At 34.1% G+C, this 66,665-nt stretch overlaps 6 protein-coding genes across 6 annotated transcripts in view; 3 read left to right on the top strand and 3 right to left on the bottom strand.

Moving 5' to 3' along the window:
- Positions 1 to 4,269, top strand: part of LOC107487767 (nuclear pore complex protein NUP58) — a 4,806-nt gene extending 537 nt beyond the window's left edge. The window contains exons 2-6 of the mRNA XM_016108461.3: positions 68 to 182; positions 1,459 to 1,929; positions 2,280 to 2,811; positions 3,526 to 3,563; positions 3,751 to 4,269. Coding sequence (XP_015963947.1) covers positions 68 to 182; positions 1,459 to 1,929; positions 2,280 to 2,811; positions 3,526 to 3,563; positions 3,751 to 3,789 — 1,195 coding nt within the window. The 3' untranslated portion in view covers positions 3,790 to 4,269. The remainder of the gene's footprint in view (positions 1 to 67; positions 183 to 1,458; positions 1,930 to 2,279; positions 2,812 to 3,525; positions 3,564 to 3,750) is intronic.
- Positions 4,270 to 4,330: 61 nt separating this feature from the next.
- On the bottom strand, positions 4,331 to 8,393 carry LOC107487762 (pentatricopeptide repeat-containing protein At3g50420). Its single transcript, XM_016108456.3, has 3 exons — positions 7,784 to 8,393; positions 7,215 to 7,358; positions 4,331 to 6,821 (listed from the first exon to the last, which is right to left on the bottom strand). The coding sequence occupies exon 3, from the start codon at positions 6,799 to 6,801 to the stop codon at positions 4,666 to 4,668; it is 2,136 nt and encodes a 711-aa protein (XP_015963942.1). The 5' UTR covers positions 6,802 to 6,821; positions 7,215 to 7,358; positions 7,784 to 8,393; the 3' UTR covers positions 4,331 to 4,665.
- Positions 8,394 to 21,710: 13,317 nt separating this feature from the next.
- On the bottom strand, positions 21,711 to 22,753 carry LOC107487766 (polyneuridine-aldehyde esterase). The gene is made up of 3 exons (XM_016108459.3): positions 22,345 to 22,753; positions 22,143 to 22,265; positions 21,711 to 22,079 (listed from the first exon to the last, which is right to left on the bottom strand). The coding sequence occupies exons 1-3, from the start codon at positions 22,708 to 22,710 to the stop codon at positions 21,780 to 21,782; spliced, it is 789 nt and encodes a 262-aa protein (XP_015963945.1). The 5' UTR covers positions 22,711 to 22,753; the 3' UTR covers positions 21,711 to 21,779.
- Positions 22,754 to 27,076: 4,323 nt separating this feature from the next.
- Positions 27,077 to 30,679, top strand: LOC107487740 (cyclin-dependent kinase F-4-like). Its single transcript, XM_052261608.1, has 7 exons — positions 27,077 to 27,316; positions 29,330 to 29,419; positions 29,622 to 29,711; positions 29,799 to 29,937; positions 30,204 to 30,306; positions 30,387 to 30,439; positions 30,539 to 30,679. The coding sequence occupies exons 1-7, from the start codon at positions 27,077 to 27,079 to the stop codon at positions 30,607 to 30,609; spliced, it is 786 nt and encodes a 261-aa protein (XP_052117568.1). The 3' UTR covers positions 30,610 to 30,679.
- Positions 30,680 to 36,248: 5,569 nt separating this feature from the next.
- On the bottom strand, positions 36,249 to 37,126 carry LOC107487741 (protein MAIN-LIKE 1-like). Its single transcript, XM_016108439.1, has 2 exons — positions 36,423 to 37,126; positions 36,249 to 36,333 (listed from the first exon to the last, which is right to left on the bottom strand). The coding sequence occupies exons 1-2, from the start codon at positions 37,124 to 37,126 to the stop codon at positions 36,249 to 36,251; spliced, it is 789 nt and encodes a 262-aa protein (XP_015963925.1).
- A 1,602-nt stretch (positions 37,127 to 38,728) lies between these two features.
- LOC107487765 (methyl jasmonate esterase 1-like) lies at positions 38,729 to 52,975 on the top strand. The gene is made up of 3 exons (XM_016108458.3): positions 38,729 to 39,211; positions 52,387 to 52,527; positions 52,638 to 52,975. Exons 1-3 carry the CDS (start codon positions 38,816 to 38,818, stop codon positions 52,923 to 52,925), a joined length of 825 nt encoding a protein of 274 aa, XP_015963944.1. The 5' UTR covers positions 38,729 to 38,815; the 3' UTR covers positions 52,926 to 52,975.
- Positions 52,976 to 66,665: the final 13,690 nt, after the last annotated feature.

Raw genomic sequence — 66,665 nt, 5'->3', positions numbered from 1 at the left:
TTCCGGGTTGCTATGTGCTTCTTGTTTGAAATATTTTAGTAGTATTAACTGTAATTTGTTACTTAAGGGAGCGGATATTGGAGTATCGGGACGAAAGCCAGAGGCTTGATCAATGTAGTCGTCTTTATGATTCTTCTGTTTCCAATGATGGGTTTGAGCTTGATGCAAGCCACATTGTTCAGGTTCTCTTTGTTCTTTCTCGTTTATGTTCCCCTATTGTTATTGTAATAATTACTTTTAGCTGTTCTAGAAAGGCAGTGCATTTCTTACGAAGAAGAGGGGAAAGGAGGAGTATTGAATGTGGATTAATGTTAAGTGTTTTTAAGTTAAGGCATGCTTGGTTTGCTAGTATCTTGTATGTTACAGATGTTGCGGGTACATGGTGATGTTGCATTATATGGGACACAATATACAAGGGATACTTTCAAATATGGTAGAGTCTCGTGTTATCTGCTTTAAGCAAGTGTACAGAAAGCCTTGAGAGGCCACAGTAAGGAGAGTGTATTCGATGAAGAGCAGTCCAGTAGCTAGAAGTAGAGGAAGACCTAGAAAAACAAAGGTCAAACTGTTAAAACAAATAGATTTTGATGGTTTAAGTGCAAAAATAAACAGGACACTATTTAGGTGTTCTGCTGGCAATTAACACAGACTCTACGGGAAATATAGATATCTATGCTATGTTAGTTAGATTTAAAGTAGGAAAAATGTTGCAAAATTGGTTACCAATTGATACTTGCCAATATGTGGTTTGCTCTGTTCTTCTATAATAAAGGAATCATATAAATTTTGTCTAGTTTGTGTAGGCAGGGCATATACTTGAATAACACAAGTGGTTTGTGAACTTTCAATGTATTTTCTTGATCTTAAAAGCAGCGTTAAGTCATTAGTGTTCATAATTCATCTTAGGCTCAGCATATAATCTTATTCTTATTGAAGCTTTTCTGGAAATTTGCAAGCCTATTTCATCAGTGATGAATTAAGAATTCAGGATTTTTATGATATTAGAAGGTAACTTTGAGATCCAAACACCAAGTATCTTATTCTTGACTACTTTTGATGCTCATGCTTTAAAGTGATCTACTCTCGAAAAAATATAGGATAGGCAATGAGTATTAGAGGGAAAAAGAGAGAAGTTGGGGTGCTATCTATTGTAAGAAGATGGTGTAATCTTCCCTTAGCAGCTTAGAAATGTGTGGAAGACCTGAGGAGGACCCAACAAGGAGATTGGATCAAGTAGTGGATAGTCCAATATAAGAGATATGTGGAGATCTAGAAAAATCAGAGATGAACTATTGAAAGATATTTAGATGATAATAGTTGAATATAAATATGTTTTATCATAAAACACTGGCATCATTTGATCCATATACTTGAACCCACTTAGTGGGACATGACTTAGTTGTTGTTGCTGCATTCTTGAAAGTTGAAACAATAGCTATTTACTTTGTCATTTGACAGGAACTTGGTGGAATCAGCACTGGTATGGAAAGACAGAAAACTGTGCTGCTGGAATTGATGTCTGTTGTCAAGGATATGTTACGCAACACTGAGATAGCTGTTCGTTCCTTTATGATGCTACGTCCAAGGTTTCTTCATCCCAGTGGGGGAGCATCAAGTGCCACTGCCCCATCACAGACTGCTGGTGCAACTGCATCATCTGGTCCAAGTAGCCAACCAACAACTACATCTATAGTGCCTGTTTTTGACTTTTATAGTGGTCTTCCAAAGAAACCGTCACCCTTTTTACAGCAAACAGTTTTAAGATTTGAGAAGTATCTTGGTGAATGTCATCAGTGGATTGAAGAATTGGAGCAGCTTATTCTTTTGGACTCTGAGAGAAATGGTTCCTCTAATGGATCCTCGTTGTTGCAATCTCTTCCCAAAGTGATGACAAATGTGCATGATTTTTTTGTTCATGTGGCTGCAAAGGTAAAGAGAAAAAGAATATAGCCCTTTTAGTTCTTACCTGATTTTACAACATACTATGTAGTTTTCATCATGTGGCATTGTGGCTAAGTTGCATAAACAAAACATTTCATCATCTGTTATTTTTGGAATAACTGTCCATTCTTCATATGGTGTCATGGTGATTCTATACTCAATCCCATCCTATATTTTTCCCTTATTGTAATGAATAAAGGACAGTAACTGGTATACTAGAGAGTATTATTCATGTATGCCCCTTTGCTAAAAAATTTCTTACATAGAATACTGTAACTGCTAGATGTTATTGTCCAGTTCTCTTCTACATTAGTAATAACAGGTTTTTAATTACTTAGGTCGAGAGCATTCATCAATATATTGAATCTATGAAATCAGCATACCTAGCTGATCAACGCCGACGGGGGGAGGTGAATGATCCATTTTTAGAGGCTGACCGGCGAGAAACTGCAAGACAAGAAGCCGCCTCGAAAAGAGTTCATCCGACGTTGCATTTACCTGCAAATTCACAGCCCTCAACTCAAGTTGCAGGGTTGTTTTCTAGTTCAGGAACTCAAGGAGCATTGGCTGCCCCACAGACATCCACAGCAACTACATCCTCATCAGGAAGTGGACTCTCTCTTTTTAGTACACCTTCTTCTGCTCCATCATCTTCTATGTCATTGTCTTTGTTTGCAACCCCATCAACTCCTGCCCTAGGGTCTTCTTGGTTTGGATCATCTACTGCTACACCTCAAACCTCACTTTTTGGTTCTACATCATCCTCCTTACCTGGTCCTGCTTCAACTCCTTCTTTGTTTAGTAATACTGCTCCCTTGTTTAGTTCAACTCCAGCTGGAAATTCGCTCTTCTCAAGTTCATTTGTGTCAGGTACCTTCTTGAGTTATTGTGCTATTAAATTTATTTAACAATCACAATTGTATTTTGAGGGCTGTTGCAAGACAACAAAAGACAGCTGAAATTTACATGTTTAACCAAAGTAACACCAGTTGACTAAAACCTGTAAAAAGGAAATTATTCATCCTAGTAGTTCATCCAAACCAAATAAATAATAATTGCCATTTTTGGATCTGTAGTCTTTTGTATTTTGGATAGTTTTTGTTTAGTTTATGTCATCAGTATTATCTTTCGGATTTCTTCGTATTTGGTTCAAGTTAGGTGGCCTACTATGGAGATAACTTGATAAAGCTTTTCAAGGACCTGTGTTTAGGTGGCCTACTACGGAGTTTAAGTGTCAAATCACTTGAATCAATGACAGTTTGGTACACTCAATGATTTTGTTGAAGCTGGCGAATTGTTTTGTGCCTGTTTTGGATACATTTCTCAAGTTTTCTTTAATGTAATGGAACAACTGTATGCTTATGGTTAAAAATTTCTATAATTGTGATAGCACCAGTTCTGGAGAAGCATTTCTTACTTGCAATTAGGTTTTTGAAATCACGAAATGGAGCATTGTTGAATTTAAGCTTTTTCTTTTCCCATTTCATTGTTTCTTCTCTTATGCTTTGTGTTGGGGTGAAGTTTTATTCGGATTTCTCATTCCTGTGTTCACACAACATTAACCATTTATTCTTTCCTATTCAGGTGCTGCAACAGGATCCGGTGCGAGCTTTGGAGGATCTGTAAGTAAATTTTATCCTTTCTACTCTTTCTAGATTAAGTCTGATTATTAATCTAAAAAGTTCCTAATATCGGATAATTTCTGTGTTGACAGAGTCAAGTATTGTAGTTTTCTTCCAAATTTGCGATTTATCTGTTTTGCAGTTTCTTGAATCTTCTAAGTCTTTTTGTTTCCCTGTGATCTTGTAGAAAAATCCACGGCCAAAATCCCGAACTGCTCGACGCTGATAAAAGCGAGCTGAGATCATAAAGTTGATGATACCCTTTACTGCATCCAAGCATGCGATGTTCTGCATGAAGCATGGTTTTTCTTGTTAGGTCTGGTCCTAAAATGGTCATCTCTGAATCTGGTGATGTGGGAAAATGGATACTGCTGTGAGGGCGCTGGTAGATGTTGATGTATTCACTTCTGGATTCTTGGTCGTTTTGATTCATTGAGTTCTTCTATTAGGCTTTCAGTGAGTCACTGTTGGCTCCATTTCATTTAACGTTGTAGATTAATTGTAGGTTAGATGATTTTGATTGCCAAATTTTCATGAATTGTAGCAAGCCTGTCGATCATAAATGGTTCGCTGTTGTAAAAGATATCAATTGCCATTAACTAAGCAGTTTGTTTGGACACACAACGGGGAGTAATTGACCCTTTTCCTTTCTCCTTGAATACTTTTGGTTATTATTATTATTAATTTATTATTCATTATACTCAAATTTCCAAGTACCACAAGTCGGTGATGTATTAATGTAACAAAAAATGTGCAAGTTAAGAATAACTCCATTTTCCATACGAGAGAACAATAATACTCTAGTAGTTGATTGAAATATTACTCAACTAACATATGGGTCAGAAACTCAGATTTCACAAAATATTTCGTGAACTGAGGAGCATGTAATAATTTTCCAGTGGGACACCATATAGGAAAGATCTATATTCTAGACTCTAGACTCTAGAGTGCAAAAGGGAGATGGAAAATAACAAACTATCGTTCCTATCTGTAGAAACTTTGTCGTTCTGTTCCCTCTAACTATAAGTTCAGTTTCTCTATACACAATTAATATTTTATTTTACTTAAATTCCACATCCACAACATGCTTAGCCGCTGCAACTTATGTAGCATATGCATTTTGTGCCTCATGTTCATCAATTTCTGTTCCGACCATATTTATTTTCAGTCTGTACAGTTCAGCCTGCACCTCATTAGCCATGGGGTGTGATTGATCTCCTGAAGAGAATGCATGAATGTTGTTCTTGGCCTCAATCCAACTTAACCCTGTACTTTTCTCAACCAGCAATCCCTTCATATTTCTTCTAGTCTCTGCAACTTTATCCCACTGCCCTGCTGAGGCATATAGATTCGAAAGCAAGACAAGTGTTGGACCATCATTTGCATCCAACCTCAAAACTTCCTCAGCTGCATGAACTCCTACTTTCAAATTTTTATTGATAACAGAGGCGCTTAGCAAAGTTCTCCATAGTTCAAGATTATCTTCAACATAAGGTGACTTAATGATAATTTCCTCTGCCTCTTCCAGTAATGCTGCCCGGCTCAACAGAGATACCATGCAAGAGTAGTGCTTAGGCCCTGGAACTAAAGCAATGCTGTTCATATAATTCCAGAGGAATCTTCCCTGCTCAACCAACCTACAGTGGCTGCATGCAGACAACAGAGACAAGAACGTTACTTGATCTGGGATGAGACCTTGTTTGAGAATCTCCTCAAATAATTTAAATGCGTCCTCCACCATTCCATGGAGACTATATCCTCCAAGCATTGAGTTCCAACACTTCAAATCTGGATCTGAAACATGAGAAAATATACAATATGCATCTTCAAGGCAACCATTCTTGGCATACATATCGATTAGACTCCCAGAAACAGACATTTCAACACCATAGCCCAGTTTAACAGCGTAGCAATGAATCATTTCACCTTGTCTTAAAACGGCAAGATCCGCGCAGGCGCTCAAAACTGCACTGAGAACATAATCATCGATGCCTTGGGCTTTGTGAAACATTTCAGAGAAGCATTTGATGGCGCTCATTCCATCCGTCTTAGAATAACCAATGATTATTTCAGTCCAGAGAACAACATCCTTCCTGGAGACCGAATCAAATACTCTTTGAGCAGCTTCGATTTCACAATTTTTAAAATACATAGACACTAAAGTACTTCCAACAAAAACACTTCTCTCTAATCCTGCTTTGATAACCTGAGCATGAAGAGGCTTTCCATAACTGGAACATGGAAATGCTCCGGTTGCAGATATGATGCCGGCATAGGTATAATCATCTGGTTTAGGAAAACAAAATTCCTGCAACCGGACAAACAAACTCATAGCCTTCTTCCCATCTTCATTCTCAGAATAACCAGCAATCATCGAATTCCAAGAAACTAAATCCGGGTTTTCCATTCCACAAAAAATCTTATCTGCTGTTTGTGTATTGCCAGCATTGCAGTACATGTCAAGAAGAGCATTCTGCATATGCAAATCACATGAGACGTTCCTAACGATGAGATGGCCATGAATCAATATCCCATATTGATAACCCTTCAGACGACTACATGCGCTCAAAATCATAGAATATGTGAACTGGGTAGGGACAAAACCATCCCTCAGCATTGCAGAAAAAAGACTAAGACCTTCCTTGATCTTATTATTCTTCAGATAGCCAATAATCAAAGAATTCCATGCAACATCGTCTCTGTCACCCATGTTCCCAAAGACCATTTCAGCAGAACCCAAAACCCCGCAATTTGAGTACATATTAAGCAAAGAAGTTTGGACACAAATATTACTCAAAAAACCAAACTTTATACCCTGGGCATGAAGCAAAGACCCAACCCACCAATCTTCAAGCAAGGAAGAAGCTTGCAGCAAGCTTGTGAAGGTCTTGCTGCTGGGCCTGACGGCCATAAAACCCATCTGGGTATAAAGTTTGAGGGCGGAAACGGCATGGCCTGGGGCCCGAGAATAAGCAGAAAGAAGCGCATTGTAAGAAACAAGCGTTTTGTGAGGCATTTTGTCGAACAATATGTGAGAGTCGCTGAGAGATCCGCATCGTGCATACATAGAGATGATGTTGTTGTAGAGAAAGGGAGATTTGGAGCTTAAGAGGGTGGTGGTGGTGGTGACAATGAGGGCGTGCAGTTGACGCGCCTCTCTGAGTGAGGTGACAGAGCTGCATTTTTGGAGCGCAGAGAGTGCAAGAGCCTCTGTTGCACAACAACATGCCTTGTTCATTTACCTGTTCTAACAGTCGCCTAGATGAAATGCAAGCAAATAGAATCAAATTAAAAGTCAAAAATATTTTTGAAGTATCTTAAAAACGACACAGTATATTACTATATTTTACTCTTAACAAAATTTTGTTGGTGGGAACATATACATCCAAACCCAATAATACAAAGTTACAAATATGTGTATCTACTATTTAGCAAGGTTGCGAAAACTGAACCAGTCAATAAATCAATCGACTAACTGGTTTAATGGTTTTTTTTTTTTGGTGACTAACTGGTTTAATGGTCTAATCGAGGTCAAATCGTAGTTAAACTAGTTTAATTAAATATAAAAGAAAATCAAAACCCAATAGGTATTAATCATATTGCAAAAAAAAATCCATTACATGAAACCAACAAATATTATAAAGGCAATACCTTGACGAGACCTGGAGTGCCAACAATAATATCAACACCTCTCCTAAGCTTGCTCTCGAGTCTGATATGGAGTCCCATTATATATTATAAACAGCAAGAACTCAATCTCATTGCCCAACCACAAACTTCAAAATCAACATACACCTAATCCACAACAAAAGAAACAAACATAATAGTCATATACGAGGCCACAATCGAGAAGAAAGGTTTAAAACACAATTCTCAACCAAATCGAATTGCATAGCATCGGAACTATTTCACCTCTCTTAATAGTCATATACGAGGCCACAATTGAGACTCCATTCACCAAAGAATTAATTACTTCAAATAACTCAGACATGGTATTTCTTAGGCCGCACTAATTCCCAATATGTTAATTAATTTCTGTATCCTATCATACCAGAACTGAATTGAAACTCAAACTCCAGAAATTCGGTAAATCAACATATTCGGTAACAAACATAAACACGTGCAAATGCAATTATGAAGAAGCATTACCAATCAGGCAAACCAAAATAGAATATTAATAACAGATCAGAGCATGTGAGCTGAGAAATAAGGGCATATACCTGACTGGTGCAAGCACAACCAACCAAATCAGAGCCATCATCCTCATGGCGGCGAGGGAGGAACGGCGGTGACAGAGTGAGCTCCAAGAGAGTGTGAGCTCGGAGGAACATGGCGGTAAGAGAGAGCTTGAAGACAGTGACGCTGGGCGCAGAGTTCGCGACGACGAGGAGAATATGGCCGAGCAGGAACAGTTCGCAACGGCAAGAGAAGATCTCCGAGCAAAGGTTTCACGGCGACAAGAGGGTGAGTGGCAGAGACGTTCGGCGGCGAGACGACACCCTATACTTGTCACAATGCCGGTGGCGACGGTACCCACGGCCGAGGAGAGGAGTTCGGCGATGGTGGGGGCTGGGAGTTTTGAACTTTTGTTGATGATGAGTCTGATATGACGACGAGGACAAAGACGACGAGGGCAACAGCTCCGAGCACGAGCAGACCTTCGAGAGCGACGACGGCAACCGCTGGCTGTCACCGCCGGCGGCGATAGTGGTGGCTGCAACTCTGAGCCTCTGATAGGGTTTAGTTTAGGTTAGGGTTCTGTGAGACAGAGGAAGAAGGGGGGTTTTCTGTTTGTTTTTTTTTTTTTAATTAAATACCGAAAATGTTAAAAAAAACCTGCTCGGCTCAAATAATTCACCAATTAATTAGTCGGTTTAACTCATAGTTATCATAACCGAACCGACAATCAACCCGATGAAGTTATTGGGTCACTGATTAGTGGTTCAACTGATGGGTTAGTAGTCGAACCGTTTAACCCGATAATAATTAAATAAATATATAAATTATAATACAATATTTATTAAAAAATAAAAATTAGGGTTTAATATTTTATATTATTTAAATTTAAATAAATTATATATATATAATTTATAGAGCAATGTTAGGGGACCAGCAACTTTTGTGATTTGTAGCCATCACATAGCCATCAATGATAGTTTTAATAGTATGAGCTTGGTGTGAGATTTTATCTAATAGCTCACTTTTCTTTGCTGGTTACATGCTGGCTAGAATTTAACAAAGTTGCTGGCCCCTGAACTTTTTTTAATTTATATAAATTATTAGCCTTTAATTTAATGGGTCTAATTTAAAAAAAATTACATATAAATAAAATTAATATTAGACATATGAATTAGTGTATGGTTGTTGGCTTAGAGCATTCTCATGTGAACTTTCTTAATATATATATTATTATTAGCCTATAATTACTGAAGAAGAATGATTGGCTTAGTGGCAAGGGAGTTGAAGTTTTTGCACAAGGTTTTGTGAATTAATTAACAAGATGCTTCTACTGTGATTTAGCATGCCCGCCGGTGCACCGTGGAGATGTCCGGTTCATGCACCCGAACCGCACCGGTTCGCGTTGACTCGTTCGGTTTTTAACGGGTTTGACCACCGTTAACCGAATTAATTGCAGAAACGGTCTGTATTATAAATCGAATCGGCCAGACCATCGGTTCACCGGTTTTTTGGTCGAACCATCGATTCGGTCTGGTTCTGATAACTATGGTTTAACTGGTTTTTTCATCAATTTTTATCTGATGGTTTTTTATTTCAACCAAATTAATTAGATTGATTTTTGGTTAATCAAAATGAATCGTCGATCTGATTCGGTTTTTAAAACTATGGAAGGTATTTAAAGAGTACCAGATTCCTATAAACATTATGCGGGCCTGCTACACATACAAGCCTTTTTGGCTTACAAGTTATACAAGTTGGCCCAACCCAGAAATAAACCACGCGCACTCAATCATTAGAATGGAGCGTCAATCGCACGCGCCTCACACAACGGTTCTGCTTTCCAAAACATGTTCATTACGACGCACTCTTCCTCTTCTCCCTCAAAGAAAACGTAAACCATCAAGTTTCAAGGCACATTCCAAACAAAATACAATTCTGAAGAGACGTTCGAACTCGTCGTGAAGATTAGAAGAAATCAAGAACAAAAGATAGAACTCTCCATAAAAAATCACCAAAAAAAAAGAAGAAACGTTATTCAAGGTAAGTTACTATTTTACTGATCTTGTAGATTTTTCACATTTCTGTTTCTGATTTCGAAATCGAAGAACTAGGTTTTACTGTTCTTCTAAGTTCTTCTAGGTTTTACTGTTCTTCTTGTTCTAGATCTCATATTACTATTTTTACTATTCTTCTTGTTCTAGTTCTTCTCCTAACTGATTTGTTGGATGTATATGGCGTAATTTGTTGGGTGTATATGGCCGATTGTTGGGTGTATATCTCGTATTTGGCATGCAAATATTGCTTCTAGTGGCCTTTTGAACATAAATATATTTCCGAACTCATATAATGTCATATAATCAACTGTTGCAACTGTACTAATTGTGCTTGACCTTGTAGTATCATTTTATGCATGTTTTAGTTAATTGAACATCATTTTGAACTGGTTTAATTAAATACTTATGGGACTAGGTTTGGGTGTATGTGGCTGATCTATGGGTGTATCTAACTTATATATGGGTGTATTTTTTATATATTGACAGCATCTCTTTTTCATTGCAGAAAAAATGGCAAACAAAAACCAAGCTGAAAAAAATTGTAGCACAAATATATATCTTAGATCAAATCAGTTTTTCATAATAGAAATATATATGACTCTAATTTTACTTTGTTTACAGCAAACCAAACACTTGAAGTGTGCAACCCATTTGTTGAGTGAGAAAAAATATGAGCGAGAAAAAGAAAGCAATTGTTAGGGATTTGGGTTTTGGTAGACTGATGCACATCTCGCCGCTAAGGGTGCATCACAAATTATTAAAGGAGTTGGCTTACTCCTTTAAATTAGGGAAAAACACACTCAAAACCGGCTACGGCTCGTTTAGAGTAAAACCAAGCACGATAGGGGCTGCGCTTGGCCTCAACGCGTCAGGTAACTCATTACAGACATAGGTGTATATGAGTCATATTGGGGTGTATTTCAAGTGATGTTTGGGTGTATTTCAAGTGATGTTTGTGTGTATTTCAAGTGATTTTCATACTATGTTGTTTTTCTTTTTGTAGGAGATCTATTTCCTCAGAAAGTCAGTTAAAAGGAACTTTTTGAAGAGAACAAATAGATTTTTAGAAGATTCCAGGGTAAGACTCTAAAAAATCTAACAGATAAGATGATGACTATTGTTGTTGAAAATGAACAGGATCGCCTCATGTTCAAGAGGATTTTCATCCTCTATATACAGATGGCGTTCCTATTACCAACCACAATAAACAAAATCTCTCCTATGCACCTGGCACCAATTTTTAAGATGGACACAATAAAAGAGGGCAACTGGGAAGGACATGTTCTAAATTTCATCATCAATGGCATAACAGATTACAATCTGAAAAAGAAAAAGTCAATCGACGGCTGCCTATTTACCCTGATGATAGTCTACTTCCATCTATCAAAAAATAAGGACAAGAAAGGGGAAGAAAGACCTCCACAACCCTGGAGTGCCAATTGGACTAGAGAGCAGTTGGTTGAAAGAATGAGAGCAGAAATGGATGAACATATGATAAGTGAAAAGAATACCTTGGGTGTATTTTATTTAAGTGAATGCTGTTAACTAACATTTCTACTATTTCAGGAAATTGTAAAGATGGCCGAAACAAAATGAAGAAAAAAGAAAAGAAATAAAAAAAGAAAAAAACAAAAAAAAGGGAAAGCAAGTTCATCATCAACATCTGAGACTGAAACATCCGAAGCTGAAGTCTATTCTTCCTCTGATTCTGAGACTGAAGAAGATTCAGATGGACCAAAAAGGAAACAACCCACCGAACAGCCAAAAAGTAAGTAACATACTTGGGTGTATTTTGTCACTTTTAGGGTGTATTTTGTCACTTTTAGTCTTTTTGTTAATAATGATTGTTTGCCTTCTATAATTGAATCCAAAAAAGGAAGAAGAATCAGGAAGATTCCGATTCAGAAACTGAATTGAATGATAATTAATGTATGAAATTGTCATCGCTTTCTTTTCTGTTAATTCTCGAAATTTCTTGTATTAGCACTGCGTTTCTTATTAACTTTCAAAAGCAACGAATCGTCACCAGTAGAAAAACAAAAAACAAAGAAAAAGAGCAAGCTCGTTGTTGAGGATTCATCTCCTGAACAAACTCAATCCTATCATGGGTAGGATACTTTGTAAAGCTATAGTACCATTTATCTTCAAAATTATATTTGTTAACATGTTGTTTTATGCATATACTGTCAGATCTGAAATTGGAACTGAAGAATTAGAAGAATTGTTGAGGGAATCTAAAAAGAAGAAGAACAATGAAAAATCTGCTGCATAGGGGTTTGTTATATTTGAGGTGTATATTATTGATTTTAAGGTGTTTTCGTTTCTAATAATTGTTTCTGGTTTCCTAGGGAGAAGGGAGCTGACCTGCGATCGACAGAAGGTCACTATGACTCATCTAAGACGTAAGTCTTTTATTTGATAAAATCTTGTTATCCTGATTTAACAGTATGGTATTTTTACTGAATGATATCTATTCTATGTTTAGAATACCGGACGTAAACTTAGGAAGTGATGATCCTTTGTCTTAAGGACACACGGATCAAAGCAGCATAAACAAACCGGCAGAGAGCAATTAATTTCTCTTTCTAATACCGGTTGTTTTTATCTTTTATTACCTTCTGCTTCTAATTCTATATATATATTTTTTTAGAAAAGAAAGCCCTTTAATGTTTTATTCGAAAAAAAAGGTAGGAAAAAAAAAGCAAAAACTATAGCTATGTAAGTTCTCAAAAAATAAAGCCTGTGTTTCTTTTGAATACTTTGGGTGTATTTTTGACTTTTTTTGGGTGTATTTCAGGTTGAGTTTAGTTGAAGAGTCAGCCAATGAGCCAGCTGAAGAGAACATGATGGTTGTGCGGGTAGAGACATAGTCACAAACTGAAGCGCTTTCAATGTGAGTTTTTCAAGAAAATTTCAACCTTATAACCATTTTATTTTCGCGGGCTTTGTTAACCTTTTATTTTTCTTCTTGTTTAGAGTTCCGATTCAAGTTTATCTACCACTGTCCCAAATAACCACTGTGCCAGAAATTGAACCAACCCCTGTGCCAGAAATTGAACTGACCCCTGCAAAGTCTCCAAATGAAAAAATTAATGAAGAAACTACAAAAAGGTCAGGATTAATCTTCGGGTGTATTTGTTTACTATTTGGGTGTATATTGTCCTTGTTGGGGTTTATATCCTCACAATTATTCTGTAACACTGCAGCACTCCAGAACCATTGCCAAAAACTGAAGAAAGCACACCCACGCTTCCACCAGCTCTATCTAAAGTGTAAGTTCAGCAGAGTAAGATTTGTTTTTTAATATCATTCATCTATTCTTATTCTTATAGTACGTTATATCTCATCATGCAGTAATCCAGCCCCAGAAGATGCTGCTGCATTGATGATGATGGCACGGACAGCATCGTACATTCCTAAAGATGGTCCAATGCCATCATTCAGTCTTAGCTTGAATGATTCAAGCCAAGAAAAAGTAGCAACGCAAGAAGGGGAGAGGGCAAAAAATCCTGAAATGCCAAAACTAATAGAACAGTTAGGGGAGCTGGTGGAAAAAATTACAGGCAGTAGGGTGAAAATAGAAGGTAAAACTCCACAGATTCATAAGCAAAGTTTTGAAAAAAGTTTGAAACTCCTGCGAGGACAAATGAAATGACGGCTGAAATGAAAGAGAAATGCTACATCTGGGCCACACGTGTGAAAACATACGCAGATGGAAACACTAATGAGTATGACGCCGTGTGTACACTCAATGCCCAAGATCGATACATTTTCGTCAAAAATCCACTTCACATTTCTCAAAGCTGATACACATATAGAAGCTGAGGTAATATTAGAATAACATTAATGATTTTATCATGAAAAGTAACTGCAATATTGATTTATGTAAAATTGATTTGGGCTTTTATTTCTACATTGTCTCTGCCATGTGCCACATCCTTAACCAGCAAAACATTAAAAGGTTTCAAGAAGAAATATACTGTCTCTCCCCTGATGTTGTGGTAAGTTATACTTCAACGAATCTTGGGTGTATTTTCTATATTCATTTAGGTGTATTTTCTGTATTCATTTGGGTATTTTTTCTGTATTCATGGGGGTATTTTCTGTCTTCATTTGGGTGTATTTTTTGTATTCATTTGGTGTTTCACAATTGTTGTAGAACATGGTCATTGGAAATCATCCAGAAGGGGTATTCTTACAGCCTAAAACCAATAAGCCATTCAGGATGGAAGACTACCCAATGTTTATACCCTTCTTGGACCTTAAAAAAATTAGCATCACATCCTTATGTAAGTTTTCATTTCTAAAACTTCTTATTACCATTCTTTACTTATGTGCCAAATAAACTAAAACACTGTTCAATGTGGACATGCTTCAGATTTTTGCACATGTTTGCTATTCGAACCATTGGTCGTTATGGGTGGCTGATACCAGAAAGAAAAATTTTTTTATATTCGACTTTTAGGTGTATTCTTTTATTAAATTTATTCATATATTACTGATTTATTTTGTATTTTAAGGGATATGTAATTTCAAGAATGAGAGTATATGCTGGGGGCAGCTCTGAAGATAAGGGATCACGAAATTCATCCACCATACATTAACATCTCAGGCCAAAAGAAAAGGTATAAATCTTTCAATTAAACTTTTCTATATGTAATTTGCTAATTTATTTCTTGTTTTTCAGCTATAACTGTGCTATTTATGTAATGAAGTGGCTTGAGATAATTCAGCCCGAAAATGTTAAAAGGGAGAAGTATGAGTGGGACAACTGGAGCTAGGTAATTGTATTTAAAAACTATAAACTCTGTATTACCTTACTAAATTAACATGGTTGATTAAAAAGATAATTCTTTTAAACTTCAGGACGAGGTAGACCACTATAGAGTAGAATATGCTTCCCGGATTCTATTCAATGAAATGAATCAAGACAAAACTGAAGCCATTAGGGGAAGTGATGCAATAAGACTGTCCAAGCCATCCTTATTGTTATTGAGTCCATATTGTCAGATAGATTCTAATGATATTGACACTGATTAATCTAACTGTTATATAGTCTTGTAAGAAATTGAACACATGTTGTAAAAATTTGCCAATTATAATCTAGTTTATTGTAAAAAAATATCATAATTAAACTCTCTCTGCTGTATTCAAAATGTCTGAATTACAGGTACTATAATATGAAAAAAATATTAAACCAGATATACACCCATAACTTGACATTTTACACCCAAAGAAAGTTGAATATACACCCAAACTTCTACCCCTGATGCTTTATCCCTAAAACGCTAAACCCTAAACCCTAAGCCCTAAACCCTAAACCCTAAATGCTAAACCACCCAACCTACTATACACCCAAATCGTCGAAATTTACACCCATAAGATCACATTTTACACCCAAGGAAAGTTAAATATACATCCAGACTTCTATCCCTGATGCTTTATCCCTAAACCGCTGAAACCTAAACCCTAAAACCTAAACCCTAAACCCTAAAACCCTAAACCCTACACCCTAAAATCCTAAACCCTAAACCCTAAACCCTACACCATAGACCCTAAACCCTAAACCATAATAAATAAGCAAACAATAATTTATAACATAAACAACAAAATCTGAAATATATGTAAAATGTCAAACACAAGAAAATTCAGAAATACACCCATATTCTGTAACTATATACCCAAAAAACTATCTCGTGCTGCTGGTTTCCTGAACTGATAATTTATAACACGTCCTTGATATTGGATAAAATTTAGATGCACCACTGATGCAGCATCAAAGAGGTTTAACTGAAAATAATAAACTCACATATTAGCAAAAATATTAACAAGAAAATTAAAATCAAACATCACAAGTTTAAAGAACATCACTTTTACCTCATTTAGAGCTTTTGTTTTCTTCTTCTTTGAGGCATTTGTAATCTGTTTGTCCAACTTTGAACTTAGCCTAATTTTTGGACATCCTCTTGTTTGAAACCTTGGAGGGCTTTGAAGCTCATTAACGGATTCCAAGTTGGCATCTTCGTGAGATAACGAACATGTCCCTTCCTTTTGGCTTTCAATTCTTCCATCTCAACCATGACCTATTTTACACATGGTGCTGAATGGCAGTTAGCTCCTCCGATTCTGATGCAAATTTGCAAATATTTTGCGAACGAAATACCAATTCGTCAAACCTCTTGCTTCTTGGCTCCAACAGTGGCTCGTCGTGGCTGCTCTTGATGTGTGTGTGTCGCCTCTTTACCTTCTTACTCCATCGTTCCAATATATATCTCAGTGACACTTGGGTTACTCGTTCAAAACTTAACACGCTTAGTGCATGACGGCACAATATGCCTCTTGACTCGAATAATAAGCATTGGCATTTCACCTCGACGGCTACTGAGTCGTAAGTAACCACAAACTTGTTGAATATTGAGCTACAAACCTGTTCTCCAACTTCATATAATGAATAGCCTAGAGCGGAATTCGTTAATCTTGTGATGCAATTTGCCTTTCCTCTGAATTGTGCTTGGACTTCCCTAAACTTTTGGTGAGTGTACACATGTTGAAACTGAGCTTCAATGGAGGATTTTGTTGCACATGGTATGATCGTATGAAAATCTGCGGCATCCGATTCTCTCTCTGCTTGCTCCCTGCTTCCAAGGCAATTATCGTATTGTTTGATAAATTGAATAAGCGAGCTGTTCCGTGTAATGAACTTGTTAAAAAATAAATGCATGCTCTCGCTCCTTTGTGTACTTCTCATCCCTGCCCAGAAGTAGTGATCTAGATAAATTGGAACCCATATATGACGGTCTTCGTAAAGATCTGCATAGTACACCCAAATAAGGCTATAATACACCCAAAAAAATATGCAATTTACACCTCTGCTGTAGATTTTAAACAACATTACCTGAAAGCCACTTGTTGTCCACAAGACCATACTTCAGTAGAAAATCATTCCAATTCCTATCAAATGAGTCTTTGGTATGAGAGTTCCAAACAACTTGGTTCATTTCTTGTTCAATTTCTGTGTGTTCCTTGTACCCATTTAATTTGCTTGGAATCTTCTTCATGATGTGCAAAATACACCAACGGTGAATTGTTGTTGGCATACAATCCTCTATAGCCCTTTTCATTGATGCGCATTGATCGGTGAGAATCCCTTTCGAAGTATTTCCTCCCATGCAACGAAGCCAACATTGAAATAACCATTTGAATGATTCAATTTCTTCGTTTTACATCAAAGAGCATTCAAGAAGTGTTGACTGACCGTGATGATTCACCCTGACAAAAGAACCACAAACCAAATTATACCTGAAATAAATTACCATAGTGCAGAATGAGAAATCATTACGTACACACAAAAAATGATTTTATACACCCAAAAACATCAAATATATACCTCTGCAGCAGATTCATAAAACAACATTAATTTAGCATCATAAACAAGAACAACATATTACCTGTTGGTATTGTAGGTGGTGTCAAATGAAATAAAATCTCCGAAATACTCAAAGGCAGCTCTGCTTCTTGTATCGGCCCAAAAAGCCAGCTTAATCGATTGACCGTCCTCGAGTTCAAGCTCAAAAATGAAATTTCTGATTCTTCTCTTTCATTCTTAATAAATATTTTCTGAATTCCTTTCATCTTCTTGTTCCGAAACATTCCGCACTTCTCTCGTGATGTAATTTCTTACATCCTTTTCAATAAAATTTAACTCGCGGTGACCCCCAGCTGCCGCAACAAATGATTGGTAAGTTTTACTTGGTCTGATACCAGCCTCCTTATTATTCTCTATTGTACGACGAACGGACATGCTTAGTTCCCTGTGCTGTTTGAGCATATCTGCTTTACTTGGACAGCAAGAGTGTGAATGATGCAGCACAACTTTTGAAATGATCCAAGCACCAATATCCTTCAATGTGTGTATATAAATTCTTGCAGGACAGTTTAAACTAGCTGTGGGATTTGTCTTCTCGGTCGGAGATATTTTAGATTTTCATTTTTCCTCTCTGCTACATGTAATCAATTGATTCTTAATCTCGTTTTCCTTCTTATTTGTGCTCCAAACTTTTGTAGAAAAACCTGCAGCCTTGGCATAGTCCTTGTAAAATTTTTCAGCATCTTCAAGGTGGTAAAAGTCATTCCAACCTTGGGAACAAACTAGTCATCAACAACACAGAGAGGATATGACGGTCTTTGTAAAGATCTGCATAGTACACCCAAATAAGGCTATAATACACCCAAAAAAATATGCAATTTACACCTCTGTTGCAGATTTTAAACAACATTACCTGAAAGTCACTTGTTGTCCACAAGACCATACTTCAGTAGAAAATCATTCCAATTCCTATCAAATGAGTCTTTGGTATGAGAGTTCCAAACAACTTGGTTCATTTCTTGTTCAATTTCTGCGTGTTCCTTGTACCCATTTAATTTGCTTGGAATCTTCTTCATGATGTGCAAAATACACCAACGGTGAATTGTTGTTGGCATACAATCCTCTATAGTCCTTTTCATTGATGCACATTGATCGGTGAGAATCCCTTTCGAAGTATTTCCTCCCATGCAACGAAGCCAACATTGAAATAACCATTTGAATGATTCAATTTCTTCGTTTTACATCAAAGAGCATTCAAGAAGTGTTGACTGACCGTGATGATTCACCCTGACAAAAGAACCACAAACCAAATTATACCTGAAATAAATTACCATAGTGCAGAATGAGAAATCATTACTACACACAAAAAATGATTTTATACACCCAAAAACATCAAATATACACCTCTGCAGCAGATTCATAAAACAACATTAATTTAGCATCATAAACAAGAACAACATATTACCTGTTGGTATTGTAGGTGGTGTCAAATGAAATAAAATCTCCGAAATACTCAAAGGCAGCTCTGCTTCTTGTATTGGCCCAAAAAGCCAGCTTAATCGATTGATCGTCCTCGAGTTCAAGCTCAAAAATGAAATTCTGATTCTTCTCTTTCATTCTTAATAAATATTTCCTGAATTCCTTTCATCTTCTTATTCCGAAACATTCCGCACTTCTCTCGTGATGTAATTTCTCACATTCTTTTCAATAAAATTTAACTCGCGGTGACCCCCAGCTGCCGCAACAAATGATTGGTAAGTTTTACTTGGTCTGATACCAGCCTCCTTATTATTCTCTATTGTACGACGAACGGACATGCTTAGTTCCCTGTGCTGTTTGAGCATATCTGCTTTACTTGGACAGCAAGAGTGTGAATGATGCAGCACAACTTTTGAAATGATCCAAGCACCAATATCCTTCAATGTGTGTATATAAATTCTTGCAGGACAGTTTAAACTAGCTGTGGGATTTGTCTTCTCGGTCGGAGATATTTTAGATTTTCATTTTCCCTCTCTGCTACATGTAATCAATTGATTCTTAATCTCGTTTTCCTTCTTATTTGTGCTCCGAACTTTTGTAGAAAAACCTGCAGCCTTGGCATAGTCCTTGTAAAATTTTTCAGCATCTTCAAGGTAGTAAAAGTCATTCCAACCTTGGAAACAACCTGGTCATCAACAACACAGAGAGGCTGCAAAATACACCATATCGAAAACTAAAAATACACCCAATAACTTCTGATCTACACCCAAATGACAACAACTGAACTACAATAACAAAAAAGGCATAAACTGCAAATACACACAAACTTCCCCTAAAATACACCCAAAAGGTTCTTATATACACCCCAACATCTGGTATAAAATGAACAAAATTAATCAAAACTAGAACATTAGATTCAATTCAGAGTCAATATTCACGCATTAATTTCACAGTGAATGTTCACACATTATTCAGCTAGACAATCACAAACGACTAACTGCATCAACTTCAGATTCAATAATTAACTGAAACTAAATCACACCTCAGGGACTTCGTTCGATTCAAATTCAAAATCTACTTCGGAGTGGTTCATCTGACAATCTGAAGTTGAATCATTCATGATCTTCAAAATGATTTCAAAACATTAATTCAGATATCATGAAAGTCAGAAAAAAAATGAAGCTAGAGTACAGAGAGAGAAATGCACGTAAATGAGGAATAAGAAACCAGAGATAAATCACGAAAAAGGACGAATGAGAAGGTACAAGAAACGCAAGAAGGAGATCGAACGAAATTGGCAAGAGATTCGACGAAGGAGACGAAATCTTTTAAATTTTGGAAGTTATATATTCGCGCGTTAATTTATTTGGATTGATTTAATATTCTGTTAAATAGGCGCGTGAAAGACAGATGCCACAAGAGGCGCATTTAGGGTAAAGGACTTGTATAGCTTGTAAGCCTTAATTGCTTGTATGCAGAGATTATTCGAACATTATATTATGCTACTTTTGTTTGATTATTATATGTTGTTTCTAGTAAGACAATAAAATTTAATATTAACTTTTGGAATGGTAGAAAGACAATAAAATTTATTATTTTTATCTAATAAATAATTAATAATATTTAAAAATATAAATTAAAAATATATTGTTAAACTAAAAATATTAAATTGATTATAAAAAATGCTAGTCTTTCAACTTTTTTTTCTTAACTCCAATTGGAATAAACTAAAATAAACTAAACAAAACACTTACTCTTCATCGTCATTTTACTTAATTGTTATATACAAATGTTTACTAAAAATATAATATTAGATTGAAATAAAATATATATTAATGTGAAACATAATAATATTTGATCATTTTAGTATTTTACATTGCTATGATAATAGTATAAAACGTTATTGACATTTTGTGAAAAAAAATATTTTAATTATATAAAGATAAAATATTACTAACATTTTATAAAAAAATATTATTTTAATTATATAAAGGCAAAACATCAAACACTTATAATAATATATAACACATAATTTAGATAATCTTTAAAGAATTCATCGCTCATAATCTAATATATAAAAATAAAAGTTCCAAACATGTCTCGTTAAATTAAGAAATTATTAATCCAGGAGATAAAATCATCTATGTATTTAATATACGTGTGAAAGTAACAGATAGCCACTCCAATTAAATATTTGCTATTTATTTACTTGTATTATGTCACTTTTCATTTTTTTTATATTAGGTTGATAATAATATTTTTTTAAATTATAAATTATTGGGGTGTTAATTTTAAATGTGATATTGTTTAATTTAAGATAAAAAATCGGACTATTTGATTTTCTGTTTTAAAAATACTAAAAAATTTGAAATACAAAAATTAAATTTGTTAATTTATGTATCTTTCACAATTTTTAAGATACAAAAAATTATAGTATTTGAGTTGATTACTTTTTTTTTCATTTTTATAGACAAAAAAAAGAGTCGCATTAGTTGCTCGATAAAAGGTAGTGTTATTTAATATAGGAAGGCATTAGCGCTCTATCAAAAAGTTATTGGCAATATATAGTGGAGGAATTAATGGTTAAATTTATTTTTAAAATTTCATCTGTTTCTTAAATTAATTTTTTAAAAATTTTAATTAAATTTATTTTTTAAAAATTTTAAATTAGTCACATTAATTTTTTTATTATTTTTGTTATTGACTATATTAAAATTTATTAATGTGACACATTAAATAATATTATATTGATCATAATACATATTTGATCGTTTTAATTAGTTATTAATATAATAAAATTTTAAAATTATATCAAATGAATCTTAAATTGAAGACAATTTTAAAATATTAAAATTTTTTAATCTAAGATTGATTTTATATAATTTCATAAACATATTATATTACAATTAATTAGGACTATTAGATATGTGTTGTGGTGTCACTTAATATTTATATTAGTAAATTTTGTTGTTAGCAATAACGAAAGTGACAAAAAATTAATTTGATTAATTTAAAATATTTGGAAGACAAATTTGATTAAAAATAAATTTGATTATTTACTCTATAGCATAGCCATCAATAAATATAACTATTCCATTAAAAGATGAAGGTGATACATGGATCGGAGAGAAGCATCATTTAGAAAATATTCTTCTTGAGTTGTGCTTTTTCCGCTATGACAAGGAGACATGAAGACAACTCTTGGGGCTTTGAAATCATAACCATATGATCAGCTCCGTTGATTTGTCGCACCTCAGAAACCCCAGAATTTTGGATCATCCATTGCTGAAATTCCACTGGAATTGCCAAATCATGGCTACACACAACATAAGCACACTCAACCGACCCAAATCCCTCCTTGGATAAATTTTCTGCCTTTGACAATTCTTCAAAAAACAGTGACCCTCGCCTTATTAGGCTCTTTGCTAACTCCAAATCCTACAAGAATTATTTTCATATCATCATTAATTATTTTAAGTAAGCTAAGAAAAATGAAAGTACCTGAGCAGAAGAGTGTTGATAGAACATGGTAGACAAGGTATTGGGGCCAAGCATCATCAATGTTTTGCCTCCACACCATGATATCTCAGTGTCTGATTCCCTATTTCCATATCTCTCAGTGTGCTATACACAATAATCCAAATCAAAACCAATTTTTCTTACAAGAAATTTTAAAAAAGCAGAGATCATATTTAGTTCATACCTTCTGTAAGACATATGAAGGGTTGTGGATGGTATCGGGAATGAAAGCCGAAACGAAAACGGCAAATTCTACCTTGTGGGGAAACTTGTCCATTGCCATGGCTATGCTTATTCCTCCAAAGCTATGACCCACAAGAACAACCTTTTCCTCGGGAGCAAGCGAGGCCAGAAGCTCTAACAGCGGCTCTGAATACTCCGAAAAGGTTTCAACTTGCTCTATTTGCTTTGTGTTGATGCCGCATGCGGCTAGGTCTAGGGCTGTCACCTTGTGCCCCTTAGACTCCAACGCTGACTTCACCTTGTACCAACACCACGCTCCATGGCACACTCCGTGCACCACAACGAAATGCTTTTTTATACTCTCCATCTTTTCTTCACTCGTTGCACCCGCTTTAGGTAGGTTACGTCTTAATAATTTGCCATTTATCGTTGTTCCCTAATAATACTTTATATAAAAGGGAGCCACACCTAAAACATCTTCTTTTTAAGGTATTTTTTAATAATTAAAATTTACTTTGTTTTCACAATTGTAGCTAATGATGACACATCTAAGCTTTGAAAGTAAGAAGAATTTTTAGCTAACGTTCTAAATAAGTTGTTTCATATGAAATTAATTTTTAAAAATTATTATTTAATAATTTTTATCTATTAATTTTACGTAAAAATAATTAGGCCAATATTACTGTGTAAATGGTCAAAAATTTTTACATGTATAAATTTAAAGTGTTAAAATAAAATTGGACTTTGACTATAATAATGAGATCTACATTGATGGATAAATTATTACTGATGAACTTACTATTCGAATTGTTGCAGAAAAAATACTGACACCAACAAAAAATTTTAAAGTTTGTCTCTCATTGTAAATATAAAAAAAAAGCTTGTGTCTCATTTAAATTAGTTAATCTAATTAATATTTAATGAATTAGGCCAGTTACTGAAATTTTTGGATTGGACTTAGGTACTAACTTTTTACGTTAGTTCAATGTTTTGTTATCGTGATAACAAATTTTAGGTTTAAAAATAATTATTAATTAATAAAATTAAAAAAATTATATTAATTTGTTAGAATTTTTTTTATCAATTTGAATAATATAAATTTAATTTATCCTGTATAACAAAAAATACTATGACTTTAAAACTTTTTTTAGTAAAAATTTTTAATAAAATTATTCTTTTTTTTTGTGCATAAATTTGATGTAATAATGAGAAAAAATTAAAAAACAATAGTAATAGTTTTTTTAATATAGAAATATATATATTAGTACTTAATTAAGGAAAATTGTAATAAATCATGTAAAAGAGGGAATAGACATTATTTTATGACTATTTCTATTATCTTTTAAATATTTTTCTTATTATCACATTAAATTTACGTAACAAAATATTTTAAAGACATAATATATTTGTATCATTATTTTAAAAAAAATAATGTAAAATGCTTCTCATTTTATTTTTTGTCACTCAAGATAAATTAAATTTATATTATTTGAAATTATAAAAAAAATATCTTTAATAAATCAATCAAATTTTATTATATATATAATTAGAAATTTTTGTTCAAAACTTTTTTTAAGGTAATTAGAAATTTTTGTTCAAAATAAGAATAGCAAAAATATTATATAATAAAATTTATTTAACAAAATCAATACAAATAATAATTTTTAAACAAAGAAAAAGTTTTATATTGACATAGAAAGTATGACATTAAGTTTAAGTCCGAAATTTAATTAATGTTATGGCTGAACACCCAAAAAAATTATTAATACTAATTAAATCCAATTTATCTAATTTAAAGAATACAAAAGTAGTAAAAAAATTATTAATACTAATTAAATCTAATTTATCTATTTTTGCATTCTGTTTCTTGCTGCAACAATTCAAATGGTGAGGCCATCAATAGTAATTTGTTTATTAATGTAGGTTCTATTATTATAGACAAAGTCCAATCTCATTTCAACACCTTAAATCTATACATGTAGATATTTTTTACCATCTAGAGAGTAGCATTGGCCAAATAATTATATATGCATCTTCATCTTAACTAAAACTTGCTTAAGTCTTCTTGAAGTATGCAAAACTACGAGCAAGTTGTATAATTAAAACATGTTTCAAATTTCAACTTGGTTTACCTAATATTTTTAGTGTTTGTTATGATATTTAAAAATTAATGTCTAACTTATAAAAATAATTAAATAATTAATATTTAATTTTAAAATATAAAAATTAATAAATTAAATAAAAATAAAAATAAATACCATAATTAGCCTTATTTTGTATGGCCAATAACATATATAAATTGGGGGTGCTGATATGTTTTTTTTTTTTTTAAGAAAAAGCTCAACATTAAAGTGGAGCAAAATAAGTCAGAAATAACTCTTATGTCATTTTTGGCATAGCCATCAACAACACGAGTTATTGACCACACCATTTCGTAGCACGTGAAAATAATTGAGCCACACAATCTCCAATTCCTATTGTCTTTCTCTGAAAAATAATCTCATTCAGTCGTAGCCAAATGTTCCACATAACTGAGAAGAACTCAACCATCCAACTCCTGTGCACCTCTTTTTTCAGCGGCATCAATCTCCAACTCTCAAAGTGATCTTCCAAGAAATTCGGTGCAGTCTACTTCTGTCCAAACTCTGATATACAGGCACACCACACCTGCCAAGAAAACTCACATGTATTAAATAAGTGTTGTAAATTGTCTACTTCTTTGTTACACAAGACGCACAAATTATCATTCTGCTGTAGAATTCCCAGCCTACTCTGATATGTTTATTTTGGTGTGGTAAGTTTTGGATAAACTAGTGAGGGCAGAATTAGAGAACATAGTTACGAAGTACGGATACTTCACTGAGTTATCGTGTTTGTGTGTCGTATACATTTTGGATACGATATTTGCTGACATTCGTCTGACACGCGTGTCTGCTGTATCCAACGTGTCTTAATAAAAAATAATAAAAAATTATTCTCTAGATACACTTAGACACACCTAAATATCATCACATGTCAGCGTGCTCAGTTTTATTTTTAATATATATTCTTGAAATAAATTTAAATATAGTATATATTATTATTTATTAAAACAAAAAATATTTTAAATACTTGATATAATTAAAATAAGACATTAAAAATAAATAAAAAATTAATTTATATTTTAATATCAATAAAATATCAAAATTAAATATCATTGAGATTTATCTAAAAAATACTTTATATTTTATATGTATGCATGTTTCCGTTTTCTTATAAAATTTTAAAATTCGCGTGTTGGCGTGTCCTGTGTCGTATCGTGTCTCGTGTGCATCATAGGAATAGAGAGAACAGTGTAGTAATGTTTTTAGATTTTTATTTAAATAAACAAAATAAATGTTTTATTTACCAAAATAAATATTTTTAGTATTTCGTCAGCTCTTAGTGCAGTTTTAGTCACTTGGGATTTATAAAAAATAATCAACAGGCCTTCTTGTGGGGTCACATGTCGTCTCAGGTTGGTAAAAAAGAAAGACTAGAACTTCATGGTCTCAGACTCAATAATAGCAAAGGCTATAGGAAGGATGTTGCTATTACCGTCTTGTGCGACTGTAATAAGCAAAACACCACCATATTTTTCATACAGATGCGTATCATCGATGGAGAGAACGACTTGCAATGCTTAAAAACTTCCACACAAGCAGGAAAAGCCCAAAATGCCTTATCAAATATGCTGCAATCATGCACCATATATAAGGTGCCAATCGTAGTATGGTATAACGAACATTGATCTCACGCATCATTTTGGGACAACAATTCTGTTGTACTTGCAGCAACTTCGATATTTTATTGTATGATTCCTCCCAATCGCCGTATATCTGGACAATTGCCTTTTGCTTCGCGATCTAAACCTTTCTGTACGAGGATTTGAAGCGATAGTTTTGCCTTACTGCACCTTGTAAGACAAAAATGCTAAAGAATAATGAGCTGGACTATATCAATGACAGAATGACACTGCAGATGAGACTGCTGTCCAACTGTCAGTAGTCTTGAGACATAGTGGGTGAAAAAATATTTTGGTAATAAATAAAATTTGTTTTATTTATTTTAAAAAAAATCCACTTATAATCAAATATCACTACAAGAAAAATACCCATTCAGCCACACTTTTTTTAAGCTACATTTGAAAAGCGTAGCCTATTCATAGAATAGGCTACGCTTTTCTCAGTGTTGCTTTTTTATAAGAGAAAAGAAAACACAATTCTGGCATCATTTAAAAAGTGTAGCCTTAGGTATTATAGAAATCACTTATAAAGCGTAGCCGTATGTTGATATCTATGGGTTCACTTTTTGTATTAAAGAGAACACTTTTAAAGAGTAGCATATTTATTAAGTTTTGGGTGCACTTCAAAAGTGATGCCTAATGTATCTAAAGCCAAAAGCTTACACTTGATAAATTTTTTTCCTCAGTTTCCCAAAAGCAAACTCACACACTTAGTAGCCTTCAGAAACCCTCTCACCATCAAAGAAGAAACCCTCTCGCTGCACACTCACCAGTGACCACTCACCGTCGCTCCTCTTTGCCCTCCTCCTTGTCGCTGCGCCGCCCTCACCATTGTTATCTCTGCACTTCTAATCGTCCTTCCCCTTTCAATTCGATCGATTAACCCTAACCCACCTTCCAATTAATTGTTCAAATGCCTAACCCTAACTCACGCACCCTTTCACACACACACACACCCAGATCCGAGAGAATGAGTGAACCAGAGGGAGAAGAGGAGGAAGACAGAGATGAGAGCGCGACTGAGAGAATAGAGAGTGGGAGGGGGTCACCGCCGCAACGCCGCTGCAGCCGCCGCCATTGCCGTCGTGGAGGAGGGAGTTCGGAGGAGAGAGAGAGAAAGATGATTCACAGACGAGATGGAGAGAGAGGACGAAGACGCGACGCGAGAGAGAAGGAGGCTGTTCCGCCGTGCACTGTCGTCGCTCCTGGGGTCAATTGAAGCCGCCGCCACTGACGTTAGGATTTTTGCTAGTAAAGAATTTTATAAAGTCGTGTTGTAGATATAGTTTCTAAACCAACAAAAATCTCTTCGTGCAAATGTTTTGGTTGTCACAAGTAACAAACTCCTTTTTAAAATTGATAACCTAGTATTTAAACCTCGGGTCGTCTTCTCAAGGAATTGCAGGGAGGTATGTTCTTATTATTGGTTATGAGTTTGTAAATTAGGGTTCGGGAGTTTGGGCAATGGGCACAGGTATATTTTCAAAGCAATAAAAATAAATAAATAACTGTAAAATAAACTCTTGGCAAGGTATAAGAACTAGAAGTCATATCCTAGTTATCCTTATCAATTGTGATGAGAATTGGATTTTTCTCCCACTTTGTTAACCTCTAACTATGAAGGTAAGTTAAGTGGATGAATTAATTTTGATTCCTCAGGTCCTAGTCTTTCCTTGGGAAAGGATAGAGTTATTGGAACTTGAATTAATGAAATGAAGAAATCCAATTTTCAATAAACAATGGAGCTGATAACTCTAGAGTCACAATTAATCAACCACAGCTAAGAATGTAGAAAGCTAAATTAAAATCATAAATATCTGGAATACCTCCAATTCATTCAAAGCAGTAAAATCTAACATGGAAAATATTCATAAGCCAATTGGGCAACATAAATCAAACATAAATAAAAGCATTAAAATATATCAAAGTAGAAGAGGAATATAAAGTAAAAGAAATATTGAACCTGATGAAGAGTTGAATTAAATTCTAATTTCTAAAAATCCTAATTTCTAAATCCTAAGAGAGAGGAGAGAGCCTATCTCTCTAAAAACTACATCTAAAACTAAAATTGTGAATTATGAGAGCATAATCTGAAGTCCCCTTCATTCCTTTACTTTTCACCCTTTAATCTGTGTTTTTTGGGCTTGAAATTGGGCCGGAAATAGCCCAGAATTCGCTATTTGCGAAATCTGCCATGCTGATTTTCGCAGATGCGATGCGTCCGCGTGAATGACGCGTTCGCGTCGCCTATCTGTACGGCCACTATGGCAAATTATATATCAAATCGAAGCTCCGGACGTTAGCTTTCCAACGCAAGTGAAACTGCATCATTTGGACCTCTGTAGCTCAAGTTATGATCGTTTTAGTGAGAGAGGGTCAGGCTGACAGCTTTGCAATTTCTCCAACTTCTTGTATTTCTTCCACTTTTGCATGCTTTCTTTCCATCCTCCAAGCCATTCCTGCCCTATAATATCTGAAAACACTTAACACACATATCAAGACATCTAATGGTAATAAGAGAGGATTAATAATAAGCAAATATAAGATCAAAGAAGCATGTTTTCAATCATAGCACAAAATCAGAAAGGAAAATGTAAAACATGCGAATTGTATGAATAAGTGAGTAAAGAGTTGATAAAAACCACTTAATTGAGCATAAGATAAACCATAAAATAGTGGTTTATCAGCCGCTGATAGGGCTTGTCGTGCTCCTGTCCTCACTTTCGGCTTCTACGATTACTTCCTGTTCATACTCCCAACCTCTCTCTCTCTCTCCAACTTTCATTTCATTCTCATTTCAATTTCAATTTCAATTTCAATGTCTCTACAGGCGTTTCATCGATGCCGTTTTCGATGCCAAGGGTGCGGATGCAATTCTCTCCAAATATCTTCTTCAGGTTTCGGTTTCTATTTAGATTAGACTATGTGCTTTTGTGTCTTAATTGTGATTAGACTATGTGTCTTGATCAAATTGCTGAGGATTGTTTCCTTGAGGATTGTTTCCTCCAGATTTAGGTGCTCCAATTGAATATCTATAGTTTTTGTTTCATGATTTGTTGGTTTGTTTGTGAATATTTGAAATTTGGAATGCTCTGGCTGAGTTGATATTGTTGCTGATTTTGAACCTAAACTTTGGCTTTTGTTGTTGCATTTTCATTTGAATTTCTGGATATATTATAATCAGTTCATATATACAAAATTCACAAATATCATGGTTTTGCAGATTGACGAAGAGCTTCTTCAGGAAGTGGTTAATATGGGATTTGACAGAAATCAATTGGTTGAATCTTTATGCAACAGGATCCAAAATGAGGTCTGTGCCCTTCATTCTCTCCTTTCGTGTCTTCTTGATTGTCTCTTATTATTATCTATATATTTCTGGGTATATTGGGTATCTTTAAATAAACCTGAGAGAAGTCAAGGTGTCTCATTTTGACGATCCTTCTGAAACCTTATTTGCCATATGGCTTTTTATTTTCTGTTTATAACTTACTTCAATTTCTATTGGTTTACAGTCACTAAGAAAAATGAACCACCCAAATATTGTGAAGCTAAAGGAAGTTATTCGAGAAAGTGACATTCTGTACTTTATTTTTGAGTACATGGTGGGTGGCCAGTTCTTCATTAGATGTGGTCTGCATCATCTTGTGCAAAGTCCAGTAATTGATGTTTCAATTTTTTGGGTGATTTAGGAATGCAACCTGTACCAACTTATGAAAGACAGGGAGAAGATCTTTTCTGAGGATGAAGTTATGAATTGGTGTTTTCAAGTTTTCCAGGGTCTTGCTTATATGCACCAGCGGGGATACTTCCACCGTGATCTGAAGCCTAGTATGTTTATCATTGCATCCGAATCCTTTGTTAAATGTGCTATATGATAAAATAGAAAACATGCTTTTTGAGTATGTTAGCTTTTTTTTTCAAACTTCTCAAGAATTACCTAACTTTTTCTATCAATTATGAATCATTTAGGTTGACATTTTAATGAAGTTGTTATTGTGCAGCAAATAAAGATTTATACTATGGTCTATTCTGATTAATTTTATCACTTCATTGCAAGTTTTGTTTTGACACAATGTATACTCATTTTTTTGCAGAGAACTTGCTGGTTACCAAGGATATCATAAAAATTGCTGATTTTGGCCTAGCACGTGAGATCAGTTCACAACCACCCTACACTGAGTATGTCTCTACACGGTGGTAAGTGCTTTCAACTTTTGTATGTAAATTGTTCAGTTGTGTGTTGTGCAGTTTATAAGTTGTACGCTGGCTTCTGTTAGGTATCGTGCTCCTGAAGTGCTACTTCAATCTTATCTGTATAGCTCCAAAGTTGGTAAGTATATGCTTTAAACAGCGATAATGATCAAATTAATACTGTTTGGAGTGATGATAAGTACCATTTTATTTACTAAATTTTCTGTCTCTCATTTAGACATGTGGGCAATGGGTGCTATAATGGCTGAACTGTTCTCTCTTCGTCCTCTTTTCCCTGGTGCCAGGTAGTCTCTCTCGCTCTCTCTCCCCCTGGTGCTATAAACTATTATGATTTTACAGCATAGAGACCATGACTAATATCCTGTTTCAAAGCAATTTGGTTTCATATTCCTTATGTTGTGTTATGTGTTCTTGATTGGTAATGTTTATCTAATAATTCTCAGTCCTGGTTTTTGTGAATCTACTTCAAGTTTTAAATGGCACTTTCAAACATGTGCTACTGACCTACTGTACCAATTTCAATATGATAATGCCTGAATTCAAAAGGAAAAGAAAGAAAATAGAAAACAAGTACTTTAGTAGCACAAAGAGTCAATTTTGAAAGTTTGACACATTGTAATTTAATCTTATATATTGATGGGTAAATTACTTTAATTAGTAAGAATCTCTAATTCACAAATGTTTGTGTTTTGACTGCTGGAATCAGACTATTTCGTGAACAATATTGTATGACAAGAACAGTATTGTATGGCAATGACTTCTCAGCTTTCCGAGGCAAAAAAACGAGAGCGGGCCTTTACGAATAGAGGACGCAGGAGAAGCCAAGAATTTGCTTCAATATATATTCAATTCAGTCGCAGATGTTAGATGCTCTATTTGATATTAATTTGTTTTTTTCTCTTCTATCAGAAGATTAATAACTTTTATTAGAAGATACTTATGTAGGATACAATATTTTAATTTTTTATAGTTTATTAGTAGTAAATTCTAAGTGGTCTAATGTATATTTTGATATGGGTATGTTTAATTTAGTGTGAGATGTATGAATACTCATTTATGGTCATCCCAATATTTTTAGTTCATTATAAATATATTTTGTTAAAGGATAATTTTTATTATTTAAAGAATATTGAATGGTATTATTATGTATTTATTTTTATTTTATAATTTTTGACTAATTTAATTAAAAAATAGGATTATATATATAATCATATTACTAAATATTAGGTTTTAGAAAAAAAATTATCAAAAGCGTAGTCCTTGGTGCAAAAAAGCGTAGCCTTTGAGAATAGGCAACGGCCGAATAGGAATCACCCCAAAAAGCGTAGCCGTAGCCTAAGGCATATTTTTTTTTCACTTTTGGCTACACTTTTCAAGTGTACCTGAATGGGTGTTTTTCTTGTAGTGATATCCACTATTTCTCATATAGGATTCTCACACTCAAATATCATCCCAATATCACTATTTCTTATATGACAATTAGGATACACACTTACAACCAAATATTCACTACTACTAGAGATTTTGGAAGAAAAAAAGTAGAGAAGAAGAAGAGAAATATTTGTGAAAAATATAAAGGGTTACACATCCTTTTATAACGGGTGAAAATTTGTCGTAATGTATCTCGTTTATACTGTAAACGTCATAATTCTTCACGTATCTCGTTTACAATGTAAATGAAATAAGATTGCACGTATCTCATTTATATTGTAAACGAAATATACACGTCTACCATTTTCATTTACATTGTAAACGAGATACGTGCAATCTTATTTCGTTTACACTGTAAACGAGATAAGAGATGCGACATATTTTGCTACAAAATGTATATTTCGTTTACATTTATTTTAATAAATAAAATATTTATTTTATTTATTTAAAAAAATCTGATATTTTTTGTTTCATCTGTTTTTTATTTATAAATTTTAGTTGAATTATTTTGTTATAATAATAACTTTAGTACCCATGCATGAAAACTACAATTCCAACTTGATTTGAGTTTGGCAATCACATTTAATAATAGGGTGGATAACAGCTTTTATTATATCCATAATATTTGAAAAATAAAAAATTTAAATCACTTTAAATTAGTTTATTTTATATTTTTTAATTAATTTTATATTAAATTATTGTCTCCTTAATTAGTATATTGCCTTATTATATATAAAATAAATGAATGGATTTGAGAGTTTTGAGAAAAGGTTCCAGATGTTAGTGCTGGACTTCGGGTTTTTTATTTTTATAAATTAAATAATTGTAATAATTATCGAAATAAATATTTTTTTTATCTTGTTTATACTGTAAATGAGATAATTTTGTATGAGTATAAACGAGATAAGACAGGTGGACACGATATGTGTATATCTCATTTAGATGTATTTAAAAAAAATTAACAATAATAAAAAATTAAAAATAATAAAAATATTAATAATATCAATAATATAAACTTTTAGCATGTAATTAGTACATAAAAAAATTGGTAGAATATATTAAAATGAAAAGATGGCAAACAGTTATCTCATCTTTTTATGTTGTGCATCAACTTCACACTTTTCATCTTTCAATTTTTATTTATTCTTATCATGGAACTTTTGTTGAATACGTACAATTTTTTATTTTTTAAATTTAAATCAATCCAATTGAATTATAATTTAATCTAAAATTTTTTATATACTCTTTTTGAGTACTAATTGATTAAATAGATCTATTTTAATCTCTTTTACCAACTTTTTTATATACTAATTGTATGTTAAAAGTTTGAATTATTGATATTATTAATATTTTTTATTATTTTTATTTTTTTAAATATATATATCCATGAATAATGTTTGGCTTTTGGAACATAATATTTGAAAGAAAGAACTAGATTTGTCGAAGTCCTAATTTATTTATTAAAATAAAAAATCCGCTGGACTGCTGGATACCTAAATATTATAATAACTCGTTCACAGTGACCAGCAATTACATAAAAGTTTTACAATTACTCATTTAATTATTTATTTTTTCTTATGTGTTTTGTGAAAACTTTGTAAAGTTAATAAAAAGGAGTGGTCACATGTTGAATGCACCTGACTTATCGTGGACCTCCTTAACTATGGTGCATGGTGTAGGAAGGAAAGAGAACACCTGTTACACTATTATGTTTCTATTCATATCTTATAAAGAATTAGACATGCGTTTATTTACATTTTTATATATTAATAATTTAATAATTTTATAAGCTTTTTTTTAAATAAATATTCAGTTTTTATTGGTAAAAAGTAAATAAGAATCCGGTAGTGAAAGTGTGGAACAGGGGATCCGTAATCCCAATCCATGATTCACTTGTTCACTATGACATCTATGATGGGTGCATGATTGATGTGGTTATGAGTTCTGAATCTCCGATAAAAAGAATTTTTTTACTTGGAAGTCGACAACTTAGTGTTTGTTTGGATTATACAAATTGAAGTTCGTATAAAATTGATTTTGTAGAATTAATTTTAATCAAAAGTGAATTAGTATTAATGTGATTTATGTTTGGCTAGTTTTATTCAAAATGGATTATAGTAAACTAAATATTGTTTGGATTACATTATTCAAAATCACTTTTAGATGAAAAATTACAAAAAATAACATGATTTAAATAATTATTTTATGTTATCTTATAATTTTATTTTAAATATTTAAATAAATTTTAATATTTTTTTAGTACTTTCAATATTCTTTAGTATTCTAATAGAATTAATAGAATCATAGTAAAAAAATATTCTATATAAAAAAGAAATAACAATAACAGTAAAAAAAATTCATATAAACAAAAAAATAGAAGTTTTATAAAAAACAATAATATGCATAAGAGAGTATTAGAAAAAATATTATAAAAAAAAACATATGAATAATGAAGGACATAATTAGTACATAGAACATAATTTTCAATCGAACGTGAAAAGCTAAACGGAAAAGCTAGAATTTATAGCTTTTGGTAAACGTGGGTTGAAAATGGAAATCACTTTTGCGTTTAGAGGATAAAAGTGTTGCCAAACACAAAAATGAAACGTTCAAGAAGCTCAAACGCGCTTCTCTCTTCTCCAACGCAAATCCAAACACACCCTTAATAGTTATCAATTAATTGAGCTGGTTGGGGAAATTCTCAGCATAGGAAAAATTATAAAAAAACTTTTAAGTATACAGTATATATAATTTTATTAGAATACACAAAATGAAAAATGAATATCAAAATGTATTTTTTTATAATATATGTAAACCGCGACAGGAGTCTCGCAGTTTACAAATACACGTAATTTGTTATAGGGGTGTCGTGGATTACGTGCTAGGGCAAATAAGCATAAATCGCGACAAAGGTGTCGCAATTTACATGTGGATGAATAATGTACAGAAACCGCGAGAGGGGTGTCGCGGTTTATGCGTTAGTGAGCAATTTGCATAAACACAAAATAAAGTGTGTCTATGGTTAACAAAAACATACATTACACACACATAATTCAACGAAAATAAACTAAGTACAAACACATATAATACAAAAGTACATGACAAATCCGACATACATAGGTTCATCAATGAAAACATAAAATAGTAAGCTACGGCTCCTGCCTATCCTCATCCTCCTCGTCAGAGTCATGTCCAAATGCGCCCAGGAGATGCCACCCTGTACCAAATCGAGCGGCCCGTCTCACTCTGGCTGGCCTCTGGCGCTGTTGTGTTGGAGGATCGACCGGCATGCCCACGCCATATGCAGATGCAGACGTCCCTCCCATGCCCAACCAACTGTCATACGAGCTGCCAGCAGGTTTATTCAGGTCTACATGTAGTTGGGGATGGAATTCATGAGGGTCAGACATCTGCGGCTGGTAACGCTGCATATCCTCCATATCTGGGCGGTACCCCTGCGCAACGTCCATCTGGGGTTGGGTCTCAGGCACCTGATCCAGTAGGGTCTGCTGCTGAAAATGCAGAGGGTCGTCATCACGGATGAGATATGCAAAGTCAGAATAGAACTGTGAACTCTCAACCTCGTGGTCTATATCCATCGTGAAAGTCGGTCCTGCCAGGTCATCATACATCTGGCCATGGATCTCATGGTATATCTGGGAGCTCGAAACATGTGTAAGAGGAACCTCCTGAGTCTCCGGTCCTGCATGCTTAGCGGGTATATCACCAGTACCACTAGATGCGACACCTGATGAACCACTCGAACGCTGAGGACGGCCACGCCAGACACGGTGATTGGCATGTCCGACTCCGTCGCCACAGATCTGTCATCCTGAATCATGTCGTCCAGCCATCGCCACTCCCGGTTTGTAGCCCGGGTACCAACGCGTCGTCGCCGCTCGACGCGCCTGTTATCTGGCGCGTCTGGCATCGGTACCCTAGAAGGCACCTATAATGTCCCTCTTTGAACAACATCCTAACTGATCTCCTCGGCTCTAGGATCGGCAATCAAGGAATCCGGAAACAGAAACCTATGGGCCACTCTGTACCACCATCGGAGAAAGTCTACGAACGGCCCGGGATCAGGCACCTGGGGGATACTCAGGACAGCATCAACCCTGTTCTGCCAATTAGGTGCCATACCTGATAGTATCTCGGGAACCATCTATCTCCACCCCTCCCATCCTTGGCATGGAGCCAGTCTATATTCGAGGTCGACTCAGGCTCGTGCTGAACGCCACCCAACTGTGGCAGCACCCTATCCACCTGGTGCCACTCAATAATGGCGAAGTATATCAAGCAAGTACATGCAGGCCACAGCCGACTGTGCTCCTCTGTGAAAATCTCTGGATGAACAACAGCCATCACGTCGAGCGAAGCATAAGGTTCCCAAATAATCTACAGATGTTGACAGAATACATTTACTAGTCCATTAACTAGCAAATATATAGTTAAGTACTAGATAAAAATTAAAACAAAATGAATAAACTTACATCTCAATTGCCTAATCGGTCCAACGCTAGGCGATACTGGACGACTCTCTCCTCCTTGCGGTCAGATGTCGGCAAGTAGGTGGCCCACCTGAACGAATACAATGTTTTACAATGTTAACAGGTAGAACCATAATAAAAAAAGTTACAGTTCAAGTCTAACTGTAAAGATATGTATACCTGGAAGCCAATGGGAAGGAATATGTGTCGAATCCCCGCGGCTTGAGGCTAGGAAACTGCCAGAAAATCCATGACTGCAGCAGCTGCAGGAGGCCTGCCAAGTTCGTCACATTTCTGTTGGCCACCCGACACATATAACGATATAGCCAGGCCAACGCTGCCGACCCCCAGCTATAGCTGCCCATATCATCAAGCCTCGCCACAAAGGGCAACCACCGTATATGAACCCGGTTTCCACTTTTGTCACTGAACAACTGAGTGGAAAGCAGCATCATAATATAAGCCCGTGCATATATGCGTACGGTCTCCTCCATAGCATCATCTGACAGCACCCTGAACCTCTCATGAAACCAGGTGAAGTGGACTATATACTGCTTGACCTTATTCTCTGGTGGAAGCTCGCCAAACAGTTCCTGAAACCACTTCCATGCCGATTTGTCTTCTTCCATAAACTTCTCAAAATCTGTAAGGCATCCGGATATAAGTAAACCATCCACGAGCAGCCCCAACTGGTATGCTACATCCTGCAGCGTGATAGTGCACTCTCCAAAGGGCATATGAAAGGTATGCGTCTCAGGACGCCACCTCTCAATGAAAGCGCTGACTAAAGGCTCGTTCAACCAGAACCACCTGGTGTTGAGCCTCGCCAGGTGGTACAAACCGGCCCTCTCCAGATACAGTACGATCCTGTCATACAGAGGCATGTTCTGCATCCTCCGGACACTATAAATACACCTAGTCGGCTGGAGCATGTGATAGAAGAAACCAAACATATAAAAAAACCAACACTAACGCATAAACCGCGACACCCTTGTCGCAGTTTATGCACATTATTCATCCATACGTAAACCGCGATATCCCTGTCGCAGTTTATGCTTATTTACCCTAGCACGTAATCCGCGACACCTTATAGCGAATTACGTGTATTCGTAAATCGAACTCTTATCGCGATTTACATAAATTATAAAAAAAATATATTTTAGTATCTATTTTTTATTTTATGCATTCTAGTAAATTTGGATCCTATATTATTTAATATAGAAATTGTCCTAAAATTAAACGGTTAAAAACACTGTAAATAAGTGTGATGTACACTTGAAAGTTTTTCCAAGAAATATTCTAACATGGACTCGAAGATTATGTTTGATGAGGTGCCAAAAATCTAGTAAGCCCAATGGTGCGAGAGCAAACAAGAGTTATTACAAGGGAAAAGTATGCATGGAAGCGTGGCCAAAGTATAGTGTGCGAACAAGACCAAGCGATCAAGAAGGATCTTTAGTTATCTAAACCACCAGAGCTTTTCTCTTGCCTTCACCACGTTGCAACCACCTATTATTAGCATGCATCTTAATATGTATGACAAATATTGACAATTGACAAATATTTAACTTTTGACATATCAATAAAGACGTTTAAAACGTCTTTTTTTTAAAAATATTTTTTAATAATTAAAATTTAACACATATGATCAATTAAATTGTGTTATTTATTTTTAAAATTAGATAGATAGATAAATTAATTTGACCAAAAAATGATCAATCAAATTTTGAATCGATCTAAATTAATATATTTTTTTATAAAAAAGGATTACAATACCCTCTCATTTTTTATAAAAAAAATATTAATTTATATCGGTTCAAAATTTAATTTATTAATTTTTTGGTTAAACTGATTTGTCCGGCCTAATTTTAATAAAAATAACATAATTTAATTAATTATATGTGTTAAATTTTAATTTTTTAAAAAAAGATATTTTTGACATTTTTATAAATATCTCTAGATTTTTTATGAATAATGAAGATATATCCATAAATAAATGTATTCAATATTGTCCTATGTGTTAATAGTTAACTGTCTTTGGAAAGCTGTGTGGCCGGCAACACCCGAATGCCGGATACATCAAGAGGAAAAAAAATTGTATATACACACAGAAACTGTTTTCAAGAAGCTAGATAATATAATAAATAAATAAATATAAAAAGTCGACTCTTAATTATTAATAAATAAGTCATTTTTATGAACGCAATTTTACTAACGAACTAACTATGAGTAGAGCTAATTCTATTCAAATATTAAAAAATAGGTCTATTACAAAAAATAATTTTTTTTATTATTTTAATTTTTTGGATTTTAAAATAAAAAATAAAATAAAATTTATTTAGTTAACTTATATTATAGTTAGTTCCTAAATTTTTTCTTAGTGATATAATAATACACAATTTTATTTGCGTAAAACTAGAAAATTAAATTCATGTTTTATAGCTGTCATACTTAATAGTCTTACCCTGTATCATTACGTAATTGAATTGGTAAGAAAACTTTTGGCAGGACGCATTAGAAGGTTTACATCATACAACAGTGACGGAGCAAGGAGAAGTAACTAGAAAACCAATATGGATATGGAAAAGGAGAAGGAGAGCAACAAGAAGAGAAGGCATTTTGTGTTGGTTCATGGTGCCTGCCATGGCGGTTGGTGCTGGTATAAGGTATCTGCTTTGTTGAAATCTGGTGGTCACAAAGTGACAGCCCCGGACATGGCTGCCTCCGGGATCCATCCAAAGAAGGTTCAAGACCTGGCTTCCATAACCGAATATGTGGAGCCACTGATGGAGTTGCTGGAATCTCTGCCTTCAGAGTCAGAGGAGAGAGTGATATTGGTGGGTCACAGCTTCGGCGGTATCTGCATATCCATGGCCATGGAATTGTTTCCAAAAAAGATTGCAGCTGCTGTCTTTCTATCTGCTTTCATGCCTTCCCCTGACCGAGGCTTTCTCACTCTCTACCAAGAGGTGATAATAACTGCCCTCTTCTTATTCCTTCCTTCATAATACAAATATTATTTCTTCATCATCCAATATCTCCTCAAATACACATGATTATAATTTGTACGCGAGATTTACAATGCCAGCAGTAAATTATTTAGTAGTAAAGAACACAGTGATACAGTATATACAAAGGTGCGTTATGTGGTGGCTGTAGTATTTATTAAAATATTATTGGAGTTGTTAGTAGTTGGGAGTTAAGTCAGTAATAACTAGTAGTTAGTAGATGAATATTTATGAAATTAGTTAAAAATATCTTTATAAATAACATGATTTTTGTATCATGTAAAACAACTTCATCAGAACAACTTCATATATAATAATATCTTTTTATTCTGCTCTTCTTCTCCCAAAAATTCAATATGATATCAGAGTCATGATATCTTTTTTGAAGAGGATAAACCATTAGTTTTTCGGTGAAAAATCACCATACTTTTCTTTAAACTCAAATAATCAGTCTCCGTCTTCTTCCTCTCTAATGACAGAATCATCTTCTAACATAGCACAAAATCCCACTAGCCCTTTCTATATTCATTCTAGTGAAAATCCAACCTTTGTGCTGTTTCTTCTCCTCTAAACTGATGATTTCCTGTTTTCAATAGCTGATGTTGTCTTGATTATATCATCCCCTCTCTCCTTCTATTACCCAAAATTATGGTCATCGAGACCTGTTATTTCACGCGCCGCTCGAAGTTTGTTGTTATCATCACTTTTTCTTATTTTCTCTTCTCTTCTTTTTTTCCTCTCTTGTCTGTACATTTTTTTCCTCTCTTTATCTGTGTCTGTTCAATCCACTGCCGTTCGTCGCGGCGTCCCGACGTCTCCTTTCTTCTCTCTTCTTTTTTATTCTGGTTGTCTCACTCTCAAAGAATGAGAGAAGTAGCATTGTTTCTTCCTCTTTTTATCTATCTGTTCAAAACACTGCCGGTCGTCGCGGCGTCTCCTACGCCTCCTTTCTTCTCTCTTCTTTTTCTTTCTTCGTTGTCTCACTCTCAAACACAGAATGAGAGAAGTAGTCTTGTTTCTTCCTCTCTTTATCTATCTGTTCAAAACATTGCCGGTCGTCCCGACGTTTCCTTCCCATTTTTTGTGGGGACATATTAAAATATCATTAGAGTTGTTAGTAGTTAGAAGTTAAGTCAGTAATAACTAGTAGTTAGTAGATGAATATTTATGAGATTAGTTGAAAGTATCTTTATAAATAGCATGACTTTTGTATCATGTAAAACAACTTCATATATAATAATATTTTCTTATTCTACTCTTCTTCTCCCAAAATTTGAACAGTATTTCTATCACTACAATGACTAAGGTGTTCTCCAATGATAACCGATAAATCTACATCAACGTTTTGAAAATTGAATCCATCCTCAACCTGTTTTAGTTATTAATTTATTAGTTTAATTGGTTCAACTAAAATTAAAAATATTATATTTTTTATGACTATTAAAAATATTATATCAACTATAATATTATAATTTTATATAAATATAAATCAAAAGTCAAATAACAAAAAAAAAAACAACCAAATATAAAATACTAATATCAAAATTTGCCATAATCAAAATACAAAAAACTTACTGCAATTTAATTCATCGAGATCATCTATAACAATAAAGTTTAATTATCAATGGCCCAATATCAAGAATAATGAATAGCAAATCACAATAATTATACAGATTAAAAATTACAAAATAAAAACAACACTACAAGAACAATAATTTATCAAATTAACAAAATAACAACATCAAAAACATAACTCAGATCTAAATAATTATTCAAATTAATAATTAAACAAAAGTACAACAATCTAACTATCATAGTACCAAAACACAGCACCTCTAACAATTTATCAATAATACCAAATTAACAAAATAAAAAACAATACACTAAGATAAAAATAATTATTTAAATTAATAATTACACAAAAATATAGCAACCCAACAATCACAAAATCAAAGATTGGCATCTCAACAACAATTTTATAAATTAACAAATTAACAATAACAATAACATAAACTCATATGAACACCACAATAACATTTAAAACAATTAAAACTAAAAAACAACAGCAATAAAGTACTAGCAGCAACCCAAATACAATAAAGACATTTTGAAACTCGAATGGATGACGCTGGATTTCGAAGCCTTGAACACAAGACAGAGAGGAAGCTCAGATGAGGCTTGAACAACAGCAAAAGTACAGTGGTACCGCAGTGGAAGCTCGGCCAAAACCGAAGCCGAAGTGTGGCGATAACAGCGGGTTGGAACAGAAACGAGGCCTGGAAGCTTGAAGCTCGAACAAGCTAAGCGACAGAGAGGCAGCACAGTGGAGGAAGCACATCAATACAGAGGTGGCAGAAGCTCACAACAGACGCTGAAGCTCAAAACTCACAGGAAGGCTTAGCGACCAGACGTGTTGCGATGACGATGGCGCAGTGCGAACGGCGGTGGCTGGGTGTTGAAGAAGGGCGACGAGATAGAGTCTTCCTCTCTGCTGCGTGCTTGCATGCTTCTTTCTATGTGCTGTGGAGAGGCCATGGAGGGAGGGAGAGAGAGCTGAGGAAAAATGAAAATTAGGGTTTTGAGATTTCAAATTTGTGAAATAGCATCATTTGGAGTAGTTTTTAAAAAATTGGTCGATTTCCAATTCGGTCAGACTGACCAATTTCTGGCCAATATAATAGTTTTGGCCCAATTTTCGGAGGAGGCAATTTCTCTTATTGCTCGAGTTGTTACTGTCACTGACTCACCGGTTCCCAATTTCATCAATTTGATCGATCGATTCGAACTAATTTTCAAAACCTTAGAATATACATATAAGAGTCGTTGGGTTTTTCCTTTCAACTTAAGATTGTTAATCATGGTAAAACAAACACTAAGAGAAAAGATAAACTCTTTGAAGGGTTATTAATTTATGCTAGAAAATTTAAAAATTTAAAAACATTAATCTTATTCTAGAGTTTGTGAAGGATGAGGTATGACTAAGTTAGGGTTTTTAGCTTGTTCTTGATGGTGCATCGCACCATGGCTTTGGCATTTGGAGCGCATTTCAGGTTACTCAAAGAAGGAGCACCTCCGCCGTCAAAATTGTCGATAGCAATTGGCATGGTAATAGCAAGCAGGTGCTTATGGTCAAAGAAGATTAGACTTCGATTGGATAGCGGTGATCGACGAAGACAAATTGAATGATTTAACTACAGCAATGTCATTACTTCCAGATTTAACTACGACAAAATTAGTGACTTCTGGTTCTCACATGGGAACTCGTAATCTATTTCAGAGACCAATAACCTCCATTAACACCGCATCTCCAACCACCAACCATAAATACTTCCAAAACTTACCCCCCTTTAACTACCTATTTTAGAACAATGACTATTAACTCCACCGCTCTCCACTCTACAACACAACGTCAACACATTACGATGACAGATGCTCCAATGACAATAATTTCTTAGTGGAACATAACCGTTCGAGTAATTGCTATTGCTAGTCTTAGAGAATCTCTCTATTTACAATTCAATCCCCACAGTAAAAATCCAAAAGTAATTGCTATTGCTAATCATTTTTTTTCTTTTGACTCATTCAACTAGCCGTTTACTCTTCGTACAACTCTTGTATTTTTATACGTTTGAAACTTCCACCGCCTGATGTCCAGTGTCGGAGGTCCTACGGGACCCTTTCATGAGCATCAACCTACAGTAGAAGAACAAGGCCAACTTAAGAGAAGCATTAAAAAGGTAAGAAAAGATGGAGAAGGTTTCACTGGCACTCAACTTCTCCTACCAAGAGATGAGGAATGGATGCGAGAAAGCATGGAAGTAGAGGGAAACTTTAAAGCTGGAAAATATTTTTCCCAAATAGTAAGAACCACTAAATACCAAATGGAAGAAGACATCATTGAACTTGGTAAAGAAGGAAACATAAGCAGTGAAGATGACAAAGAAGAGAAAGGCATCGGGGAGAAAAAACTGACACTTGCAACACATAGAACATAAGAGTAGAGAAGACAAAAGAGGGCCTCTATAATATTGTCATTAGCGATGCTATTGAGAGAGAGCTTTGAAAGCCATGGTGGAATACCTTAATAGTGAAGTTGATGGGTAGAAGGGTGGGATATGCTGCTATCAAAAGAAGGTTAGAGACCATGTGGAGCAAAAAGGAACTATAGACGTTATCGACTTGAGCAATGATTTTTATCTAGTCAAATTCTATCCTAGTGAGGATTTTGACTTTTTCCTCATGGAAGGGCCTTGGAAGGTTTATGACCACTACCTAACCGTCAGACTGTGGGAGCCAAATTTTAATCCACTAAGAGCTACAATTGACAAAATCACAACATGGGTGAGGTTATCGGGTTTGTCGATTGAGCTTTATGACAGAACCATATTAAGGAGAATAGGTAATCTTATTGGAAGAACGGAGAAGGTTGACAATAACACAGCCAATCTATGTAGAGAAAAATTCACCCGACTATGTGTAGAGGTAGATCTCACCAAACCTTTGATGGAAAAGTATTTGATTAATGGAGAAGAGTACCATGTGGAGTATAAAGGAATCCACCAAATCTGTTTTTCATGTGGAAGAATAGACCATGATCAACAGCATTGCAATATAAGAAAAGAGAAAGAGGTGGCAGCAAGAGTGGAAAGCAGCGAACAAAGCACATATGAAAAAGAAGAAAATCAGTATGAAAAACAAAATGAGCAAATTACAGAAGAACCAACAATGGAAAACAATTTGATCAAAAAAGATAAAGGCAAGAAAATTATGATAGAGCAGAATGACAACTATAGAGCATGGATGGTAGTGCAGAGGCCAAAAAGAGGAAAGAAGAATGAAGAAACCAAACAGGGAGGTGGATCAAGCAGAGCTAAAGAGAATCAGAGCAACAAAGAAAACCAGTCCTGATATAGTGTTCTACAAGTGGAAGACTCGACACCAGAGTATGAGGAAATGATTGGAGTAGCACAAGGAGAAGAGCAAGGAAATAACAATGATACTATAAAGGAAAACAAAACTACAAATAGAGAAAATACACAAACAAAACAAAAAAGAATGCAGAAAATAAACAGACCCAATCCAAAGAAAAAATAACAGAAGTGGATAATAGAAAAATAGGTAGTAAAGCTATAGGAATTTCCTTGACAGCACCACAATACAAGAAAGAAGGAGAAAGACAAATAAAAAAAATCACACAACAAAGACCACAAAGAAGTCATTCACTATGAAGAAAATTGGGTAGATGAAAATTTCTCTTCACCAACAATAATGGAAGAAGAGATTGCACCCTCAATTCAATCCCCACCAAATGAAAGAAAGCCACCTGATCCCATGGTCACAGATGAAGGAGGGAAGGAAATGATGGAGACAGAGAATGAAGAGAAAGATACATATCAAAGCTTACTTAAGGGAGTTGATTTTACAACCCCAATCAGTAGTGTGCTGGATGACACTCAGATGCACTTAATTTGATGTTGTCTCTTATGTATCCTTTGGTTTTTATTTATTTTTTCATTTCTTTCTAATTATTAGTCTAATTTGGAATGTGAGAGGTGCGGCTAGTGGTACCTTTAGACGCACTTTTAAAAATATGATAAACTAATACAAACCTGACATCACTATTCTTCTTGAAACTAAATGTAGTGGAGATACAGCCTCTAAAGTTATTCAACATCTTCGTTTTACTAAATCCATTGGAGAGGAAGCTCAAGGGTTTGTGGGTAGAATTTGGATTCTCTGGAATAGGATGGACGTTCACATCACCATGATGGAAATGCATAGTCAATATATACATGTTAGAGTTCAAGCCCACGGAGAGAAATAGTGGTATTTAACTGAGGTCTATGCTAGTCCAAATAATCAAATCAGAAAAATTTTGTGGCCAAAACTTTTGCACATTGCAAACTAAATGGTAGGAGATTGGCTCGTAGCTGGAGATTTTAATAAAATTAAGGAAGCATCGGAAAAGAAAGGAGGGGCAGCAGTGAATATCAGAGCGTGCAATATTTTTTTCCAATTGGATCAATAGTTGGGGACTCATAGATCTGGGGTTCGTTGGCCCTAGATTTACCTGGAAAGGTCCTAAATGGGAAGATCAAGACAGAGTCTTTAAGAGATTGGATAGAGCCCTATCAAACCACTCTTGGAAAATGAGATTTCATGAAGCGACTACTGAAGTTCTTACCAGAACAAACTCAGATCATCATCCCATCCTCATTTGGAATGTGAAGCTTATTAACGGAGAAGGCAAAAAGCCCTTTAGATTTGAGGCTATTGGACTCACCATCTAGACTTTCAAAACTGCCTCAAAGACAGCTGGAACAGAGATAACACCCTCCCTTTGGCATTAAGAAACCTAAAGGATGATCTGTTGAAGTTGAATAAAGATATTTTTGGAAACATTTTCAAAGCTAAGAGAACTATATTGAACAGAATCACAGGGATCCAAAGGAGTGCCTCTTATGGAAATAACCCCTTTTTGGAGGAGTTAGAGCAAAAATTAAATAAAGAACTCAATGATATTTTGGATAGAGAGGAAACCTTTTGGATGCAGAAATCTAGGCAAAAATGAATTATCGAGGGAGATAGAAATACTAGATACTATCATACCAAAACCATCATAAGAAGAGGAAAGAATAAGATTTTAAAGTTGAGAGACACAAACGGAAATTGGATAGAAGATGAAGATACCTTAAAGACTCATATCATCAACCACTTTCAGAGAATCTATCAAGAAAAGGTAACTTTTTGTCCAATTGATAATTTAACAATAACGTTACCTGACTTTAGTGATGCTGATTGCAGGAAATTCATATCAACACCTATAGAATGGAAAATCAAGAAGGCTTTATTCAACATTGGATCCCTAAAAACACTTGGAAGTGATGGATTTCCAGCCCTCATATACAAAAATAATTGGGAAGTTATGAAGAGCAAGTTGTGTGATTTTATCTGGAGCTGCCGGAGGAATCCCAACCTTATCAAAGAGTGTAACAATGCTCTCCTTGTCCTGGTTCCCAAGATCAACAACCCCGAATTCATCAACCAATTCAGGCCTATTGCTTTGTGTAGTGTTAGCTACAAAGTAATAATAAAGATCATGGTGGGCAGAATTAAGCCATACCTAAATGACAGGATCGCAGTTCACCAATCCAGTTTTATACCCAGAAGGAACATACAAGACAACATTCTTATAGCAAAAGAGATGATACACATTATGACGAAGATGAAAGGAAAAAATAATTTATGGTTATTAAAATTGATTTTGAAAAAGCCTATGATAAGCTTAATTAGGAATTCATAAAAAAAAAGCTTCAGAATTTCAAGTTCCCTGACCACTTTATAAACCTAATCATGAACTGCATCCAATCAGTGAATTACAGTGTGATATGGAATGGAAACAGAACTGAGGAATTTACCCCTATCAGAGGGCTGAGGCAGGGGGATTCTCTATCCCCTATCTCTTTGTCATTGCAATGGATGCGCTGTCTTATCTCATTGAAGAGCAGGTTCAAAATGGAGGATGGAAAGCTATTAGAGTTGGAAGAGAAGGACCAGACATCTCTCATCTTATGTTCACAGACGACTTGCTGCTATTTACAGAGGCAACTATGGAATAAATAACTAGAGTCATAGAAGTGTTGGAGACGTTTTGTAATGTGTTCGGGTTGAGGATTCATAAAGAAAAGTCTTCCATAGTTTTTCCAAAGAAAACCCAACCAAAGACCAGAGAGGAGATAACAAAGCTAACCAGGTTTAGAGAAGAAAGAGACTTAGGCAGATATTTGTGGGGTATGATAACAAATAATCGGAAGGGGAAAGAAAATTATAAAGACATGTTGGTAAGAATGCAGAATAAGCTTAAGGGGTGGAAGGACAAATGTCTGTCCCTGCAGGGAGATTAACTCTAGCACAATCAGTGTTGAGTCCAGCCATAAATTTTAATATGCAACATGAGAGGATTCCGAGAAGAATCTGCCGAGAAGTAGAAAAGATCCAAAGAAATTTCATTTGGGGTGAGGACAACAATCAACAAAAAATGCATCTGATTAGGTGGAAAACTCTTTGTCAGCCAAAACATGAAGGAGGCCTTGGATTTCGTGACCTAACAATAGTAAATGATGCTTTTTTACTCAAAATTTTATGGCAAGCCAAAGAAAATTCAGAAGCGTTGTGGGTAAAAGTGTTAAGGCATAAGTACTGTAATGGAGGAAGCTTGAACAATCAAATCAAAGTGAAGACTACATATTCGCCTCTTTAGAAGGAGTTGATGAAATTATGGCATATTTTTTAAAATTTCTCCACCTACTACATTGGAAATGGGCTATCAACTCTTTTTTGGAAACATCAATGGGTGGAAGAAGAATGTTGTCTATTCAATTTGGCTCTAAATCCTGACTCAATTGACCCTAACAGTTTTGTTTGGGAATGGATAAATCCAAATGGAGACTGGGATATAGACAAGCTCCACCAAAACCTTCCCCCAAATATTGTAGAAAAAATCATTGTTATCCCTGCTCCCCAAGCAGAAGTCTGATTCAGAGATAAAGAAAGCACTGTAGATGCTGTCCAAATCTGACCTTCCTACATTCATAAAATCTTTTCTGGAGCTACATAAGTCCAAATGGAGCTCTCTCAACGTCTATGGAAAGCTGACTTCCAGATCTTTCCAGCAATATATAATATTTCATACTTTTCTTTGGATTATAAAGCCCAAAATTGGCGTCCAGCGCCCCAAGAGCAGAGACCAATGTACACACACCCAAAGAGGACTCCCTAGCTGGCGTTCCACACCCAAGAGATCTCATAGCACGTGGATCTTATCAAAGTTCAGCCCAAACACTCACCAAGTGGACTCCAGAAGTGGATTTTAGCACTAAATACTGTTTCACCCTTACAAGTCATCTGTCTAGTATTTAAGGGATTTATTTTATGTAATTTACAGCTTTTGGATCATATTTCAAACCTTATACACATTCTTACTTCAGCATGAGTTTCTAAACCTCCTAGGTTGAGGGGAGGAGCCCTGCTGAGTCCTACGAATTAATAAAAGTATTACTATTTCTTCTCTGATCCGTGTTTGATCTGTTTCTAAGACGTATATCCGATCTTCATCGTGGTGAATAGGATGATCTGACAAATTAGCTCTGTTCATAACATTAAGACGAAGGTGCCTGACAAACACCTGCGTTTACTTGGGTTCGTGTGAATACGTGACTGGAAAGCAGGAGCCAACAACTATGTTTATACATCTCTTAGACGGTTAATCCACGACTTCGTTGCGGACTTCTCGAGACACCAGTTCACCCGATTTCTGGGGAGATTAGGGTCTTCGTGGTATAGGATAGAATCCAAAGAAGCAGCATTCTTTGATCCGAAAGATTCGACCTTGTCTATGGTATTTTGAGTAGGATCGCCAGGAGAATGAACTGCTATGCACTTCACCCTTCGTTAGATTGGATGACCATGGCGAATGGCATTCAATCTGTAGCAAAGGAGATCAATGACCACGGCCCATGTCATTGATCACATACAACCTACCATAGAAGAAGATCATTCACAAGCAGAAAAGATAGTAGTACCAGGGTTAATTCAGAAAGACAAAGCAACTCCAATCCTTTAACATATCCCTATTGCTGAATCCAAAAGTCCTAATACAATTCCACATCCAACAACCTTCTGATTCCGCCTGACTAAGACCTGCAAGATAACCATAGCTTGCTTCAAACCACAATCCTCGTGGGATCGACCCCGACTCACTCAGGTATTACTTGGACGACCCAGTGCGCTTGTTGATGCGGTGTTTTATACAACCACAAACTAACCGACAAGTACACCGGGTCGTACCAAGTAATACCTTACGTGAGTAAGGGTCGATCCCACGAGGATTAATGGATTAAGCAACAATAGTGTTTAATAGGCTTAGTTAGACAAACAGAAAATAGTGTTTGGAAGTTCAAAAGCATTAATAGTAAATTTAGAATATTAAAGATAGGCAGATAAATAAGTTGAGAATAAAATATTGAGAAAGCAGTTAAGGCTTCAGAGTTATCTATTTTTCTGGATTTACTTTTCTTACTAACTATTTTAATTATGTAGGATTTAATTTATGGCAAACTGTATGTGACTAGACCCTAATTCCTTAGACCTTCCTAGTCTCCTCTAAAATTCATTAACTTTCAATTCCTTGGTCAATTAATTCCAATTAGAGGGTGATAATCAATTCTAGTTTATATGCCACAAAAACTCTAACTACCCAAGAAATAAAAGGATTATATGTCACGTATCCTGTTAAATTCAGATAATTAAAATTTAGGAGAATTTATTTTCAAGCTGTTGTTCAAGTATAGAGCTTTTCCAAGTTATACAAGAACTCAAATAGAAAGAGTATCATACTTCCGTTCCACCCAAATTCATAAGATAAAGAGCGAAAACAATTCTTAAATTATTAATCCATGCATAAATTAAAAAATAAAAAGCAATAAAATCAATCCATACAAATAGATAGAGCTCCTAACCTTAACAATGAAGGATTAGTTGCTCATGGAATGCGGAATATAAATTTGTATAGAATTGGAAGATCTCCGGGGCCTCCCTAATATAAGAGAAGTCTCCCCTTTTTATAACTAATCCTAATTAATTTAAAATATAATATCTAAAATTAAGATAATATCTTTTCCTATTTTAAAAATCAAATTTGAATTTAAATCAGAATTAACTAACTACTCCGCGTCTTGTAACGTGGGGACCACTTGGCTTCACTGGATCCGCGCCTAACTTGGGTGCTAAAATGGAGCGTAGAAATTACCCCCAGCGTTTTCTGCATTTTCTTCACGCGGCGCATGTCATGCGTACGCGTCGATGGTCTTTTTCGCAAGTCATGCAGACGCGTCGGTCACACGCACGCGTCGCTGGTCTTCTTCGCATGTCACGCGTACACGTCAATCACGCGCACGCGTCGCTGTGAAATTTTTCAAATCATGCGTACGCGTCAATCACGCGCACGCGTCGCCATGGAAAGCCCAAATCACGCGCACACGTCAGTGACGCGTACGCGTCACTCCTCGCTGCCATCTCCTTTGTGCTACAGAAACTCCATCAAATCCAGCCGAATGCTACCTAAAATAAATAAAATTGCAAAAGACTCAAAGTAGCATCCATATTGGCTAAAAGATAATTAATTCTTTATTAAACTCAAGAAATTAGATGCAAATTCACTAGAAAAGGATAGAAAAGATGCCCACGCATCATTTGCTGGTACTGCCGTACGAAAAGGTGTGGAATTTGCGTACGCGCACCAAATTGGATGGAAACTATCACAGCATGGTGATTTCTCTTTAAATTCTACATATAAATCTCTCAGGAATTGGTCGAAAGAAGGGAATACCATTTGAAAAAAGGTATGGAGTTGAAGGGACCACAAAAGACTGAAGTTTTTCTCTGGACAGCTATGCACAGGAGAATCATGACAAACCAAAGAAAAGCAAAGATATTTGGTGGTACAGAAAACTGCTCTCTCTACAATAGTGGAATAGAAGATACTTTACATGCTCTAAGAAATTGTCTCAAAGCATCCATCATATGGGTCAATTTGCTGAAAAGTAATGAAATCCCAAGCTTTTTCCAATCAAACTGGGAGGACTAGATTGGAGTGAATTTACATAAGCAATTAGGGAAGAACGATAACCTAATTTGGCTAGATACCTTCATAACAACTTGTTGGAGAATTTGGTATTGGAGAAATATATAAAGAAATCCATGATACTAGTTACAACAAACCATAACAACCACATCAAGAAATCTACAAACAGGTGCAAGATATTAAAGAAGCATTAGAGAAGGATTACCTGGTAGGAAAGCGGAGAGGAAGAACTGAGAGAAACATTGGCTGGCATCCTCCTCCGAAGGGTTGGATTAAATTGAACATTGACGGAACAACGCAAAGGAACCCGGCTGTTATTGGGTGCGGCGGTCTCCTCAGAAATGAAGAAGGAAATTGGATCGCAGGTTTCACTCATAGGATAAAGGCTGGAACAGCGTTTCTGATAGAACTTTGGGGAGTGAAAAATGACCTTAATTTAGTGTGGACCATAGGCTTCAAGAGAGTGGTGGTGGAAATTGATTCTGCAGCAGTAGTCAGCCTTTTGAATGGAGAAAAGGAATTGGAAAGTCATCCCAATGCAAATGTTAGAGAGATAAATAACATGAGAAGGATTAGAACATATTTTTTACACAAAATTATAGAGAAGGTAATAAATGTACAAATTACCTTACAAAAATAAGTTTAAAGATAGAATCAAATTTTATATTTTGAGATATGCCTCCTCCTGAAGTAGTAAAAATCTTGAATGAAGATGATAGAGGGATTACCTTACCTCGTTTTGTTTGTAATTAAGTTTTTTTTTTCTCAACTTTTGCCCCTTTATAATATATAAAAAAAAAATTAATGAACCCAACCTCTGCTATCACGTGTCATCTCTTTGTTGGCTGGTCAGCATAGCCACCACGGATGTGACCACCAGAGACCTAGCCATAAACAAATTCTTGAATTCAATCATTTTTTTTTTCTTGGGAGGAAATCATTCAAATTTTATTGCCATAAAAGGAAAAAAAAAAGAAATATCCACGAGATAATTGCCATAAGGATTTTTTTCTGTCCATATTCGTTTTTTTATTGGCCCACAGGCCTAATTACATTCTTTTACAATTGACCTTGTTTTAGATGTGACATATAGGTTTTCAAATTCTTTGTGCCTTTTCTTGAGAGAGAGAAGCCCAACCCAATATTATGCTTTGGTCCTAGTTAACCTCTTAATGTAAACCAAGTTCACGTCCAAATAAAAAATTCTAACCGTTTGTCCATTTTACCTTTCTGCTTAGCCCAGAAAAAAATGGCTTTCTGGTTTCTAGTTTCTACTTTGGTAGTCGTACTATGCAAGAAATGTTTTTTTATTTCTTACCCAAAAAAAAAAAAAACTCTTGTATTGATATCCCTTTTATTCACGAATCAATAAAATTGGTATTCAGTTGTGCTAAACTAGGTGAATTTGAGTAGTGGTGTTATTTTATGCGAAAGAAAACTTGTACATGAATAAATTCACGGAACCTTAAAATGATTTCATTCGCGAAATTCGCAGTATAACCAAAGACTGGACTCTAATATGGACTCGAAGATTCTGTTTGACGAGAACGCCCACAATACTATTAACCCAAATGGATCTGTGATATTTGGGCCTCAATTCTTAGCATCCAAGTTATATCAACTGTCTCCAGTTGAGGTAAGTATTTGATTTTTCAAACCTTTTAAAACACGTAAACCCAATTAATTAGCTGATTCATTTTAATAAAAACAAAGCTAATGAAATCAATTTAACGGTGACATAAGCAGGATATGACCCTAGCAATGTCATTGCTTAGACCAACACGTGTCTATGGAGACCAAGAAATGTTACGAGAGCAAACAAGAGTTACAAGGGACAAGTATGGGAGTGTGGCCAAAATATACATAGTGTGCGAACAAGACCAAGTGTTGAAGAAGGATTTTCAACTGTCAATGATTGAAGGGAACCCAGAAATCGAAGTGAAAAATATTGCTGAAGCTGATCATATGCCCATGTTCTCTAAACCTCAAGAGCTTTTCTCTTACCTTCACCACATTGCAAACACCTTTTATTAATTAGCATCTGAATAATGCATGTCTCCCTTTATTTAAACTAGAAGGAAATAGTCACCAAAAAAAAACTAGAAGGAAATAAAATAAAACCTTGTGGGGATATTCTAATACAATTTGACTCTTTAATTTATTTTAAACTTCTACCATTTATTAAAAAGTATTGAATATTGATTCATATAGACCCACAAGACCGAGTAGGTTTGATAAAGTTTTTATCTAGATGTGTTATTAGGAGTGTCCATATACGTCTTTTTCAATATATATATCCTCCTTAAAAGTTAATTAATTTAGTTAATATATAAAATTAAATTATTCTAAATAAGATCAAAGTTTTGATTCCTTTGAAGATTGTACTGTTTAAATTTCAAATTTGCTTTAGCGAGATCCTCAGGTCCCAAAAGCCGCATCATGTGATATTAATTTATGGTCTTGAATCTGACATACACATGCTTACCCATTGTTGTAATCTTTTTTCCTTTATCTCAATTCGTTTTTCCTTTATCAGTAAGTATACAGAGAGGCCATGTTTGAATGTTGGAAAAACAATAGATGTATGTTAGATTTTTTCGCTTGAGGTGTTATTTTCAATATAATTTTGGGCTTCTAGATAGGCACTGTAATGGTCCTAAAGGATCACATATAGAAAGGAATAACATGCGTATGTTATTCATTTTGGTGTATGTGATTTCTATATAACATGTATGTTAATTGCCATCACCCTAATTCATAAATTAAGGTTGTGATCAAATAACTGTTAAAGATAGAAAACTATATGCTTATTATTGTCTTATATAGTTAACATTATTATATTTTATATCATGTAAGTGACAAAAACAGAAGCTAAACACATATTTGCTATGCTTCACTTGTCTTAGCTTCTTTAATTTGTATTATGTGTGTATAGTAGGATGTGAAATGATGTAACTTAGACCCCATTATTATCTAGTAGACGTCATCTACCACTAACTGAAACATAGCCCATATACTTGTTATTATTGTAACCATAATTGCTCTAATGGGACAATATATAATAATCAAATTATGAATAGCTTGATTGTGATAGCCTCCCATTTGTTTTTGAGTTGAATAGTGGAGCTTTCGGATCAGATATTATTGTGACCATTTCTCAATCGCTCAACATACAATGTGCTTGCCTACATGCTATATACAAAATAATAACAATAGTTTCTTCAATTCTTCTAGTATGAATATAGTAACTATGAATTGACTGATGGATCAGAACATGACACATGATACAAGATTTTTATATATCAAAAATATAATTGTTTTTATAATTAGAATCTTTACGATGTAATTAATTCATAATTTAATTCTAAGATAATAAGAGTGAATTCTCCGATGCAGATGGAAACTCATGGAAGTTGTGACTTGTCAATTGCATAGCCATTCCAAGCTCTATAGTGACACCATAGAATGCACCGAAAAATAATAATAAAGCCTTAATGTATTTTGGGGGGGTAACGGTAAAGGGGAAAACTCTGATAATGGCTTTGTTGGTCATGTATTTTTGTGAGTTCTAATTTGGAAAGCAGAAAATTAAGTCCCTATATTGGTCCATATAAAGAATCTTGTAAGCCCAACAACGATAGCTTTTGTCAGCTTTGAACTCTCTCTCTCTCTCTCTCTCTTTCTTTCTTGTTTCTTTGGAATTCTCACTCCTCAATCAATCTTGTTGTGGAACGTGGATGACCATACTATGCATGTTTTGCTGCTTTTATGGTAGGGTCCATCCTATATTCCTATGTTATGTGAGGATTATTGATGAGGAATAAAAAGCTACAATACATACAAAATTAATTAACAACCATCCATATACATCACACCCCCTCTCTATTTCTTTCAAAACATCATGGATCTTACTTCTTTTCAACATTATTACTTTGTACCTATATACATTTGAGGCTAAGAAACTACACAAATGTATAAACCATAGACTGAAAAAATGACTTCTCTGTGAACTACATATATATACACACACCTTGACAGATAGGATATATAGGTATTACTGTTTTGTACATATAGTGTTGTATAGTTAGATTCAAATTAAAGACAAAAGAAATACATACCCTAGTTAATGATATAGAACTACAAATTTAAATATGTACTTGGTACTAGTGTTTGTGTCCCATGCTAATTAAGAGAATACCGTGCATTTGATTAATTTCTCATTTGCTTATCCTAATTATGATAGATTGATTGTACTTATTACCACTACTCTAACCCCTATTAACCTGAAAACTCAGGTGCAATCCACTTCACGTCAAATTGATAGTTGAGAGCCGTTAGATAAAAATTTAGTCAAATCAGTCAAATTAAATCATCTACCAGCTCTCAATTATCAACTTTCACGTGAAATCGACTGCACCTGAGTTTTCACCTCCTATTAATTGTCATTAGGTGACGAAGGAAGGTCCATCTCACTAAACTTTCTTTTTAGTTCTATCTATGAAATTTTTATCATCATTCATATTTTGATTAACTTCTTCCTATAGATCTTTCAGTCAAATTTTAACTTGAAAAGTTCATTTGAAGAAAATGTTTTGTACATGATATATAACGATTTGGGCGCCAACAAAGTGAACGTGTAAAGCCATGCATGGAGGAGAAAGACAAAGAGAAGATGAGAAAAGAAAAAGTTAAAAATGTTATTTTCAACAAGTTTAAGGTAAAAAAAATGCGAATATCTTTCTTTCCTTATTATGTGAAACAACCACAAAATAAGTACAAATATATATATATAAATAATGCTATCTATACCAATTATATATTTCAATTTATTTATTATCTATCATTGGAATTAATTTTGGCCCTTGTAAATTTATTCATCTCATTAGTTTCCCTCCTTTTTAAAACAGAAAATTTTTTATTTAATTTTGATTTGTACTGGGATTTATTATTTTTAGTTAAATATGATGTAATAATAAGACCGTGCTATGTTAAATAAAGTATTCTTTGTTCTGAAGTTTATAAAAAAAATTTAAAAATATTCTTAAATTTTATATTGTTTTAATTTTATTTTTAAATTTTTAATTTGTATCAATTGTATTTTTGAGAGATAAATTATTAAGAAATTCAGGACCAATAGTTAATTTTTTAACCCTGAAACTTTGAAGTCAAATTTTATAATTTGAAATATTAAATTATAAATAAGTTAATAAAACATTTAAGCTAAGATTTTTGGTGTGATTGAGAAGAGAGAGAATTTCAGGAGGAGGGAGAGAGAGAGAAGAAGGAAGTTAGGGTGTGCCCGCAATGCCCGCGTTGCCCAAGATGTGAAGGTAGCGTCGTTTTCCAGTGTGCCCGGTGAGCACAGAAAGAATAAAGGTATGTTATGTTATTTGCACTCCTAACTAGTGATGAATGCGACACCACTCACCACTGTAACTCTACTATTTAATTTGTTTCTATATTTCATAAAATTAAAGCTATTATGTCCTTCTCTCAATTCTATCTTTCCCTCTCCGGACGGCACGCGCGTTCAGGGTGCTACTCATTCACTTTCCATACGGTACCACACCTACCTACTATTATATTTGTACCAACATACATATATCACATCACCCTTCATTCACAATTATCGATCCCAATAATTCATTTTTTCCACCTTCCTTCTTCTGCTTTCCTGCCCCCTCCATGCTCCCTTCTCTTATTATTCCTTTCCTTCTCATCCCATAATTAAAAAATATCAAAATTTTAACAGCTTTTTTTATCGTAAAATATTTTACAGAATTAATACTCTATATTTTTTTTACTAAAAATAGTAAGACTCGAATTCGCAACTTTTTAGATAAATATAAAAAATATTATATCATTTAACTTATAATTCATTAGTAATTAATATTTTGTATTTGCTAATTTAAATACCAAAATATTTATATTATATATTTTTTACCGTTGAAGTATATCTAAGAAAAATAAGTTTTAACTTTATTTTCAAAGAGTTATATCTCAAATAATTTAGTGTATTTTTAATATTTAATTTGATAAACTTTTTATTTTTTAAAAATTATAGTATATGTATTTGCTAAATTAAATAAAAAATAGCTTTTAATAAGCATAAGTAATAATAAGTACGTTTGTTAAAATAAATTTTAAAATTTAAAAATATTATAATAAACATTAATGTAAGAATTAAATTTAAATATTAGTTAATATATGAGATTATATTAGACTTTTTAATTTTGATAAGTACAATGCAACTTTAAAAAGCTCTTTCTTAAGTGTTTTTAAGAGCACTTTTGGCTTTTAAAAATTACAAATATAAGCACATAAACTTTTATTTACCAAACACAAAATGAAGTATTTTTGCTTTTAAAAAATACAAACACCTCTCTAAAAAAATTACTAAACAAAACCTTAATTTTATTTCATTTGAGTCTACAAAGTGCCATATAAATATTTATAGGACAATCAGAAAATTTAATTTAAAATCTAATGTGAGATTTGTCACTCCAATGTGCTTGGTTTTATTTCAATTTAAATTTTAATTATTTTTTAGTTATTTCAAAAATTTACAAAATTAGAATTTTATAGATGTGAAGATTGAAAATTTTATGCATTATTTGAATTGGAAAAAAAGTTAAAATTTTATAAATAATTGAAAAAAAAACTTACGATTTATATTCATTTTTCTACTAAATTGATAAGAAAATAATAAATAAATAGAGTAATAAAGCGCATGAGTACAATACATCTAATTTATTTGAGTATATTTTGATTGAGTTTTTGTTACAATAACAATATTGTAATATTTATTTAATGAATTTAATGAATTATACAAATAGTATATATCACTGAGCTTTTTTTTAAATAATACCGTATCTTTCTACTGATATTAGTATCATTTTAAAGATAATTTTAAATATAAATTTTAATTTTAAATAATTTTTTAGAAATAAAAATAATACTTAAAATTGATTTTATGAGAGTTGCTAAGCATAAAAATATAATAAATGATTATTTTTATTTTCTATTTTTATCAATTATTTTTAATATAAAAAAAATATACACAAAATTAGTTTATATAACATTTTTTCTTTCCTTTGATATGCCCTATGTCTCTCTGTCTCACTCTTTATGGGATGCTCCTAACCTACCTTTCCTTCTCTCTCATATATCTCATAAGTTCTTCGATGCATGCTCTATATATGTATAATCTATCTGATTTAATTTTGTGTAGACATTTCATTCAGTAACCAGCAATTTCCTCGATGGTTCATAAATATAGAAAAACAAAATGCACGAGATTCACATTAGCATAATATTATTCTTAATTATTGCAGCTTGCTTGGTTTCATATCTTTAGCTTTGGTCATTACCAACCAACATTGTGGCATATATAGACTGCTTCAACGGTAAAGCTTAGTAAGACTAATATGAACGTGTTCATAACTGCTTTGTAATAATTTTTGTGTACAATGACAATGAACATGTATAATAATAAACCTTGTCAAAAATTTATAAGAACAGGTGTCAAATGAGAACATTTCGTAATGGAGAAATAGTGTAAGAACACAAAAAGTAATTTGGATTATTCTCTAGCTATAGTATATATGAACAAGTTGAGGCCCACCATATCGATACCTAGATTGTAAATGCTTCTGATCCATCAATTCTGATGGATTTTTATATAGCCATAGACGATATCACCGGTTACTTAGAGATATAATTATTTATATTTATTTTTAATTAATTTTTATATTTTAAGAAAAATAATTTTAGGAAAAAAAAGCATATTAAATATAGAATAAATAATCATTTGTATTTATAAAAGATGAAAATACTGACATATATACTCACACTAGATCGAAATTAAATTTATACCCACATAAGATTTTTTTCCCTACGTAGCACTCCAACTCTTCAAAGACTAAGTACTTTTGTCACACGGAAAACATCTTACATGGATACAATTTTAGTTTCAATTTAATGTAGGTACATATCTCAATGCTTTCATTTTTCATAAATACAAATAGTCATTTATTCATATAATTATTTATATTTTGTATGAATTAAAATTTGTTAGAAAAATAATTTAATTACAACTATTATATATATAGTTTGCTATATGTTGCAACTTAAGTGATAATATAAGATTATTTAATTACTTTTATAAATTTACCCATTTATGTTAACAACACTGTGTATCTCGAAGCAGTCGATCTCAATCAATCAAAATCTTGATTGACAAATGGTTGTGCATATGGAAGACATATCTGTCTATATATCTAGCTAGCTGCTCGTGCCATGCATCGCTTCTTCTTATCGCTTTCTCTAACTAATTATTCTTGACTTTTAGTCTCACACGTTTTCCGAGTAAATGATTGTGAGTTTATTAGAAGCCGGACCAGAAATTTACGCGAACCTTCTTTGTTTGCGTAATTATCGTGTTAATAAGTGTTGTGTGTGGTGGTTATTAATTATTAATGGCTCAATAATTTGGTTGTGGTGGTGACATTGGAGATATATATGGATATGTGTGATCCCATACATGCTATTCTACTATACAAGTTGACAGGTGATAAATGATGATGATGAAGATGTTGAATTTGTCGTGTTGTTGTCCATTAGGTAGAACAGTATAAAGTACTCTGAACATTAGGAATCTTGTTTAATAATTATAAAAAATTCTACATAACTGCTTGCTTTTCGGCCTATACATGCAGTCATATCAGATTCAGAAGAGACCAGGAATTCCAAGTCGTCTCTACTCTCTACCATTGCATACGTTCCATTTCTGTTACAAGAATGTTTTTCGAGTGCTAACTACTCCTGTTAAATTGTTTTTGGTAGGTTGAATTGTTAGATAAGTTGATATAAAATTAATTAAATTTTTATTTAATAATTTTAACTATTATTTTTTATAAAGATAAGTTAAAATGAGTAGTGCCTTTTCGATTTGTATAATACATAGTGTATACACTTAATCGCTTTCTATTTTTAGGGTCGTCAATTTCATATTCTAAATTAAATTGAAGTTTCTTCTACGTTTTAATAAGGATGTTTAGTCACAAAATGAAATTACAAAAAGTAATAACTTCGTATTTTTCAATCTGATCAAAATCTTTTGAATTTGGTAGTAATTGATATCTTCAATCCAACAGATAAAAACTAATTCGTTATAGATTAGAGTTTTATTTAAAATTTGGCACTGACTAATGAGTTGTTATATATACAAAACAAAATTTAAACTCTCGACATTAATTTAAATGAACTAGCGAATTAACCACTGCATCGAGCCAAATTGATTATCTTATTATTATGTTCTAAAGATATATGATAAATACTTTTTTTTTAATTGTTATATTTTTTTATTATAGCTCTTGTTTTGTTTTCAAAAATCAAACTACTTTGGCGCGAGTCGTGGTAGGTAAGGGGGAGTGGAGAGGTAGCATAGCAGTTAACAAGCATAAACATAATCATTACTAGACCGCGCCTACTTGCATTAAAATAATAATATATAACAATTGTATATAATTGAATCGATTATTTGTCTAATAAATTTCACCTAATATTCACTTCAACTGTTACTAGCTGGATGAATTTTCTGGTTTTTCTTGTTGGGTCCAACTAAAGACAAAACCGGATGAATGGGTTCGTTGGAAAAAGTTGATTCAGGAAATTTTTTCTCTTAATCGTGTATAAAGACACACATCACGTGCTCAATTCATCAAATGTTAGTAAATTTGGTACGTATTTGATCGTATAATTGAATATATAAATTGGTGGACAGAACAGTGTAGCGCACCCAGTAACATACATCATAGGACACGTTTGTTGTTTGGTGGTTTTGGTTACATATATAGGAGGGTGAGGAATGAATTAATAATGGAGATGAAGATCTAAATTGAAGCCGGTAATTGGGGTGCACATACAATGCCTGCTTTTTTAAGTTAATAGTAACAATGGGGAGGAATCAGCTTTACACTTGCAATCCTTGAACTTGTAATGATTACATTCTTCAACAGGCCAGGGAATCCATTTTTAATTTTGAAACCCCATTAAAGATCACAAGGCAAGGCCGATTTTATTCGTTTAGAAAACTAGCATTAGTTACTGGTGTGGCCTCTATGTGTCAACTAGTGCTATGCAATATGCAAATGCAAGCACATACATATAGAGTAGTATAGATTATAGAAAAAGAAGTCAAACGGGTGGGATGCATAGAAAATAATGATGAGTCTTCATCACCGGCATTAATTAGTCCGATTCAATGTGGGACAAGCAAAATAATTTCTTCTCTTACTTAAATTACATTATTGGTTCTGCAAATGCCGCACGTATATGCTTGGTAATGATAAGTGCATTAATAACCTTTTCCATAATGTGATTGTAATTATAAGATCAAATTAAAGGGGGCTTTGCCACTTTGTTAAGGTTGTCTTTATCTTAGACAATTTGTAACAAATGCTCGAAAATCAATGCGCAGATATAAATTTTATTTAAGAATTTATTATTAAAAAATTAGTTATTATATATATAAAATAGAATTTTAATTCTAACACTCGTTTAAACAAATGAGTAAAATAATTATTTTATTAATTATTCGACCATCTAGTTAAGAGGGTGGATGAGATAAAAGATGGACAAAGGGCGAAAGACACAGGAAGATTTAAGAAGACTATCCATAAGGTGGTCAAACGAGATCCACATATAAACGGTCTCTCTGTAGACATGATACATGACAGAGTACAATGACGTCGTTTGATTCATGTAGCCGACCCCACTTAGTGGGACAAGACTTTGTTGTTGTTGTTGTATTTGACCAATTTAAATTGATTTTAATTAAATAAATTTTATTAAACTTTCTCTTAAATAATATATAATTTATCTTTTATGATGTATTGACTTTTAAGTAGTTGATATTTTGAATTAATTATTAATTATATTATTAATTTGAGTGACCTAAATTTAACCAAAGTTAAAATTTTAACTATGATAGAGTCAATTTATAATTAATTTATTGTTTAAAATAGATCCTTGTATAATTTTTAAATGCATTAACAAACAAAATCCCCTTTTCAAAATTAAAGAAAACTCCTCTAACTAAAAAATAGAAATTTAACTCCGAAAAATAGAAAACTATTTTCGAAATTAAATCCATATACTATTGAAGGTAGTTTAATGATTCGAGTTTGAACATGGACTGAACACTATGAAGAGGAGAAGATTTAAATAAGGCTTAGGTTTATCTTTATCAGATATAGAGTTTGTAGAGCACAAATATGATAATATGGAATCAAATAAGAAATCCAATTGCGGATATCTCATATGTGTGAGCTTAGTTGAATTACTGGGAAGAACGCAATCAGAAAAAAAAAAATGGCGAATAAGATGAGGAAGGGATTGATTGTTAACATTTTAAAAATTATACAACGACTTATTTTGAACAATAAATTTGTTTTAGAAATTATCTGAAATGGTGATTTGGGCCTAAACGTAAGGTTCATATTTTTTTTGAGACAGCAACCGATTTGTTTTAGTGTCGAGATGTCGCCATCCGAGTTTTTCGTGAGAAGGTAGGGGTGATACCTGCAAGAGACTCCAATACTTAACTTAGCAAGGACTTTAACTAAATTTTTAGTAGATTGGGACTTGAATATACCTGAGGAGTCAATTTATAGTAGAATAGATAACTACCTTTTTGCAATAGTTCCACCTTTGTTGGTGGATAACCGTTACCTTTATCATAGAAATTTATTGATATCTATCTTCTAGATAAGGTAGAGATAGTATGAGAGATTTAAGGAGGTAGTTACTTATTCAGATAAGTGATACTGGACCACTCTTGTCGTACCTGACCTCTTAATAGGTCAGGCAAGTAAAATTGGACACCCTTTTTGGGTAGAACTTTTTTTCTATTGGGTCTGGCTTTATGTTTTTGGGCAAGGGTATGAATAGTGCTCCTACTTGAGTCCGAGCTTTCATAAGGTCAGACTCGAACATTTGTGTCTCCAGTTTCCTTCATCAAGTACACCACCTTCAAGAGGTCGGGTACTTGACATGTTTCAAAATTTTTGAATCCTTGCATCCTTGAATAACGTGACGTATGTTACACGACAATTTTCTGAAAATTCATACGTGATTTTTAAAGAGGAATGAGAAATATCCTTTTTGTCCCTTGCGTATTATAAATTTTTCAATTTTTTCTTCTTCTTTCTTTTTTCATTTCTGAAACGTTTGCTTCATCTCTTTCTTTCACTATCTTTAAGCTTCTTTCGTGCATCCATTTCCAGTTCAAGATTCTTTCATCTCGAAGCTTTATAGGATTTGTTTACATTTTTCGAGAGGATCACCGTTTGTGTTTTCGCCGTTTAATCGTGCCCTTTTGGGTTTTTACTAGAACTATATTAGTCAATCACAATGGATACTTTACTTCTCTTATGAATCCAGCTTCTAATAGTGCTTGCACCTGTTTTTTCACAACCTGTGCCCTTTTAGAACCGAGCTTCCGATGTTGAACAGGTCGAAAACTCGAGTAAACAGTGAGTTTATGAGACGTCTGGTTGGGATTTCTCCCAAGCATATTAGAGACTTTTCAGGCAAAGAGATCAGAGTCTCTTGGTAACAGTTCAACGATTTGTGCTTTTAGACCTTCCCCCTATATTCGGCATGATCCCTGATTTTCACTTTTTCTATCTTCTCTTCAAGTTGGGGATGTAGTTCTTTCCGAGTTCGGACACCACTGAACTCAACAATGTTGACTTCTTTTCTGCCTAAGCTGCCTTTCAAATTAAGGCTTTCATTATAATACTTTTGTGCCAACTTTTGATATTTCTTTATGGTGGCAATTCCTTCTACAGTAAAAAATTTCATACACAAATAAGGTGTAGAGACAATTGCTGCTAGTTGGTTTAAAGTGGCTTGACCTATTAGGACATTGTACGCTGACATGACGTTGACCACAATGTAGTCAACGCTTAACATCCTTAATTTTGTGCCCTTTTCGAAGGTAGTGTATATAGATATAAATCCAAGCGGTCGGATCGGCGTGTACTCCATCCCAAAGAGGTTATCTGGGTATGTCTTCAGATCCTTTTCTTCTAACTCGAGTTTGTCAAAGGCAGGAGTGAACAGTATGTCCGTCGAGCTCCCTTGGTCCACCAGGGTTCAATGGAGATTTGCATTGGCGAGAATCATTGTTATCACTACCGAGTCGTCGTGACCAGGTGTCACCCCTTCAGCATCCTCTTTGGTGAATGAAATGGTTGGTAAATCAGAAATTTTGTTGTCTTCTCTGACTTGATATACCTCTTTGAGATGTCATTTACATGAAGATTTTGATATTTCTCCTCCAGCAAACCCTCCATTTATTATATGTATGTGTCGTTCAGGAGTTTGCAGGGGACGTTCTTGCCGTCCTCCGTCTTTATCTCTTTTCCTTTTTCTTGAATCATCTGATCTATCGGCTAGGTACTTTTCTAACCAACCTTCCCTATCCAGTTTTTCTATGACATTTTTTAAGTCATAACAATCATTGGTAGAATGTCCATACAACTTGCGGTACTCCCAATATTCTGTCCGACTTTCAGCCTTTTATGCTTGATAGGACGAGGAAGTGATAGCTTTTCGGTGTGGCATATCTCCCTGTAGACATCTACAAGAGAAACTCGGAGTGGGTGCAGTTATGATACCTTCGAAGTTTTTTCAAGTTGTACACTTCCTTTTTCTTAGCTTCTTTCTTCTTGTCCCGAGTTGGGTAGGACAGGTTGAGCCTTGGGGGATGCTCTCTAAGTCAAAAAATTTTTTCTATGTTGATGTATTTTTCTGTCCGCTCTTGTATTTTGTACAAGGAAGTAGGGTTTCGCTTGGATATGGATTAGAAGAACGACCATTCTTTAAGGTCATTAACCAACCCCATTATCACTGCTTCAATAGGTAAGTTTTGTATTTTCAAGCAAGTTTTGTTGAATCTCTCCATATAATCTTAGAGTGTCTATCCGACTTCTTGCTTTACTCCTATGAGGCTTAGAGCATGCTTCACTTTGTCTTTCTGTATTGAAAATCTAGTAAGAAACTTCCTTGTCAGGTCATCAAAGTAAGCTACCGACTTGGGAGGTAATTTATCGAACTACTTCATTGTAGCTTTAGTCAAAGTTGTCGAAAAGGCTTTGCAACGGCTAGATACATCTGACTTTTGAAATTACTGAGATGATGTCTTGGATCAGTCATTCTGTCTTAGAGATCCATGTCAGGAGTTTTGAAATTTCTGGAAACCCTAACTTGCATGATCTCTTCAACAAATAGATATTCGCACTCCCAGAGGGCTTTCTTCCCGATCTCCCCGATTGCTCCATCTTTGAAAGTCGGCTTCTAACCTTAAAAGCTTCTCCCTCCAGTTCTTTTCGTCATCATACTTTTTTTCATAATTTTTGTTCTACTTCTCATTGTCGCTCAACCTCCAGCTCGAGTTATTCTAATCGTCCATGGTGGCCGTGAACTAATCCAAGTATTTTCATCGGATGAGGAGGTTATTTATCTTTGGATGGGTGGATCTCTAAATGAATCTGTTGTGGATGAGGATTTTCCGATGTTCTTTCTTCGTGAGTGGCATTTGTTCTCTCTCGAGGTGGAGGTAATGCTAGCGTTAGATCGTCATGGCGGGGCTCTGGTTCCAACTCAGATGCCGTGTGACCATCTTCATATTGGTTGTCCACCATACGAGAAAGTAGACTTCCAGGTCCCCAACAACGGCGTCAATATTTCGGGGGTTACCTAAAATAGTGATTGGGCCTGAACGTGAGGTGTAAACTCCTTTTGAGATAGCAACCAACTTGTTCTAGTGCCAATGTGTCGCCTTCCGAGTTTATTGTGAGGAGGTAGGGGTGATATTTACAAGAGAATTCGATGCTTAAATTAGCAAAGAATTTAAGCAGATTTTTAGTAGATTGAGACTTGAATATACTTGAGAAGTGTCAATGTATTTATAGTAGGATAGATAACCACTTTTTTGGAGTAGTTCCACATTTGTTGGTGGATAACCGATCCCTTTATCTTCGGAGTTTGTTGAGATCTATCTTTTAGATAAAGTATAAATAGTAGAAAAAATTTAAGAAGGTAGTTACTTATTCAGATACGTGGGGCTGTACCTCTCTTGTTGTACCGGACCTCTTAATAGGTCGGACAAATAGAAGTGACCACTCTTTTTGAGTGGGCCTTTTTTTCTATTGGGCTTGACTTTATATTTTTGAATTAGAATATGAACAAAATTAATTATAAATTAATTCTATTATAGTTAAAATATAATTAATATAAAATTAATAATTAAAAATTTATTAAATAATAATTTAATTAAATATATTAAATTATTAATAATTTTAATTATCTATTTCACATGAGATAATTACATGTGAATTGTCTTCTTTCATTTTGTACACCATTTAAATCATTTTTTCTTTACTAAAACAAATTTCTAACTTTTTATTTATTTTATCATTTTTTTTATAAAGAATTTACTTTTACTTATTTACGTAAAATTTTCATGCAATAATCCAAAAAAAACTTCCATTTTCCTGGTTTTTCTGAAAAAGAAAACTGTTAAATAGGTTAGATAGAGATTTTTTTGGATAATAATGAAATAAAAAACGAAACTTGTTAGAAATATTTTATAAAGATAAATGTTATATGCTCTCTTTTATATGAATGTTTTTTATTTTTGCTTTAAAAGCAATCGATAAAAATTGAAAAAAATAAAAAATTATTTTTTATATTATATTAAAAAAC

The sequence above is a fragment of the Arachis duranensis genome, chromosome 5 (assembly GCF_000817695.3).
Source record: "Arachis duranensis cultivar V14167 chromosome 5, aradu.V14167.gnm2.J7QH, whole genome shotgun sequence".
Lineage (NCBI taxonomy): Eukaryota > Viridiplantae > Streptophyta > Magnoliopsida > Fabales > Fabaceae > Arachis > Arachis duranensis.
The sequence above is the reverse complement of the archived record's forward strand: the minus strand, read 5'-3'. Positions and strand labels throughout refer to the sequence as shown.

Bases quoted from the DNA above. Each gene is read 5' to 3' on its own strand.
- LOC107487741 (XM_016108439.1), bottom strand. From the start codon at position 37,126: ATGCCTCTGTATGACAGGATCGTACTGTATCTGGAGAGGGCCGGTTTG. The intron at 36,334-36,422 runs GTATACATATCT...GTATTCGTTCAG, and splicing joins TCCTTCCCATTGGCTTCCAG to GTGGGCCACCTACTTGCCGA.
- LOC107487762 (XM_016108456.3), bottom strand. From the start codon at position 6,801: ATGAACAAGGCATGTTGTTGTGCAACAGAGGCTCTTGCACTCTCTGCG.
- LOC107487765 (XM_016108458.3), top strand. From the start codon at position 38,816: ATGGATATGGAAAAGGAGAAGGAGAGCAACAAGAAGAGAAGGCATTTT. The intron at 39,212-52,386 runs GTGATAATAACT...CGAAATTCGCAG, and splicing joins TTCTCACTCTCTACCAAGAG to TATAACCAAAGACTGGACTC. The intron at 52,528-52,637 runs GTAAGTATTTGA...TGACATAAGCAG, and splicing joins ATCAACTGTCTCCAGTTGAG to GATATGACCCTAGCAATGTC.
- LOC107487766 (XM_016108459.3), bottom strand. From the start codon at position 22,710: ATGGAGAGTATAAAAAAGCATTTCGTTGTGGTGCACGGAGTGTGCCAT. The intron at 22,266-22,344 runs GTATGAACTAAA...TATTGTGTATAG, and splicing joins CTTCATATGTCTTACAGAAG to CACACTGAGAGATATGGAAA. The intron at 22,080-22,142 runs GTACTTTCATTT...TAATTCTTGTAG, and splicing joins ATCAACACTCTTCTGCTCAG to GATTTGGAGTTAGCAAAGAG.
- LOC107487740 (XM_052261608.1), top strand. From the start codon at position 27,077: ATGAGTGAACCAGAGGGAGAAGAGGAGGAAGACAGAGATGAGAGCGCG. The intron at 29,420-29,621 runs GTCTGTGCCCTT...ATTGGTTTACAG, and splicing joins GCAACAGGATCCAAAATGAG to TCACTAAGAAAAATGAACCA. The intron at 30,307-30,386 runs GTAAGTGCTTTC...GGCTTCTGTTAG, and splicing joins GAGTATGTCTCTACACGGTG to GTATCGTGCTCCTGAAGTGC.